Source organism: Pimephales promelas, chromosome 9 (genome assembly GCF_988280905.1).
Source record: "Pimephales promelas chromosome 9, fPimPro1.hap1.1, whole genome shotgun sequence".
Lineage (NCBI taxonomy): Eukaryota > Metazoa > Chordata > Actinopteri > Cypriniformes > Leuciscidae > Pimephales > Pimephales promelas.
The window spans coordinates 5,744,556-5,816,644 of record NC_142777.1 but is presented as its reverse complement, the minus strand read 5'-3'; the positions used below and the strand labels follow the sequence as shown (position 1 = coordinate 5,816,644).

General features: G+C 38.6%; 3 protein-coding genes across 5 annotated transcripts in view; 1 reads left to right on the top strand and 2 right to left on the bottom strand.

Moving 5' to 3' along the window:
- rps6kal (ribosomal protein S6 kinase a, like) overlaps positions 1–9,423 on the bottom strand; it is a 65,458-nt gene extending 56,035 nt beyond the window's left edge. The window contains exons 1-3 of the mRNA XM_039694151.2: positions 9,179–9,423; positions 4,236–4,292; positions 556–672 (exon numbers count right to left, since the gene is read on the bottom strand). Coding sequence (XP_039550085.2) covers positions 556–672; positions 4,236–4,292; positions 9,179–9,244 — 240 coding nt within the window. The 5' untranslated portion in view covers positions 9,245–9,423. The remainder of the gene's footprint in view (positions 1–555; positions 673–4,235; positions 4,293–9,178) is intronic.
- Positions 9,424–13,414: 3,991 nt separating this feature from the next.
- Positions 13,415–42,318, bottom strand: hdx (highly divergent homeobox). 3 transcript variants are annotated; one of them, XM_039694218.2, is made up of 11 exons: positions 42,208–42,318; positions 39,146–39,395; positions 36,104–36,250; positions 30,696–31,646; positions 27,076–27,129; positions 26,817–26,963; positions 24,669–24,855; positions 24,446–24,525; positions 24,270–24,362; positions 13,807–13,929; positions 13,415–13,725 (listed from the first exon to the last, which is right to left on the bottom strand). In XM_039694218.2, the coding sequence occupies exons 2-11, from the start codon at positions 39,179–39,181 to the stop codon at positions 13,576–13,578; spliced, it is 1,968 nt and encodes a 655-aa protein (XP_039550152.1). In that variant the 5' UTR covers positions 39,182–39,395; positions 42,208–42,318; the 3' UTR covers positions 13,415–13,575. The 3 variants fall into 3 exon arrangements, with proteins under 3 accessions (XP_039550152.1, XP_039550155.1, XP_039550154.1); XM_039694221.2 differs by having other exon boundaries at positions 24,270–24,359; XM_039694220.2 differs by lacking the exon at positions 42,208–42,318 and adding an exon at positions 41,762–41,996.
- A 7,516-nt stretch (positions 42,319–49,834) lies between these two features.
- On the top strand, positions 49,835–70,684 carry rraga (Ras-related GTP binding A). The gene is made up of 11 exons (XM_039694202.2): positions 49,835–49,939; positions 52,495–52,574; positions 56,998–57,097; positions 57,539–57,605; positions 57,699–57,921; positions 59,690–59,785; positions 62,163–62,285; positions 66,019–66,110; positions 66,185–66,300; positions 68,476–68,626; positions 70,306–70,684. The coding sequence occupies exons 2-10, from the start codon at positions 52,548–52,550 to the stop codon at positions 68,577–68,579; spliced, it is 948 nt and encodes a 315-aa protein (XP_039550136.1). The 5' UTR covers positions 49,835–49,939; positions 52,495–52,547; the 3' UTR covers positions 68,580–68,626; positions 70,306–70,684.
- The last annotated feature ends 1,405 nt before the right edge of the window (positions 70,685–72,089 follow it).

Sequence of the window (72,089 nt, the reverse complement as noted above, 5' to 3'; positions counted from 1 at the left end):
TGAGTAAATAATGACTTAATTTTCATTTTTGGGTGAACTAACCCTTTAATCACAGACACAGCAACATTCCCACGACAAAACACACCCAAAGCTGCTCTGAAAAATACCTGAGTGTTAAATTGTATGTGACAATTGATTTTTGTTTATTGAAAACAGAACATTTAAAACCTGAGATTTGATGCTGAGAAAAATATTTGAAACTTCAACAAGAACTTGTACCTTAAAATATCACTTTTATTTACTTTTTTATTCAGACAATGTGTCGCGTTCAAAAGTTTCATTCAGATGCGAGCGTTCTCAGTCATACAGGAGCCCTAATGAAACAGAAACTAGTTATTTTAGTGCTTATGTCAGATAGTTAAGTGAGAGGGGTCACATGCATAGTGAAGTCATGTGTAAATGAGCAACTTCACAATCCAGCCATTGCATTTACAAAATAAAACATTTTAATACAGATTCTTTGCTCTCATTGTTGAACCAAAGTTTTACCAAACCATGAATTAAGTATACCGCTGCAGCCCTATCATAAACACATGAAGTAAAAGAATAACAGACCTTTCCAAAGGAGCCTTGTCCCAAAACCTTGAGCAGCTCAAACTGGCTGGGCTCGGCCTTCTCACAGCCCTCCTTCACATGATGAGTGATGGGAATCTCTTTATAGGCCCCCTCATCCTGTACACACACACACACACACAGCTGTAGACATCCGGACAAGTGACAAATCAAAAGTAAACCATGCCAAACCATTCCATAATATTCTCTTCAAGTCCATAGTATTGCTGAACATGGATATTTTCAAGATCAGAAGCCTATATAATAATGTACAATACACAGATTTGATATTTTGTTAAAGACTGTAAATATATGTTATATATGATATCTCACAATTCAACGTAGCCCTCAATCGGGTCATGGGGTCTATACGACCCCAATCGACTTTTACTTAATAAAAAAAAGGTTCCCTTCATCTCAGTGGAATAAGATTTTGTGACTTTTCATACATTATCTATCTATACACACACAAAAACTAGGCTTGATTCGGTTGTTCTGAAGGTATGTAAAAAAAATTTTTTACACTTCTGGTCTTCGGGGTCAATATGACCCCACATTGAAATGAATGGGAAATGTGAAAAAAAAACTAAATACATTTTCTTCATGTGTCCAAAAAAAAAAAAAAAAAACGGACATAAATCGGAAAATTTTTACACAGAAATGAAGGCCTAGTACTAGAGCATTTAAATGCAATATATCATAAAAAAATAATATTTCATATGCAAGCTAATGGTGTAGTTGATTAATTGTGTGGTATATGGATACAAAAGTACTTTATATCTCCAAAAACACAGCATTAATGATTAGATTAGAAGTAAACAAAATTATATACAGTGCCCTCCACAATTATTGGCACCCCTGTTTAAGATGTGGTCGAGGACTTTTAAAAATTCTCCCTTTTTTTTAAACAACATAGAACCCAAATGCAAAAAAAGAGAAAAATCCAACCTTTTATTTAAGTACATTACTTTGGTGGTAAAAAAAAAAAAAAAAATTTAAAAAAATAAAAACTTCAAATCATGTGTGCCACAATTATTGGCACCCCTGATGTTAATACTTTGTACAACCCCCTTTTGCCAACAAGACAGCACTTAATCTCCTCCTATAACATTTCACAAGATTGGAGAACACAGAGAGAGGGATCTTTGACCATTCTTCTTTGAAAAATCTTTCTAGATCATCCAGTATCCTGGGCCCTCTCTTGTGCACTCTCCTCTTTAGCTCACCCCACAGGTTTTCGATTGGATTGAGGTCTGGGGACTGAGATGGCCATGGGAGGACCTTGAGTTTGTGACTGAACCATTTTTGTGTAGATTTTGCCACACGTTTTGGATCATTATCCTGCTGAAAGACCCAATGACGACCCATCTTCAGCTTTCTGGCAGAGGCCATCAGGTTTTTATTTAAAATGTCCTGGTAGTTCAAAGCGTTCATAATGCCATGCACCCTAACAAGGTTCCCAGGGCCTTTGGAAGTGAAACAGGCCCACAGCATCACAGATCTTCCACCATACTTCACGGTGGGCATGAGGTACTTTTCGGCATACTCATCTTTTGTTTTACACCAGATCCACTTAGAGTGTTTGTTGCCAAAAAGCTCAATATAGTCTCATCCGACCAAAGCACACGATCCCAGATGAAGTCCCAGTGCCGCTTGGCAAACTCCAGACGTTTACGTTTGTCAGTGTTAGTGAGAAAAGGCTTTTTCCTAGCATGCCTCCCAAACATCTTGTTGGCATGTAGAGAGCGTCTGATGGTTGTTTTGGAGATTTTGTGACCCCAAGATGCCACTATTTGATGCAATTCTGTGACAGTGAGCTTAGGACTTTTTTTTACTTTTCTTAGCATCCTCCTCACAGTGCGTTGTGGTAAGATAAACTTGGGACCTCTTTCAGCCTTGTTTGTCACTGTTCCAGTTGTTTTAAACTTCTTAATGATTCCTTTAACTTTAGATACGGGCAAGATAAGGTGAGTGGCTATTTTCTTGTAGCCATTGCCTAACTTATAAAGGTCAACACACATCTGGCTTACTTGAATGGTGTGTTCTCTTGTCTTTGCCATGTTGACAAATGGGTAAGAGAATTAGGCCTCTGTGTCATGTCATATTTATACCCCAGGGAATTAGGAAGTCATGAATTACTAATTAAAAGTTGCTAGATATCCTGACCAACATTAGCAACTACAGAAAGTATATATTTTTTTTAAATCAATTACATTTTTTAGCGGAATTGTTAGGGGTGCCAATAATTGTGGGACACATGATTTGAAGTTTTTATTTTTCTAAATTTTTACATTTTTTTTACCACCAAAGTAATGTACTTAAATAAAAGGTTGGATTTTTCTCTTTTTTTGCATTTGGGTTCTATGTTGTTTAAAAAAAAGGGAGAATTTTTAAAAGTCCTCGACCACATCTTAAACAGGGGTGCCAATAATTGTGGAGGGCACTGTATTATTTGTATGATTAAAAATGTATATTTTTTTGTACAATTACTCAATCAGTTGTTGGGGTCGTATAGACCCCGAAGCCCAGAAGTGTAAACAGGAAACAAAGACCATTTGAAGGTTAAAGATGACAAAAAACACGTGCACCATTGCTGCAATAAAAACTGAACATAATCAGTCCATAACTATTTAAATAATTTCAAATAAATCACTTTGAGAAAATAAAAAAAAAAACTTTGTAATAAATAGTTTTCCCTACCATTGTTTTGGGAGAGACAACACACAGTTTCATTTACCTCACAAACACACACACAAACTGAATGCATGAACTACATCTCCAGACTCTAGATCCGCTCTGAAAATCACTTCGTAAGCATTTACACAGAATACATGTCATGTATTTACATGTCATAAACACAGAAACTTCACGGAAACCAGTCAAAAAAAAAAAGTTCGGTTTAACTTGACAAAAATATATTACTATTGTACAGTAGAATTTAGATACGTCAAGTGTCATAATAATACTAACACTAATACAAATAAATTATCATCAAAACTTTTTTTAAGGAATAATCACAATTTCTCTTCCATGTTTTAATTCTACCAGTAAAGCTCATTGTTTGAAGTGTTTAATTTCATATGATTAAAATAAAATAACATTAATGTTTTATGTCTTCATTTGATTACCAGAAAAAACACAGAATTTGTGTGAAAAAAAAAAACATTTCATTTTGTTGTGTGACGTGTAAATAAATGGTGTTTGTACATACAATGCCAATACAAACAACCTTATCTATCACACACACACACACACACACACACACAACACCTCACTTGGTACATGAGGATGAGAACTGAATAACTGTATTGTGCATTTAAGACATTTATTCTCATAAGAAACTATAATCTGCAATTTGCTAAAACTTTCTAAAAAACAAACAATTTCCAGTCATAATGTATAGTGTAAGTGTTATATCAAAACGTGAACCTCATATCGCATATTAAACCAAAATCTGAGATAACCATATAAACTTTTGAAGCCAATCAAGCCAGTGATGATAATCGCATCCTTCTCGCTAGTCTCGGGCCATCAGGCACTCCTTATAGTCGAGCCCTGGGATGTGTTCAATTAAATAGTGCCCCTGCTCTCTCTAAGGGCGTTTCAAAATCCCACACCGGTGGAAGTGGAGCAGATCTGAGAGGGTCACAAGACAAACACACACATTTCACACAACTACTCACACAGTGTGTGTAGGACTCCTCCTCCATTGGCTCATCCATGATCTGATGCCCATTAACCTGAAATCAAAAACAGAAATATCACATGATGCTTTTCACAATACAGCGGCATGAAACTGTAATTTTTCATTCACACCAAACTAGGGCTATCTAGGACTGAAACGATTCCTCGAGTTATTCGAGTTACTCGATTACAAAAATTCCTCGAGGCAAAAAATCTGCCTCGAAGCCTCGTTAAATTCCTATGACGCGCACGCAGGGATCTGATTGTTTCACACGGACCGTTATTCAGGAAGCACACCATAGCGCATGATACATTTGACTTCATAAATAGCATAAAATGTCTAAAGTTTGGGATCATTATATGTTTATAAAGGGAGAGAACAAGATGCAATGTGTCTGCAAAGTATACCTGGCAGGGCTGCCAACTCTCACGCATTCAGTGTGAGACTCGCGCAATTCGATTTCTCACGCTGAAGTGTCAATCCCTTCGGTCAAATGCCTGAAAGATGAGTTCGTCTATAGATCTACCTGTTGAGCCACTCCTGATCGACTAGTTTTACCGCCGCATATTAATTCGCAAGTTAAAATATCCTGTAATCTAGTGCGAGCGCGCATGCGAGACGTTGAGCTCCACCGCGGCTCGCGCACGACGGCAGAGAGGTAAGCGAGCGCGTGCACCCATGTCTCTCTCACGCGCCAGTCCGACCAATTGCGGCAATTCATCATATGCTTAAACTTTTATGTAGCCACGCAACAAAAATTTCAGCATACATTCACCGGGACGTGATGGAGGAACAAATATTGTGAGACACACACACACACACTCTGATGTTTGTCTTGAGATTACAGTTGAAAAAGTCTGATTCTTATTTATAACTGTTTTATTTCCATTTATTTATTTTTTTATAATTTGTACACATTTGTGTACCTGTTTGGGTTGATATTTTATATTAATTTATTTTTGCTTACAGGTGGGTAATTTGCAGAAGGTGCAATCCTTTTTTTGTAATGTTGTATTAAGAAGACAAAACTAAGGCCAAATGGGCTTTACTATTTAAGTTTGTATTCAAAGTTTTACATGTTATGGGCTACATGTAACAGCTTTTACAGTAAATTGTTTTAACTGTTTTTTATTATATAATTGTTGGCACTGGCACTTATAAACACTAAATGGGTAAAAATTGCAATAATTAGTTGTGGAGCCAAATGTTGCAGTTGGAATAAATACCTCTATCTTTTTAAAGAAATAAAAGCCAAACACCTTATCATTTTCGTAATACATTATTTGTTTTGGTTGCTTAAAAACACACATAAACAAATTATCCGATTACTCGATTAATCGATCGATTAAGTGCTAGATTAATCGATTACAAAAAGAATCGATAGCTGCAGCCCTATCACATTTTTTTTTTGAAAACCAGCATAGACAAACACTGAAGAAGAGAAGAGAGTGGATGATGACAAAAGATTGATTCTCATGTTCTTAGTACAGAATATCATTTCTAATCATTTTCCACTAAATTATGTGATGACTGTTCCTTTTTGGTAGCTCTTTACTTGAAGGGGTGTTCATAAGACCGACATGACACCTTCATAATCATGACATGAATATGAAGGAGGTTTTATGCATGTTTATGACAACTGTCATTAAGTGTCATTCACTCAATTATGACATTTATTATGCAAATATAACATTGTTTGAGATGTCTTTGTCATGATAACTTGACATTACAGACAACACAACCAAAATTAATGATCAAACTTAAGAAAGCACAAAGCTTTATCAGGGTTAACATTACATTAAACTGTCATGGTTTTGACATTGGCTGTCATGAAGCCATTGCCGTACGTTCACACCGCCGCCGACTTGAGCTTCCAAAGCGGCCGGAAATCATTCGTTTTCAATGGAAGCTGGCTTTTCTCAGCTGCAAGGAGCGTCAAATCCATCGGCGTCGCATTTTGGGGCGTTTTGAGCGTCAATCAGAAAGTTGAAAGAAGCTCAACTTTATGGTAATGAGCTGTGACGCGGTTCAGCGGCAAAACCCCAGCAACCAATCGGGAAATAGACGTCCTTCACGCTGGCTGATTGATTTGCGGAGAAATGCACAATGTAAACTTTCGTTCCTACCAAAACATTAGTTCCGAGAAAATGGAAGAGAAGCTTATATGATGACGTTATATGATGAGCTTTTTTATGATGACGTTGTTAAATTATAGGGACCGCATGAGCGCAACTTTTATTTGAAATATTTACGAACGCTCGTTTTAAGGCGGGAATGCAATTAATTTGCTCATGGTGACACCGATTTGAACGCAAATAATAATAATAATAATAATAGCTAACTATTTTTTCCCCACCAAATGTGACCAAAACTGTTATAAAAATGCTGTCATTATAAAAGGTTTCTTCAATGTATTGCTTGCTTTTTTTTCTGTTTATTACATTTCATGTTGTGACACTTCTATTCTCCCTGCAACGTCCAAAGCGTCAACAAGGATCCCCATAGTTTTTGACAAGCGTCCTTGACATAGCGGCCAGAGCTTCTTTGACGCTCAAGTCGTGGTGGTGTGAACGTACAGTTATAACTGTGTCATGAATATTTTTCGGGACCTCAACTACAGTGGTACAAATTGAATTTGTTATCAAAATGTTATAATGGCAAACATGCATAAAACCTCATTCATATTCATGACACGTGTCATGTAATGATTATGAAGGCGTTATGTCAGTCTTATGCACACCCCTTCAAGTAAAGTGTTAAGGAGGAGATAACACTTAAGAAGGTAACTCCTGCTCCTCCCTATATACAGGTGAAACTCGAAAAATTAAAATATCGCGCAAAAGTTTATTGCAGTTCAAAATCCGCTTTGGTGTCTTTGGTCATCAATGTGTCCTTACATTTACGAGTCATTAAAGGAGCAATGTGTGACTTTTAGCGACATCTAGTGGTTCGGTTGCGAGTTTGCACCAGGTTTGCACTAAGGGCTCAGCCCACTGCTCACCCCTCCCTTTCGAAGAAGCTACGGTTGCTAAAACGGGACAAACATCTCGTCGGCTGAGACAGCAGAGAATAGCCATAGGAAGCCAAGAGTGTGTAACATTGTCACTGTTTCTGTACCACAGTCCATTATAAACCACATCATGAATACTGTCTGTTTACAAAGCCATAGTCAGGTGAGGATCAAGGGTTTTAATATATAATTTAATAAAATAATAATCAGCTGATTGTCTCACAAACGTAACCAGCAGCACATTTCTCCCCACATACTGTAGCAAACCCATAATACAGCGAGGGAGCAGCTATATATTTTTTCTAACAGGGTAGTAACATTAATAGTTTAGCTGGCTAATATGAGCTGTTACTGTGGCTGAGCTGGGACGCGTCTGCATGAGTCCAAAGGTCGGAACTGCGCGCGCTGTTACAATCATGTCATCTCCGCATCCCATAGCTACTATTTACTACACACAATAGGCTTTTTTTCTCTGATTTTTAAAATTCTTCGCGATCGACTTTAGTGATAAAAGACTTTAGTAAAAGTCTCTATCGACGGGTTAGTGATTCCTGTAACGTACTGTTATACGGTCAATGACATGAATACTAATCATCAGCTGTCTCACGAACGTAACAGCACATCTATCCCCAACATAACAAACCCATAACACAGCGAGGGAGAACTAAGTTACATGAAACAATCCCAACTACATATTTTACACCACTCACAAGGGAAAAGTCACTACTCACGGAGTGTAAGGCTAGCTTCCAGCTTTCCGCTACTTCTCTTTCAAGGTAGTGATGAAACGCGTTCTGTAGCGCTGTTTGTTCGCGTTCGGCTACGGTAGGAATATGACGTCACAACATGGCGACCTTCATAGAAGGGGATTCCCTCGGTTATGGAGCTATTAATGTCTCATTCTAAGGTAATAAAAACATTACGGCTAATTAAGTAAGTTCTTTATACACCACTGAAAACATAGTTATGGATGTCATATTGCATTTCTGTTAATAGATACTCAACTTTGTTACACATTGCACCTTTAAATCACGTTCAATTTGGACTTCTCTGTGCATGCTCTTTGAGGTGGTGACCATAGACCTCCATTATATGACTGACAGACAAGAACGGTTTGACCTAAAAATATCAAAATTTAAAATACTGCGAAAACAAAGACACCTACATTTTGGATGCCCTTGAGGTAAGCTAAAACAAATCAAAAATTCATTTCAAAGTGAACTATCCCTTTAAAACTGAAGTCCATTCCCAAGTGCACACTAATCTGCGTTTCAGAAACAGAATCTCAGTACCAAAAAAACAAAACAGAAAGCCTTTTATGAGAAATAACATTTACGTAACGTTATTGAAAATATCTTCAACAGAGAGCTGAAGAATAGGCTTATATAAAGACATAGAGAGAACGACACATATATATTTTAGTTAGTTTATTTATTAGAACGGATAACAGACAAAACAAGAGAAAGATTAATCTATAAATCGCACATCCTTTGCCTGATACGAGTACAGATTTAAGTTGACAGCTCAATCAGTGTTACTAACAGATGAAGGCAGATGAGACTGTGTGCGTGTGTGTGTGCGTGCGCGCGCTTTAGTCATGACTCATAAGGTGAATCCGATCAACAAGCGCAGGCTAATCTTCATTGTCATCATTAACTCATTAACACGCTCGTGTTTTACACACTGCAGAAACACGATGTCATTGATATGAGCGTCATTTGATTCAATATTGTGCAGGAATCACGAGTAGCATCAATATCACATGCTAACCGCTCGAGCTAACGCTGTCGTCACGCGAGTCTCCACACTGCGCGCGCGCACCCGCGCGACAGGGACACGCTCGCTCACATCATCACCAAACACACAAAACTGTCATTAAAATCGCCGATTATCAATACTGGTCAATGAACGTTGTCATATATATGACATACCTCACTGCTGACGCTCTGCACCTCCATTTTGAGCGAGGACTCCGTCGCGGGGCCGAAAGATATCATATGGTTGGACTAGAGGCTTATTCCGTGAGGCATTTCTGCGTCGTGTGTGACCATTAAATGTGCATGAAGATCAAGTGACGCGGGCGATTTGCAGGAGCACACAAACCGCGCGGGACGCTCTGCTCGCTTATTCCCGCAAATATGGCCGTCTCTGTCCGCGCGAGCTGAAGACGGCAGCGATGACGTCATTGTGACGCAACCCAGCGGAGGATTTCCCCATCAAGCAACCGAGCACAAGAAAAACGGCATACATTATTTCAAGAAATCTTATTTAGATGGTGGCCTCAATATGTTTGACTTTTGTACATTCAATAATACCCTTAAAATGAATTGGGCCAAAGGCTTTCTCCAAAATCCAACTTCTGTTAGGAACTTCATTCCACATTATATATTATTTTCTACAGAGCCCCTCTAGTCCCACTTTGGTAAAAAAATTTAATTATAACTATCTTGTGGCCTCAAGATAGTAACTCGTGGCCTCAAGATAGTAACTCGTGGCCTCAAGATAGTAACTCGTGGCCTCAAGATACTAACTCGTGGCCACAAGATAGTAACTCGTGGCCACAAGATAGTAACTCGTGGCCTCAAGATAGTAACTCGTGGCCTCAAGATAGTAACTCGTGGCCTCAAGATAGTAACTCGTGGCCACAAGATAGTAACTCGTGGCCTCAAGATACTAACTCGTGGCCTCAAGATAGAGTTAGTATCTCGTGGCCACGAGTTACTATCTTGAGGCCACGAGTTACTATCTTGAGGCCACGAGTTACTATCTTGTTGCCACGAGTTACTATCTTGTGGCCACGAGTTACTATCTTGAAGCCACGAGTTACTATCTTGTGGCCACGAGTTACTATCTTGAGGCCACGAGTTACTATCTTGTGGCCACGAGTTACTATCTTGAAGCCACGAGTTACTATCTTGTGGCCACGAGTTACTATCTTGTGGCCACGAGTTACTATCTTGAGGCCACGAGTTACTATCTTGAGGCCACGAGTTACTATCTTGAGGCCACGAGTTACTATCTTGTGGCCACGAGTTACTATCTTGAGGCCACGAGTTACTATCTTGTGGCCACGAGTTACTATCTTGAGGCCACAAGATAGTTATAATTAATTTTTTTTACCAAAGTGGGACTAGAGGGACTCCGTAATTTTCTCCAAATTTGGTGGTTTAAAATTTTTATTGTTTTGTAATTATAATGTTGAAAAAATACCAGCTAAATTTTCTAAATTTCATAAGCAGATCCTTCTTGCCTGGTCTCTGATATAGGCCTACTACAAGCACTTTTCTCCTCACAAATATATTTCATATGGAACTGTGCTATCCGTAAAAACAAATCTCTTTTCTTCCAGCTCTGGTTTGAGGTTGATATTTTCCTGGTGGTCAGTCTGTTATTTAATGCAAATGGCCATTTATTAAACTATGAAGAATTCCTTAGTCGTTTTAACATTCCCATTAGCCTTTGCTATTGTTTTTGATGCCGTATCATTTGGAGTTATTGCATCTCCTCTTTACCTCCTTTAGATCCTAGAGTTACAGTGGTGCGGAAATATTGCTTTTAATCAACTTCTCATCAATACGTCAATTATTTCTGAATGAATGTGTTACAAAGATATTGTCTGGAGAAAGTTTTGGCTGATTTCCGAATAGATATTTAATTACTAATAAGATAAGGGAACTTTCCTTTTGAATTGTCCATTGTGTATATGCAGTTAATAATTCCTTCAAAAAGATATTGAAACTGTTCTTTTTGTAAAGCACTCAGAGACTATAGTGGATTTATTTTGTTTGGAATTGTTAACGGGGGGGGGGGGGGCGGATGGGGGAGAACGATTACACAAAAACAAAATATCCCTTTAACTTCTTTTTTTGTTGTTGACAAAATTTTAAATGCATAAATGTAAATTCTCAGGGCAGAAACCAGTTTTCATCTTTTGCTTTGGGACTATTTCTGACTCTTGTACCAAGAAGGCTTTAAAAACAACTGAAATATGTAAGTCTTTTAAAACTTTCCTTTGATATGTAATATTTTCTGATTAGTTATACACCCGTCTTGTGGCCTTTTTTTCTTTCCGTTTATTTGTTCTACACTCACCTAAAGGATTATTAGGAAAACCATACTAATAATGTGTTTGACCCCCTTATGTCTTCAGAACTGCCTTAATTCTACGTGGCATTGATTCAACAAGGTGCTGAAAGCATTCTTTAAAAACGTTGGCCTATATTGATAGGATAGCATCTTGCATTTGATGGAGATTTGTGGGATGCACATCCAGGGCACGAAGCTCCCGTTCCACCACATCCCAAAGATGCTCTATTGGGTTGAGATCTGGTGACTGTGGGACTTCATCTCTCTCATAGCCTCCTTCGATCTCAAACGGCTCATCACCACAAATCAGGCAACCAACTGGACCTGGTTTACACACGCAACTGCATCACAGACAACATTTTGGTGAAACCTCTGCACATTTCCGATCATTTCTTCATTACTTTCAATCTTCAACTCACTACCCATGCACCACCAACCCCCCTACTGTTAAGTTGAGACACAATTACATAGACCTTAATAGAAAAAAAAAACATTTAAAGTCAAAAAACATAATTATTATAAGTAAACTATATATAAATATATTATGTAAAGTGCACAACCTCCCTAGTTCATTTTTTGAATGTTGAAATGCAATGTTAGTCGCTTTGGATAAAAGCATCTGCCAAATGCAAGTATCTAAACTTCTCCTCTCCAGTCATCCTACCACCTGCCCCCTCACACCTTCTACCAGCAATCTCTTCCACACTTTTACCAGCACATCATCAACTCATCCATCCATACTGTATTTTCCCTACTGTATTTCAAGCAGGCTTGGGTAACCCCACTGCTTAGAAGAAAAAAAAAAACATTTAACACCTCACTGGTAGAGAGTTACTGACGTGTCTCTCTCCTACCATTCATTGAGAAAACACTTGAACAAGTTTCTTTCAACCAAGTATCATCTTTCTTGTCTCAGAATAACCAGTTTGATGTCAACCAATCTGGCTTCAAGAAAGGGCATTCAACTGAGATGCCATTACTATTGGTCACAGAAGCCCTGCGGATCGTGAAAGCTGCTTCCAAATCATCAGTTCCCATTCTCCTGGATCTGATGCTTTCGACACTGTGAATCATCAGATCCTTCTGTCCACCCTCTCATCACTGGGCATCACAGGTACTCAACTCCTCCGGTTTGAATCCTATCTCACAGGTAGTTCCTTCAGAGTTGCATGGAGAGCATGGACTCGACTGTATTTGAATACAAACGCACTCTGTCTCAACTCGGACTCGACCCTTCAAAGACTCGGTCTCGACTTCAAAGACTCGGATGATTGTTATGATGCTTTGGTTTGTGTAATGTGTTTGCAGAGTTCACTTTGTATGTGAGTCTTTTTTAATCTTGTGTGGCCCAACCAGACATTGGTGGGCGGGGTTAGTGTAAATAGCTTTTGCCAACAAGACAGGCTATACACACTTAGTGCACACTCACACTTATTTTACAAAAGAAAAACTTTTCCGTTTTAAGCATATTGTTGTTGTGTAAACGTACCCTAAGGTATATGGCAAGTCTGCTGGTGCCGTTCACCTATTTACCCTTCATCCCCGGATTGATTTTTCTTTTAGTTATTTTTTTGCATTAATTTTAAGATTTATTTCTGATTAAATGTTTGTCTGTTAATTTGACTTCCATGTGTGGCCTCCCCTCTTTATGTGGCATCACCTAGAGCCAGGTGGTTGTAACATATAGCGACTGCATAAGACTCCGCTCGACTCACATACACATTTCCAGACTTGCTGACATGCACAGTTTTACGCAGCTGTTTTCACTGAGAATGAACCAACTTGGAAACACAAGTTACTTGCTTATAGAACAATGCTGTCATTCTGAATATCAGCACAGCTGCAATTACCTGCAAGCCATGGCCAAATCCCAGGGGAGCCAACATTCAGGCGTGCGTTTCCCAAAACCAAATCGTTAGCCAAATATGGTCTCAAGTTCTGCAACCTGCAAGAGAAAACGCATTTGGGTTTGGGAAAAGCATCCCAGAAAAGCACTCTTGCTTGTTTGAACCTGCTTAATTATAATCTCAATTAGAACATTGTATGCTTCCAGTCATCATACAAATAATAAGACACAGATCTTGAGTTGACTCAGTGGCGTTTATTTGATAGTACTGGACCTGGCCAAGGCAGTCTGATATGCTATAGAAAATGATTTGTAGGATCCAACAGTTATTGGTTCGTTTCCACAGGCACTATGTGGCACATGTGAGTAACAGAAGAGGTGGAAGCTGCCCTGCATTTATAGTCTGATTTGATCGGTGTCCCCCTCCTCCTCTGATACAGAGGACTCTTTCTGGATGGGGGGCGTCTCTATGCTGGACATGCTGTGATTTTCCAGGCCCAGGTCCCAGTCCTCGTTCACTTTCTGAGGTAGACTGGCTAACAGCTCCTGAGAACACAGACAAACACAACGATCAAGATTTGATTTCCTTCATTGCTGTCTAAAAGTTGAACCCAACTGTTTCCTTACCTGCTGTTTCTTTCTGTCTTTGTTTTTCACAGCGATCAGCAGGTTTTTGGTGAAGCTCTTCAGCTTTGAGAACTTCTGTTTCTGGTTTTGCAGCTCACTCTCAAGGAACTGCACTTCTTCATTCTGAGGGAAAAAATCACCAATATTTATTTATTACACAATATTTCACACAATCACCAAGTTGCCCATGATGAAGGACATATCAATTGTAAAATTGCACCGTGAGGAGGGGAAGATCAATGATGGAGAACGCTTACTGAGGATGCTTGAAGGAGGTTTTTGTGGAATACTTGACGTATAAATTCTCCTCCCCCTTCACATCTGTCACAAGAGTTGTAATTCATGTTTTACCAATGACATTTAAAGGGATACTTCACCTCTGGAAAGATGACTGTGTATTTAAAATGGGTCATTTATGTAGAAGACTGAGAAAAGCCAGAAAATGTATTTTTGGCTTATGTGGATGAAAGACAACAACTCCCAGAATGTGGGATAGCAGGGATCACTAAAAGTGCGATCACCCCGTCCCTGAACAAGTGGCTCCTTTATGGGGCCCGATCCGTTATGAGTCCTCTGCTTAGGCATGATGCTTTCGGATCAGGCCATGTATGCACTGATTCCTGCCGCACTGCTCAGGTGTGTAAAAATGGGCACAGGGGTTAGCTCCCCCTGTGCCGTCAAACCTCTGCTACAAATCTTGAAAGAAAGCCTCGAAACAAACGAATTACCCAATTTCGACCACTGCATGGACCACGACTACGAATTAACGAATCCGATTTGACTATCCTTGAAGTGAACATCCGAGGACTACGGTCCAATATTGGGGATCTAGCCAACTGCTGTTCAGTGAAGAAACCCTCCATAGTCATCGTTGTTGAGACCTTTCTTGACTCCACCACTCCAGGCGGGGCTGACTCCATCCAGATCCCTGGTTACTCGCTCAATTGTCGCAGAGATCGCACTTTGAAAAGCGGTGGTGGCATAGCAGTATACTGTCTAGAAGGAATATCCATCTATCACAATCCAGCTAGAGATCCTGATGACCTTGAGCTTATGTGGTTTACTGTTGCTCTGAAAACCAGGGCACTCCTGATAGGTGCTATTTACCGCCCCTCAAGTGCCTCCTGCGATATCATGGACTACCTTGACAAGAACACATTCGCAGTGATGGACGAATATAGAGCACAGTCCGTAATGCTCATAGGTGACTTTAACGTACACCACCACGAGTGGCTGGGTAGTAATAAAACTGACAGTGCTGGACGGCGAATCTTACAACTCGCCAATTGTCTGGGACTTGATCAGATGGTCATGGAACCAACTAGAGGAGAAAATATTCTAGATCTAGTTCTGTCAGACACACCAGCAACTACTACCACCTTAGCACAAATGGGATCCTCTGATCACAACCCTGTTCTAATACAGCTACAAATCCCAGTCTTCAGAGACAAGCCATACAAGAGAACAGTATGGCGATACGATAAAGCTCACTTCTGGGAAATGAGAAGTTATCTCTCTAACATCAACTGGCCTTGTATCCTCAAGAATGAAGATCCTGAAATCATCTGTACAAAATTTACCACCATACTGCGAGACGCCATGACATTATATATTCCCAACAAGATCATTACCAAAAAGCCTGGTTCAATGCAGAGTGTAGAAGATTAGCCATGGTAAAAAGAAAGCTTTATTACAACATGCGGACCTCTGATGACCCAGCTATGAAACGGATGTTCCTCAAGGCAAGAGCAGCTTTCAGTCGAGCTGAAAAGAGGGCAAAAAGGGAGTATTACACCAAATTGAGGAATGAACTTGCAGACAACTCACTAAGTTCAAAAAAATGGTGGGGCATAGTAAATTCACTTTCAGGCAGAAGTGGTTTCACAAACATCCCAGTCATTGAACACCAAGGTACCACCCACATCAGTGCCAGTTCAAAGGCTAACATTTTCTGTCAAACCTTCGCAGAGAAGTGTACTTTGCCCGATGCATCTGTGCATTCGTTGCCTCAGTGCCAGCAACCAACATCTTCTTTTGCCAATGTGCACTTCAAACCCAAAGACATTAGAAACATTCTTCGTAACCTTGATCCAGCAAAGGCAACGGGACCTGATGAAATTCCAACAAAAGTCCTTAGAGAATGTGCTGCGGAATTGGCCAGCCCCTCGTCTCTTTCAAATTCTCTTCTCACATGGCGTGTTCCCCAAACAATGGAAAAACGCCAGAGTGATTCCAATACACAAAAGAGACTCTAAATCAGATCCAACAAATTATCGTCCCATATCCCTCCTTTCAGTCCTTAGCAAAGTGATGGAATCCTCAGTTCATAAACAGCTCCAGGGCTACCTTTTCCATCATAATCTAATTTCTATTAAACAGTATGGATTTAAACCGAACCACTGCACAGCAGACCTCCTTACAGTTCTATCGCAGACGTGGAACATCATCTTAGACAAAGGAGGTGAGGTCTATATTGTCGCATTAGACATTAAAGGAGCGTTCGACCAGGTTTGGCACAACGGTCTTCTGAATAAGCTTTCTGCAAAAGGTATAACTGGGCCACTACTTTCTTGGCTACAGAATTATCTGGAAGGAAGGTCCATCCAGGTCGTGCTATCTGGTCAGTCCTCATCACCAAAACCAATCAACGCCTCGGTGCCCCAGGGATCGATTCTCGGCCCGCTATTATTCTCCATCTTCATTGACGATGTTGTAGAACAGTGCAATAACAGCATTTTTCTGTATGCGGATGATTCCACCATTTATGCCCCAGTAACAGCACTTAATGGTCCCAATGTGGCAGCATCCTTAAATGAAGATCTGGAGAATATTTGCAGGTGGGCAGATACTTGGAAGGTCACGTTCGAACCCAGCAAATGCAAGGCTATGGTTCTGTCGAGAAAGAGGCCTCCATCCCGTCCGGACCTGTTCTTTGGGACAAGCAGAATAGACCTCTTTGAGCAGTTGAATATTCTGGGACTATGTTTCGATAATAAGTTGATATGGAATAATCACCTGTCAAACATCTGTAAGCGTGCTTTACAGTGTCTTGGAGCTCTGCACAGGCTGGCCAAAAAGCTTGATGTCAAAGGTACGGCCAATGTCTACAAGGCACAAGTCAGGAGTACTCTTGCCTTGCCTGGATGAACGCATCACAGACCACCCTCAGGCAGATTGACAACACCCAGAAAAAGGCACTGAAAATCATTGGGGTGGATGAGGACACTGCCCTAAGGAAATATGCAATCAGTCAGCTCAACCATCGGAGAACTGTTGCAGCAACAACTGTGCTTTTCAAAATGCACACTGAAAACTGTCCAGAGGATCTCAAAGCTCTGCTACCCCCACCAGATCTCGTCTGCCGAACCACTCGAAGAGCACGAGCAAGTCACGCACTAAAATTACCCAAGTCTAACACAAAATGCTTGGGAAGGAGCTTTCTTCATTCAGCTGTAACAACTTGGAACTGCCTCCCCTCTACCGTAGTAGGTGAAATCATGTTTAGTGTGGCGAGCGGGACGAGTGAGGGCCGCGGGAGAACGGCGCGAGTCATGTTTACTGTGGCGAGCGGGACGAGTGAGGGCCGCGGGAGAACGGCGCGAGTCATGTTTACTGTGGCGAGCGGGACGAGTGAGGGCCGCGGGAGAACGGCGCGAGTCATGTTTACTGTGGCGAGCGGGACGAGTGAGCGCCGCGGGAGAACGGCGCGAGTCATGTTTACTGTGGCGAGCGGGACGAGTGAGGGCCGCGGGAGAACGGCACGAGTCATGTTTACTGTGGCGAGCGGTACGAGTGAGGGCCGCGGGAGAGCGTTCATGTAAACACTACATTCTATAGGTCATTCTATAGGTCATTCTACATTCTACACCAGGTTTCTATATTCCTCAGATTTATATAGCACATAATGAACACATGAAAAATGGTCCTATGTTCCCCAGTATCATGTCTACCAGCTGGAGTTCCTATGATAGCCATCAGAGGACACTCCTTCCATCTTTGATATTGGGGCTGGGGAAAATAAATCGATGCATCGTGAATGGTAATAGCATGTTGTTAGATTACAATCTGTAGAATTTCCTTTTGTTAGAAGCCGAGTTAAAAGTAACAAGCTAATATTATATTTAGATCCATCGCAGAAGCAGTTTGACTTCTCAAATAAATAAATAAATAAATAAAAAAAGAATGCAAATCTTTTTTCGTGTCATTTGGTTCATAAAAAGAACGAAATGAATGAATTGACTCGGAAAAAGATTCGTTCATTTTGATGAACGAGTTCGAACAGGAGAGTCACGAATGAGCATCACAGAACAGAGCAAGGCGAGCATTTGAGCTTATAAAACTTAAACTTTGTTATTTTTTTTTAAATGAGCGATAGTTCCACTTAGATAGGACCCTTATTCATCGTCTGTAATCGTTTAAAACCCTTTGAACAGTTTTCAGTTTGGGAAAACAAGAGGTGGTGGATTGTGTTTCTAAATGAATGAAAGTTGGTGTTTAGTAGTTTGTGGACTTCAGTTCATCCTTCAAAACTCACATCCAGGACTCTTACTATCAGCACTAGTACTCCCCGGGATTGCATTCCCTCTCCACTGCTCTTCTCCCTGTACACAAATGTCTGCAGTGCAAAAGACCTCCAAAAGCAAGAGTCAAGCTCATCTAAACGGTGACAAGTCTGTTTACAGACAGGAGGTTGAACAGCTATCTGTATGGTGCAGTCACAACAACCTTGAGCTGAAAACGTTTAAACTTTTGACTTCAAGAGTCTGTCTGTACTTTCTGTCACCAAGACAAATACCTTGGCTGCATCTGAAATCGCATACTCTCTTAAGTAGATACTTGTTTTTAATAAATATTTACTTCACCTCGCCTATAAAAGTATGTTCTATATGGTATTAATGTGTGTAGTATAAATGTAACCTGGATAGTACTGCATCCACCATGTTGTTGTCATTATCATGTGACCTATATCATGTGAATAAAACTTTATTTCAATATACTAGACATATTGTATTATATACGAGACATTCGTTATTAAATGTTATTCATTCCATATCTAACGTTAGATTATATGAAATATTATTATATTGTAAAGACAACCAACAACATACATGTGCATAAGTTCGTGTCAGGACATTTGGAGGCTGGCTGTATTTATCATCAAAACAAAAATAAATGACAGATTAGATGGATGAGGGAGAGGGTGATCCTCGCTCGCTCTGATGCGGGACAAGAGGTCATCAAACTGGCCGCATGACAGGCGGAAGTACCGCTGATAGCGGCCGTCATCCAGCGCAGCTCCTGGAGCGAGCAAATGGTGAAACTCGCCAAACAGTTCACCTCCAAAGGGTCTAGTGGACACAAATACGGCGACGATGATCCCCACGCCGCTGTTCTGCTCTCCAGAGCAAATACAGAGCGGTGACTCGCTCAATCAACAGAAAAAAGAGGGCCGCCAACGGGTTTTGATTCTGACGCGCGTAAATTTCGTTTCAAACCTTTGTTTTTACACGTGTCAATTTCGCTCTTGACGCGCGAATGGACTCAAAGTGTTCAAGCGTATAACTAGACGCAGTATGCACATCCAGCATGTCAGGCGAGTGCTGTGGCAGTTGCTGGAGAATAGGCTTTATCCACAACTTACTTACGCATTCTCTGTAAAACAGGTCGAATCGCTTCCGGTCCAGGTCTTTTGTATGTTTTTCATGAAATTTTTTGCGGTTTTAAGGCCATTGCACACTGAGTACGAAATTTTCGTATGCGTATTTTCGTGTTCGTCAGCCTAAAATTTCGTCACTCATAGAAACCTTGCACACCGAGTCCGTTGCGTATTTATTAAACCTTTGCGGGAAAAAACGCAAAAATACCAAATGGATTCGTCAAGCAGTGAGGATGATTTGCCCTCTCTCTTATTGAAAAGAGAAGAAAAAGAAAATATTACGTCCATCCAATCCTGAAATTGCGCCGAGAGGAAGGAGTTCCACCTTATTAAGGAGTTGCGAATTTATCCTGAGCGATTCAAAATTTACCTCAGAATGTCAGTGGGACAGTTTGATGCTTTGCTAGCGATTCTGGAGTCACATATTAAAAACAAGACCACCAATTTCCGAAAGTTTCGGAGGCGGTGTGCAAGCGTGACTGACATAACGTGAGGTCGAATTTTTTTTTTAACGTGCCAAAATTTCGGATGCGAATTTCGGACTCAGTGTGCAATGGCCTTTACTCAAGATAACTTAAAAGGAGCGAGCAAAGATTAGCATAAACAATATCCCTCACATGTGCAGATTAATATTTAAACGTTTTATATTTTTTATTCTTCACAGGAACGTTTAGATATTTAAATGGAATAAAACACCAAGAACAAAGTGAACTAGTTAGGTTAGCTGATTACCTTAAAAATCCATAGATATCGTAGTCAGTTCTTACGGCCGTTAACACTTTCTCTGACAAGCGGATGCGATGAGACCCGTTTTCCGGTTTGGTCACGTGACGCACGGCATAAAGCCTATTAGTTATTTGTCAAAGTGGAAAAGTGCATGTTTCATGCCCATTCAGTTTAGTTTCTGGGGTCCATCCTTTTGGTAGAGGGGATTCGCATGGACCCTGTGACAGTAAGGGCCATTTCTGAATGGCCGACGCCTGACTCTCGAAAAGACCTTCAGCAGTTCCTAAGATTCTTTAATTTTTATCTGCATTTCATTAGGAACTTTAGTCAGGTGGCAGCCCCTCTAACAGCATTAGCATCCATCAAATCTAAATTTATTTGGCCTTCAGCTGCTCAAGAGGCATTTTCTTAGCCCCAAGTCCAAATTTCATCTCTCATTCTTATTACTTTGGACCCATCACGTCAGTTTGTGGTGGAGGTGGAGGCCTCAGAGTTTGGTATCAGAGCAGTCCTATCTCAAATATCCCCTCATGATAATAAGCTTCACCCTTGTGCTTATTTTTCCTACTGTTTGTCTACAGCAGAGCAGAATTATGGCCTCAGCAAACGAGAGCCGCTGGTGGTCTGCCTGGCTTTGGGGGAGTGGTGCCACTGGCTGAAGGGAGTGGCTGTTCCATTTGGGATGTGGCCTGACCACAGGAATCTGAAATATATTTGATCTGCTAAATGCTTGAGTTTCAGTTGTTCTCCGGGGGCATTAAACTTGTGCTGTCTTACAGAACGTATTACGAATGCCTGACATATTTTCCTAGTGTTTTGGTGCCCTGGATGATGTGCCCCATCCAATTACTATTTTGCCATCGGGCCATGTGGTGGGGGCCGTCGTCTGGGGCATCAAGGATCAGAACAGGCAAGCTCTAGTCTAGTTGAGGTGTCCAGGGTGATATCCAGCGGGTCTGTTTTTCGTTCCTGAGGGTGTTCTTGCCGCCTTTCTTCAGTGGGGCCACGTACCCTTCCCATGACTGCGCCAGGTGGCGTTCCTGAGGACTCGGGTTTGATCACTCTGTCTCCTTTTTTACTTTTGTTTTCTTTCTTTCACGTGGCAACTGTGCACACCTGTTCTCAGTTTATTCTTGATTTCATTGGCATTTGTTTCTTGTCTTTTCTCAGTGTCTTGCCAGTTTGTTGGAGACACCACGTGAGCTGCTTGGTCAATTCACTCAGATTTTGTTTTTTTGTTCTCTGCCTATTTGTGGTTCCTGTTCTCCCTGTTTCTCCCAACGTTGGATTGGTCTCCCAGGTTTGGCTATCCCATTCGTTCCTGACTTTCTTGCAAGTCTGCTTCATTAATGAACAGTACATTTGAGTGTAACTACAGCACACTATTCCAACTGATTAGTAATTCCAGTTTTATTGCCTTTGCTCTTTGTCATCTTGCTCGTCATACTCTTTTTCGTTCCTGGATCTGAATAATTGATGGCTGATTAAGAGTGAGACCTGTGTGACCATCTACCTGAGTTGGTCTGGAGCCAGCTGAGTTTTTGTCCATGAGTATATTTCAGCATTTGTCAATAAAACTGTTGGGTCTTTTCTTCAGTAGATGTGACACTTTCCTGCTCCACAGATAACCACAACATAACCAACTAAGATGGCACTTTAGAATGGTGCAATAAGGCCATAATCAGGACGGGGCAAAGTCTAAGCAAGACGAGCCCAGCAACAGGGCCTACAAATTCCCCATTTTTTAAGAGACATCAACATTAGAGACACTTTAAAGGGATAGTTCACTTTGAACTTAATTTTTGATATGTTTTTAGCTTACCTCAAGGGGATCCAAGATGTAGGTGTCTTTGTTTCCACAGCATTTTCAATTTTGACATTTTTGGTCAAACCGTTGTTGTCTGTCCGTCATACACTGGAGGTGAAGGGGGTCCTCAATCGGTTCACCTCAAAAAGCACGCACAGAGAAGTCAAAATTAATGATTTAATGACTCGTACATGTAAGTACACATTCATGGCCTAAGACACGAAACGAGCGCTTTGTGTGAGAAAACGAACAGTATTTATATCGTTTTACCTCTTGTAATCATAGCCATGATTCGGTCTTCGGTCTGCGCATGCTCTGGAAGTGATCGCTTGCGCGCCTAAGTCACTCTTTGTTTATACAGAGACTTCGGAAGTTTTACCTTTCACTAAACATATTTAGATATACGGGAAACCGCAATGGAAGACGATTTCGGTATATCTAAATATGTTTAGTAAAAGGTAAAACTTCTGAAATCTCCGTGTAAATATTGAGTGACGTCACACGCAAGCGATCACTTCCGGCGTAACATTGAACTGATTCAGTTCGGTTCAGTTGGACATTGCACAACTGATTCAGATCACTTGGATTACACGAGGTAAAAACAATATAAATACTGTTCGTTTTCTCACAAAAACATCGGCCATCAATGTGAACTTACATTTACAAGTCATTAAATCATGTTTAATTTTGACTTCTCTGTGCATGCTTTTTGGTGGACCCCCTTTGCCTCCAGTGTATGACTGATAGACAACAACGGTTTGACTGAAAAATGTCAAAATTGAAAATACTGTTGAAACAAAGACACCTACATCTTGGATGCCCTTGAGGTATGCTAAAAACATATCAAAAATTAATTTCAAAGTGAACTATCCCTTTAAGGGTCAGAAATTCGACCAAAGCTGACTAGGGAGCCTGATAACCCTTCCAGGAAGGAACTCTCCCTGGACAGAAAGGCCTCAGCCTACACATAAATTGGAGACAGACGAATGTCTCCTCAATGATTCTCCATCAACAAGCACATGCTCAGCAGTAATGGCGGCCACGTATTCCCTTGAGTGTCAGTGGAGCCGCCCCAGAAATCTTGAAACGAAGGGACCAATTGTATAGTTGGCACACAGCCATCCTTAGTGGGGCAGTCTAGAGTAACAATCTCTTGAGCCCTAATAGCCTTCAAAGAGGGGATGGGTACTGCACTCCGCAAGCTGTTTTGCACAAAGTAACACCCCTTTTCCACCAACAAGAAACAGGCGCTGGTTCAGAGCTGGAGCTAGTGCTGGTTCGGAGTTGGTTCAACTGACGAGCTTTCAAAGAACCAGTTTGCCTTTCCACAGGCTAGAGAGCCAGCACACAGCCAGATCTTACGTCACTGTATACATCTCGTGTTGCCCAGCAACGCTAACGCGGCACACACAAATACACAAGGCTTGTTCGAGATGGTTCGGCACTGTGAATCTCGAACTGCGAGAGCGATTCGAAAAAAAAAAACATTCGAAAAAGATTCGATTCAAAAGCAGAAGGAGTCATAAACTCTCCAAACCGAGGCATCTCGAACAAGCCTTCCATCAACAATAGCGGTTGTTGTATTACTATTTATGCTCATGGCTTTGCAAACCTACATCAGTATCCAAACACGGCGAATCCAGCACGTTCGTGCAGCTCGCCATAACTTGCATTAACGGAGATTACAATCGAGCTGTTATTAGCATGATTAGCTGCTATTTAAAAAATGGCGGTCACAAGTTTATATTTGTCTTGTTGGTCACGGTAACCCCGCCCCCAGCCACTGACGTAAGCGGTTCTTACTTCTAGACCAGCAATGATTCAGTGCTACTTAAGAATCGGAGCTGGTGCTTTGGCGGTCGAAAAACAAAGAACCGATTTGAAACTAGGCTCTGGCTCCGAACCAGCACCAGCTCTGCCTTGGTGGGAAAAAAGCAACAGAAAAACAACCGGTGGGAACTGTGGGGATGGGTGGGAATGAAAGAATTTTCATTTTAAAGTTCCCGTCGTCGTACATGAACTCAAAAACCCCAAAGCGTTCACCCAAAATCAAAGCGTTCACCCAAAAATTAAAAAGTGTTCTGCAGAAGAAAGATATTCTTACAAGGTTTGGAACAACATTTTGGGTGAAATATCGATGAAGATGAACACAAAGCAGAGCAGAGGCCTGTCTTTCTTTACATGACAAAAATCACTTTTTTTATAGCATACGGAGCAAAATTCATTGTCCTTTTCTTTGTAGTATTCTTCATAACCTCACGGTTCTCTGCTTACCTTGAACTCTAAGAGGTTATGCATCTGTTCCATCTCTGTGGTCAACATGCCATCGTCATAATCATCATCCTCTTCTTCGATGATTTCAATCTTCTAAAAGAAAGTTTTATGTTTGAGTTACTAGCAATGGTTGGGTCAGAGATTGGGTTAACAAGTCAATGAATATGTGCCCATACCACATGTTTAGCAGGGGTGGAACTATCTGATTCATCATTCATATCATCATTTTCTTTCAGATAATAATCACTGACTCCATCTGTAAAAAGAAAAAAGGCAAATGTGCAATTACAACACATTAAAATGTCTTGAAACAACAACACAGAGTCCTGTATTTTCAATGTAATTAACAAAAGCATAAAATGTGATCTCATCTGTCAACAGCATGAAAATCTTGCCCACCGTCAGACAAACAGAGTGACATAGCGTCGTTGTGTTCGCCGGCCTCTCCCAGCTCCGGACAGTCGTCTTCAAGGATGTGAGGTGAATGAGGTGCAGTAGGATTTGGGAACATGACCGGCCCCCCTTTAGGCGGCGGGATTTCAATGCCCATCAAACGATACTTCCTTCTGCGGTTACCAATCCACGTCTGTCAAATACAGGTTGAAAAAAGGCAAAGACATGACCTAAATATATATAAAACGTTGGATTTTGATGCCACAATATATCAAATAATGGATTCCAAGAATAAAGTGAGATAAAAATGATAGGGCACCATTTTATGAGAATGAAGTCATATCACCGATAAACAAAGACGCAATGTGAGAAAAGGGATTGGATAAATGAGAATCAGGAGGGTCTGGAAGATTTGGTCAAATCGTACTTTAACAAACAGGCAAACATTTTAGTAGTACTGAAACCTTTAAACTATGTGTAACTTTGTTTATCTATAAATCCACTGGCTCATAAATTACCTTGTAATAGAGCAGTTCCTTTGGACATTATCACTAATTAACGACCTCTTGAAATCAAGTTAAAGTTTCGATGCTTTTGGTCTGTCTGTTAGCTATGCTCATCTATATTGTACCTCTAAATATTAAATCACTTTCAGAAGATTTACTGATATACTTTCACTTAGAAACCTAGGGACCTAGAAAATATGATGACTTACAAAGTACTCTTTTTGTCCAATCACATGCTTTCTAGAATGAGAACGTTCCCTCCCCCTAAATTATTAATAACACATGCAGTTTGCTACTATTACTATGGGCTCATTCTATAATTGAGAGTATATTTCACATTAAAGAACAAAAATAATATGCTTTCTCAATAAAATTCGTTATAATTTCATCATTGTACATTGTACAACACCATTTTGATATTACAAGGGAAAGGATGTCTCAAGCAATTTCAAGCAAACTGAAACAGTGTGCACAGAATATTTGTGTGCGATTATAGCAGAAGGAACACATTCAAAAACAGTAATCAGACCGTAACTTAGACAACAACACAATTTGACAGAATACCACAAAGAGATCGTCCCCCACTGCATATCACTTCTTGATGTTAAATTAACATTTAGATTATTCTCTTAAATAATGTGATATTATATAGGAAATGTGCATTGTAAAGCATATAAAATACAACTGACATGATGCACATTCAGATGAAGATACTCAGGCGCCTAGCTTAAGCTTTCTGTGATGCTGCATCTACTCGATAGAAAAACAAAACAATGACCTAAGCAACCTTTTAGCCTATTCGATTATTGAAAGAAAATGTTTAATTATTGTTCTAGAATTATGAATAATGAAATTGTTTACGAGGGAAAAATGGAAAAACAATTTTTTTTAAAACTGTATTGTGCGTCTCTGCATTAAAGGAGTAGTTTTTTTTTGTTTGTTTTTAAAGAAGTAGCACTTAAAAAAAAAAAAAACTTTTGCTGATAATTTACTCACCCCCATGTCATCCAAGATGTCCATGTCATTCTTTCTTCATTCGAAAAGAAATTAAGGTTTTTGATGAAAACATTCCAGGATTTTCTCCATATAATGGACTTCAATGGGAACCAAACGGTTCAAGGTCAAAAAGACAGTTTCAGTGCAAACTGTTGAAAGGGCTTTAAACGACACCAGACGATGAATAAGGGTCTTATCAAGCGAAACGATCACTCATTTAATAAATAAATAACAAAGTTTAAGTTTTATAAGCTCAAATGGTCGCCTTGCTCTGTTCTGTCATGACTCTCCTGAACTCTGGTTCATTCAACGAACGAAAAAAGATTTGTTCATTTTGACTTTCCGATCGTTTCGCTAGATAAGACCCTTATTCATCGTCTTGAATTGTTTAAAGCCCTTTGAACAGTTTGCACTGAAACTGCCTTTTGGACCTTGAACCGTTTGGTTCCCAATGAAGACCATTATATGGAGAAAATGCTGGAATGTTTTCATCAAAAACCTTCATTTCTTTTCGACTAAAGAAAGAAAGACACAGACATTTTGGATGACATGGGGGTGAGTAAATTATCAGCAAAAGTTTTTTAAAAAGTGAACTACTCCTTTAAGTATAAAAGAAGACAAGAAAAAGATGATTTCTGTGCAGACTCCTGACCTTGATAATTTCAGTGTCCACGCTGAGTTCATTACTTGCAGCTGAGATCTTCTCTTTGCACAGAGAGCCCAGGCTGGTCATGCCGTTATCCCAGTAGCGCTTCAGTGTGAACAAGTCTCTGTCGCTAAACTGCGTCCTGTCCTGCAGCTTAATAAACACTACACCTTTTATTAAAAGCCATCATCAAAAACTGACAGTAAAATGATCTCTGCTCAGTATATGTGTTAGAGAAGAGCATCGGCATATTTGAGAGACTCACCGTTCTTTTCCGGGAGTTACTATGAAGCCAGGGAGCTGACATGTTACTCGTTACCTGAAGAAACACAAAGGAAAACATTTTCTTGAGGCTCTTCGGGAATTAAGATAAGCCTGAGTCTGATCCTTTCAGCAATGTGCTTGTCTCAGTCATTTAGACACGCAGGTTTACGTGCAGAAATAAGAATATACTCAATGCTGTATCGAAGGGATCAATCTCCACATAAAATATTGATATCAAATGTTTTAACTTTGAGTATTTTTTCAATGGTGAAAATGAATGCACAAAATACACTTTAAATTGGAGGGAAAACAATAACGGTAACACTTTAACTTCATTAGTTAACGTTAGTGTAGTAAAGGTGCAGTGTGTAAGTTTTAGCGTTATCTAGTGGTGAGGTTGTGAATTGCAACCAACAGAAGTTACGGTGGCCAACAGGAAGTGATGTCGTCGTCTGAGACAGCAGAAATAGCCAGTTAAGCAATGAGTTTTTTTTACAAAGATAAATTACGAAATGATGTTTACTTAATTATTCAGTAAAACGATATGTTATTGCGAATATTATTGTTTTATTCGCTGACTTTAGCTAGTTTCTTTGCACGAAGAACAACATAGTGACAAAACACTCTTTGTAGTAGTTTGTCCGTTTAGGGCCACTGTAGAAACATGGCGGCGCAAAATGGCGGTGATTGCAGATAGAAATGGCTCATTTAAGGTAATAAAAACATAACGGTTTATTATGTAAGGTATTTATACACCACTGAAAACATAGTTATGTATAGATATTGCATTTCTGTCTACAGATCCTCCTAAATTTTACACAATGCACATTTAACTAACATGAACTAACCATGAGCAATCCTTATTTACGGTATTTTTCAATCTTTGTTAGTTGTTAATAAAAATCCAGTTGTTTGTTGTTTGCTCATGTTAGTTCACGGCGCATTAATTAATGTTAACACATACAATGTTAGATTTGAATAATGTATTAGTAAATGTTAAAATAATAAATGCTGTGAAGTGTTGTTCATTCGTAATTCTAAAGTAGTTAACTAATGAAACCTTATTTTAAAGTGTTACCAAAATTACTTTTTGTGCTTTCACATTAATTTGGAGATTCAGTGCAATTTATTTAGTTACTTTTTCTTGACCCATCAAAATGATATCTCGTGTGTATCAAATTAATTTGTCCCTGCCCAAATAAACAGCAATTAAAGGTACAATATGCAGGATTTTTGCAGTAAAAATATCCAAAAACCACTAGGCCAATGGTATATATTTTGTTTAGTTGATTACTTACAATATCCCAAATGTTTCCAACTATTTGTAAATCGTGAGAAAATTGCAATTTTTAACGAAGGAAACGGGGCGGGTGAGCAGGGGTGAGGAGTCGTCAGTCAATAACGTCATATCCACGTTGCCCTCGGTTTCCACCAGGTTTGACCTTGTACTGTAACAGTAACCATGGCGACAGACCAGGTTATTGCTGTTATGCTTAGCAGGACGCTCACGTTGTTGTTGTTTTGTTCAAACATTATGGACCATAGCAAGCAGACTTTGAGACAAAAAAGAGGACTAAAACAAAGATCAACATCTTTCGAGATGCCGAGAGCTCCACGTCCGCGACTAACTTCAACTTGACAGACGCAAGTGTTGCATGTAGGACTGGGTAATAAATATCGATTTCTCGATATTAATCGATTCTCATTTTTATGAACCGATATCGATTCTTAAATCTCAAGAATCGATTAGTCATCCTGTTTCATTGGAATGAATGGGTCATTGTCTCTATTGATATGAAACAAAGTCTCAATTTTCAAATTACGTCCATTTTCTTTAAAAATTCAAAAACATAAATAGCGTTGTGGCGCTGTGGCGTGAGATTGCTCTGGCACAGCTCAAGAGAAGCAGCAGCGCTGATCTCTCTTCCGGTGTTCTGTCGATTTGTCCTACCTTGTCAGATTTTCCTACCGTAGCGCAAAATTATGCAAAATCATCCTTGTCAGATTGTCCTACCAGTATGAAATAAACGAGTAGAATGATTTTACGTTAATGTTTTTATGAAAAAAATGCTAATATGAATTTGCTTTGTATGAATGTGAGAGTAAACAGTTCTCATTACTGCTATATATCTTTGTATAGTAATAATTGACAAAAATAGTGAAAAACTTACCTCAGATGAATAAGATCTCGCGCAAGTAGTAAAATATTATGGGCGTGTTGTTCAGCGTGACAAAAAATGACGTATTATTGATGTGCGCATGCGCAGTAAGCCTTGGTAGGACAATCTGACGGGTAGGATGGAATGTCAGAACACCGGCTTAATAATACCGGTCACAGCGCGAAATAAACATGAATGAGCATCTGAAAGTGTGTTAAAAGATAGAGTACAACTTATCGAAATCCGTATCATGTCACATTGATTCGCTCAATCAGCGTTTTAACCATGGAAAGACGTCAGTTAAACAGCTTGTTATCAATGTCATGTATCGTCATATTTACCTCAGAAAACCCACATAAACTCGTTAGTCAGCTAGAAAAAAATAACTCTAGAGAGGAGCATTTTGCTAAATATATACACCATATTACATATGCATTATAATCTTAATGTTCTTCAATATTGAATGCATATTTGAATGAATCTGGCAAGTTTTTATGACAGCCACCATTTAAATGTTTATATTTCATATAATCTTCTAATTATAAAAATAAATAAAAGTGTAATTTAAGTGTTTGTATAGCTACAAAACAGTTCATTACTACCTTCATATTAGGCTAATGAAGCCTAGTAGGCTACAACTAGACTGCCATATTTTACAGCATTAGTTAAGAGATTTGATTTCCTTGAGAAAATTTGCCATTTATTGTAACTGATATCCAAAATAATCAATACTGATTCGAATCGGAATCGAAATCGAATCGAATTGCAAGCTTGTGAATCGAAATCGAATCGAATTGTGAAATTTGTGTCAATACCCAGCCCTAGTTGCATGTAAGTTACTTTATTAGACAGGTGAGCAAATGTACAAAAAAAACTAATCAATGTTATTTAGTTCAACATGATAAAAAGTTAGAATATGACCTGTAAGTTATTCTCTAATGTTAATCTAGCTTAGTCTCATACAGCCAACACACAACCTAACTAACAACATTCAACACACTCAAATGCCGTTTAGTGTGATAGTGAAACTTTTAGAGCAAGTGAAGCAGCGCTGCGTTACCTCAAGTTTAATTCCTCTAATAAACTGACCTCTGTGAGTATTAATCTAGCACTTGCATGTAGTTCGGTAGAATGAAATGTCCTTATTCCTTTATATCCATGTTGCGTGTGGCGCTGCATACGTCTAGCAATCGCGCCCTGCTTCACCGCTGTCGTGTTAAAAACATCAATTCACTCATTCTTTAAAGATCCATCAGCTTGACAACAAGATCCATAATTCAGCTTAATGTGGAATATACGTCATCAATATACGCCTTTGTTATTGTAAGAGGCCAGCGACCCCTGGTGGCGAAAGATCCTGCATATTGTACCTTTAATAGCAACTTTACAACAATCATAACAGCACACGGGTTGAGGCTCGTCCAGAAAATGTGATCAAAAAATAATAATCAATGTGGCCTACCTTGAGACAGGGGATTCTGGAAGATGTCTGCAGGTTTAACGGGAAGTTGCTAGGGGAGGATGATCTGACCAATAAGGAGTTGCTAGTCTGACATCCCTTTTCCCCAAAGAGAGCAGAGTTTGAGAGGTTCAGCGCATAGCTCCTCTCTGTTAGTCCCGGACTGTCGGTCAAAGAAGACGAGCCAGCGCTGGAGCCCACGGAGGCTTTCCCACAGTGCATCTGCACGCCCATGTTTGCTAGCTCTTCTTCTCTGGAATACTCGTCGTCAGCGTCAGCCGTTTCCATCGCAATCGAGAAGATCTCGGACGCGTCGACCGGCCTGCTTTTTCTCACCGCGGTGTCTCGAGCGCTTCCCGGGAGAGCTCGCTGCGACAGCTCCTCTAATCCGGCCAGGGTGAGAACGTGCTGAGCGCTGCCGCCCACAGGACCGCAATGAGCCAGCGCCGATTTCTGAGGCCATGACGGATGCTGGGACGTCCTGCACTGCTTGGCCCAACTGGGAGCGATTCCCGCAGGGTCTCTAGAGCTTAAGGGTTTAAGTGCCGCACTAGAGCTGGGGATGACGGGGACTTTCCGCTGTAGATGCTCGCGAGCCGGCAGCTCCATTTCTGTGTGCGAGGGCAATGATTTTGTCCCTGTCCTGTTGAGAGCTGCAGCATCAAAGCAGCTGGCATAAATGCCTGTTAAAATCACATCACTGTGGCCACTGAGTGGGGAGGAAGATGAGGGAGAAGAGGAGGATGAGGAGGATGAGGCCTGTGGAGGGAGGAGGTGGGTCACAGGTCCACGCTGAACGCTCCTCATGGCTGCCATCTCAGCCGTCAACACCGATCCGGCCACGAGCGCGCCGGCAGGTCCACAGGGAACGTGCTGATGGGACAAAACTTGAGCTGATGCACCATTCTGGTCCGCTTTAGAGGCCAGCTTCCGTCGCTTGTTTCCTACCCATGTCTAAAAACAGAAAAGTAGAGACAGGCACTGCCGTCAGGTTTGAGAAAGTCTCCATTGAATTAAAGGGTAACACTTTACAATAAGGTTCATGTAACGCTTCCTTTTACAGTCCAGTTACCCATGTAAATACTATATACTATGTACTTATTTTAGTAATTACAATTACTGGGTAATAACTAGTACTAACCCTGAACCTACTTAACTTATATTAGCCAGTACTTTCTAGGTAAGTAAACTGTAAGTACACTGTAAGTACTGTACTGTAAAAGGAAGCGTTACTGGTTCATTAGTTAACATTAGTTAATGTATTAACTAACATTAGTTAATATTAGTTAATCTTTGTTAACGTTAGTTAACCCTCTACCACACGCATTATGATAGACCTATAGATACAAATATTTGACTCTTTTTCTTTTCGTAGAATGGCTTAATTACGGAAACGTATTGCATTCATGTGAAGAAAAAAAATCGAATTTTCTGAATTAACGAGTTAATTGTCTCAGAATTATGAGATATTTTTTGTGGAAACAAGTTTTTGCTCTGTTTTTCTGAATTAACAAATTAATTATCTCAGAATTACAAGATCATTTTTCTTGAAAAAAAGTTTTTGATCTGTTTTTCTTAATTAACTAGTTAATTATCTCAGAATTATGAGATCATTTTTCATGGAAAAAAGTTTTTGCTGTTTTTCTGAATTAACGAGTTAATAACCTCAGAATTATGAGATATTTTTTGTGGAAAAAAGTTTTTGCTCTGTTTTTCTGAATTAACAAGATCATTATCTCAGAATTACAAGAACATTTTTCATGGAAAAAAGTTTTTGATCTTTTTTTAATTAAACGAGTAAATTATTACGAAATAATTTTTCATGGAAAAAAGTTTTTGCTCTGTTTTTCTGAATTAGCGAGATCATTATCTCAGAATTACAAGAATGTTTTTCATGGAAAAAAGTTTTTGATCTTTTTTTTAATTAACGAGTAAATTATTACGAGATAATTTTTCATGGAAAAAAGTTTTTGCTCTGTTTTTCTGAATTAACAAATTCATTATCTCAGAATTACAAGATCATTTTTCTTGAAAAAAGTTTTTGATCTGTTTTTCTTAATTAACTAGTTAATTATCTCAGAATTATGAGATCATTTTTCATGGAAAAAAGTTTTTGCTGTTTTTCTGAATTAACGAGTTAATAACCTCAGAATTATGAGATATTTTTTGTGGAAAAAAGTTTTTGCTCTGTTTTTCTGAATTAACAAGATCATTATCTCAGAATTACAAGAACATTTTTCATGGAAAAAAGTTTTGATCTTTTTTTTAATTAACAAGTTAATTATATCAGAATTACGAGATAATTTTTCATGGAAAAAAGTTTTTGCTCTGTTTTTCTGAATTAACAAATTCATTATCTCAGAATTACAAGATCATTTTACTTGAAAAAAGTTTTTGATCTGTTTTTCTTAACTAACTAGTTAATTATCTCAGAATTACGAAATAATTTTTCATGGAAAAAAGTTTTTGCTCTATTTTTCTGAATTAACGAGTTAATTATCTCAGAATTATGAGATCATTTTTCATGGAAAAAGGTTTTTTCATGGAAAAAATATGAGTAACTCAGTAATTCATAAAAACAGAGTGAAAAAAAGTAAAATATATCATTCTGAGATAATTAACTCTGATAATTCTGAGATAATTAACTCATTAATTAAGAAAAACAGAGTAGATAGATTTTGTTTCCTCAAGTAAATGCAATGTGCTTCCGTATTTAACTTGAAGTGCTGTAAAAGAGAACATTTTAATTTATTTTTATTTAATGTACTTTATGATGTGTTGCCATATGACATTAACATACAATTACAAAGTGGGAATTTTTAGGGGGGAAAAAAGCCATTTCAACTTGATTTATTTCCATAATACAAATACATTGGCAGTATGGCACGCCATATTAAGTTTAATTCATTTCCAGGATACTAACTCTTAATATCAACAATTAAAGTTTTACTAGTTAAAATGATAGTTATTGATATCAGGAATTAGATTTTTACTATAACAATGGCAATTTTTGATATCAGAAATTACACTTCCACTAGTAACAATGCTAATTCTTGATATCCACAATTAAATCTTCACTCGTTAAAATGCTAATTCTTGATTTCAACTAGTAAAAACCTTTATTTTGAATATCAAGAATTCAATTGTCACTAGTTGAGATGTCTATTCTTGATATCAACAATTGAATTGCTTTTAATAAGTATACAGCTGTTCGTTGTTTGTACATTAGTTCACAGAACATTAACTAATGTTAACAAATACAAATTTAGATTTTAATAATGTATTAGTAAATGTTATAATTAAATAAGCTCCAAAATGGCAAATAACGAACCATGAAAGTAGAAGCCCATGTCAACGATACTTTGCATGATTGAAAAAGTTTCCCAGTATTCGAATAATAACACTAAATTTGCAACATTAGCCGTGTTGTCTTTACAGATTTGTGCAAAACTTTTGTGATATTTTCTAAATGTCAATAAAAAAACTATTGCTAAATTATGACGTTTTCATTATGTTATGCAACTGAAACATAACTTTTCCTGTCGTGATAAGTCATTCCAACAATCCTAGCAACAGATGCTGGTAGGTTTACATATATCACAGCCAATGTACTAGCCATTATTGTTAATGGAAGGAGACGTAGGCGCGTTATACAAGCTTTAATGGAGTGAAAAGCCTCTTATACTGGGGAGAGGCCACTTATGAGCTGTTTATGAGTGTTTCTCCATTGTTTCTACTTCGCTGTCTTGATTGTGGCATTTCTTAGTGGTTTAGAATCTAGTATTACCATAATTCTTTTGTCTTTTATGAGTTACAGAGATATCAGAGACAGCGGCAAACGCCAGAAGGACTAGCCGAGGAAAGGCCGATCCAGTACATGAGCGCTGAGCGCCCGGTGATCAACTGGATCTAACAAAACCAAAACATCAGATTAAATGTTCAAATACAGTGGTATGAATAAGTTTTGGCACCCATGCTAAAGTTGCCTAAAAAGAGGAATAAAAAATCATCTTTTGGATATTGATCTTAATGCCTTAATTAGAAAAATGAGGAAAAGTCCAACCTTTAAGGACACCAATTTTCTTTGTGAATGAATAATGTATCATAAATAAATAAATGTTTTTCCTTAAAATACATGGTGCATAAGTCAGGACACCCCTATGTTAAATTCCCAGAGAGTCAGGCATATTTTTATTTTTAAAAGCCAGTTATTTCATGGATCCAGGATAATATGCATCCTGATAAAGTTCCCTTGGCCTTTGGAATTAAAATATCCCCACATCATCACACACCTTCCACCACACCTAGAGATTGGCATGGGGTACTTTCCATAAGATCATCTTTCAATGCAAACCAGCTATTAGGCTAACTGAAGTAAAACCATGCCAATCTCTAGGTGTGGTGGAAGGTGTGTGATGATGTGGGGATATTTTAATTCCAAAGGCCAAAGGAACTTTATCAGGATGCATATTATCCTGGATCCATGAAATAACTGGCTTTTAAAAATAAAAATCTGCCTGACTCTATGGGAATTTAACATAGGGGTGTCCTGACTTAAGCACCCTAAAAAAACATTTTTTTATTAATGATTCATTATTCATTCACAAAGAAAATTGGTGTCCTTAAAGGTTGGAGTTTTTCTCATTTTTCTAATTAAGGCATTAAGATCAATATCCAAAAGACGATTTTTTATTCCTCTTTTTAGGCAACTTTAGCATGGGTGCCAAAACTTATTCATACCACTGTAGGTGCTATCTTTATAAATAAACCACAGATTTGAGCTTTAAGCAACTACAACCTCACCTGAAAAACTCTTAAAACTATATTTCGTGACACAATAACAGTATTTATAAATTACGTGTGTTTTCTCCTCTGCTACTGACACTTGCTGGTTGGTGCGAGATGCATTCTGGAATACCTGACTGTCTCAAATCTACACAAGTCACCTCAAAATGTGAACTTTGAATTGGAACAGTTCCAAGTCCACAAGAACACAAGTACACACACTGAGAAACGGCTTGTGACGAACGCAGGAAACAGAAGAGAATTGCAAACACTAAAAATTTAAATCTTTAAACAGAAACAGAGAGAATCCATGACATTAACAATCTTTTTTTTTTTTTACTAATTTTGATTATAAGTCATAACTCAATAAAAATGTCCCCCTCTTATATTGCTCTCAATCACTGAGGCACTTTCAATAAAGAATTTAATAGTAATGTGAATAGATATATGCATTGTTAATTCTGTTTTCACATACTTTGAGAATTTTGAGTAAATACTTCAATAAAAAATAAGTCTACACTTCCATATGAGTCGTTCAATGAACAGTCATTGAAAAATCCATGATGGTCGCTCACTAAATGGTCTGAAAGTCAATGTTCAATGAAAATTAAACAAAACATGCTTACTCTAACCACGCTGAAGTCAAGTTTGGTCTCTTGAGCACACTGTAGGATGAGCTGGAAGCAGCTCTTGCTCTGATTGGTCATGCCGTTCTCATAGTAGCGCTCCAGGATCCGCTGTTGCTCGGCAGTAAATACCGACCGCAAGTTCATCTGTAAGATTAAATTTTGTAAAACAAAACACGACTGCACAGTATGAGCAATAAGACAACAGTATCAAGAACACCCTACGCAATAAGAAAAGCCACATTTAGGGATGCAAACGATTAAGCGATTATCGATTAAGTGTCGACAAGAATTTACTCGATTAAATGAAATTAATTGTCGGCTAATTGAACATTGCGAACGAGACAGGATGTTCTAACGCGAGAGAGCCGACGCAAACTTGAGGCGGCAAAAAAGAAACCAAACATGAGGTGGTCAAAACGGAGTGGAGTGCATGGATATTGACTACCAGCTATACAGCGTGCTAATGCTAACCTCGAAAATACAGTTGTATTCTAACAATAACTTAGCTCATAACTGTCAACACTGCCGTTTTCCCTGTTTTCTCCCGTTTTTTAGCCTTATCTCCCTCCCGATTAGTTATTTTTCCCAGGAAACTAGTCTAACTGTCTGTCACACTTTCATACATGGTGTGTTCACTTCGTATAGACAGCAAAAGGGGTGTTCGAGGTGCACGGCACATACAATACAATATTAGCCTATAATAAATAAAATAGCTAACTGCTTATTTTAAAATATAACTCTAATAAATACAGGATAAATAAAAATATCTGCCGGAAGCTAGTTATTTTAGTCGATAAAGTTTCAAATATGGATATTTTTCTTACACAAACCCAAAGCCAGGTTGTTGATCCCCCCATAGCCGTGTGGAATGGACAAAATGCACTTTAATGGACAATTATTTTTTATGTATTTTAATTTTCTGTGCATAATTTATTTTGTTAAACTACATAAATGCCATTATTCTGTGACGTATCCCAACTGTTACAATAAAACATCAATTTAGCAGTATAACATACATTTTTATTCAGTATATAACAATATTTAGCTTTTTATGTTAAATTTATAAATAGGCGCTTATCAGTTAATCGTTAATCGTTAAACGATCGATAAGGTTGATTAACTAATGATTAATGAATTAATCGATAATTTGCATCCCTAGCCACATCACATATACAGTCACAAGTGTAGTGTCACAATTGATTTTATTTTATTTTAAATGAATGTTCTGGATTGAATGTAGGGAAAGCACTAAAATCACGTCGAATGTTCTGTGGTTATACTTTTGAAAGAGTGTCTGGGTTTCCATCCAACTATTTTTATGTATTTTTGAATGTTTCACCCACAGCTGTGTATGGGGAAATCATTATGTGAGCTATTTCACTCATTCTCCACAATCTCCGGGCGGTATTTCATTACACTATTTATAACTGGTTCAGTATGGCAAATAACCAAACCAAGGAGGTCATGAAACACAACTGATACATGCTTCATAACATTACTTGATGGAAACATGTGAAGTTTTGCATTCTCTTTATTTAAAATATTCATTTTAAAAATGTGAAACACAGATGAGTCAAAACTATATTCGCTGGTAACTAGGGTTGGGTATCGTTTGAATTTGAACGATTCTGATTCCAATTCCTATTCCTTGTTTCGATTCCGGTTCCAAACGATTCTCGATTCCGATTCTTTTAAGAGGCAGGGTCAAAAAAGTTTAGCTAACCTTGCTAACCAACGGTCTTTCTGAAGGAAATAATCCTTTCTGAAGGAAATACTCCTGTCACAAATACTCCTTTTGTCACAAATTTAGCATTTTGTCGAGATTTCGTTATTTTTAGAAAAGTGAAGCCACACTTTGGACCGCTGACGTAAGCTACTAATGTTCGACTCGCGCGGTTATGCCAACACTTCCGGTAGACGCTTCTTCGTTGGTGTTGTTCAGCAGTTTCTTCTTCCGCTCGGCGGACTGTGAATATCGAAACTAGGAATCGAAATTTTAACTTTTGAACGATTCCCGGGAAAAACGAAAAGTTAGTCTCGGTTCCAATCGATACTCGATTCTCGATACCCAACCCTACTGGTAACACATTAAATACCATCGATAGAGATAAATATTAGAGGTCGACCGATTCATCAGTTTTGCCGATATATTGGTACCGATAGTTGATTGGTGTAAGTATCGTTATCGGCAAAAATCCAAACCGATAGTTTTTACGGGTTGCGTCTGTTGCTGACTCTATGGATTTATATGAAATGGTAACACTTTACAATAAGATTAAATTTTTAGCATTAACTAAGGTTAAGAAGTGTTGTGGACGTATTATTCACTGTTTGTTAATTTCAACATTTAGTAATACATTTTAAATTAAGTTTTAATTTTAATTTGATCTGTTATTACCTTAGTTAATGTACTATAAACTAACATGAACGATCAAAATATATTGCTCAAATAATAATGCATGCAGTAAAACTGTATATTGAACAATGCATAGTTCATGAAAGCTGTATTACACCCTTGTTAACGAATGTGACTTACAAAGTGTTACCTGTTAAATTTACAAATGTTCCTAGGTTATAGCTAAAGAAACCTGTATGATTTTAATGTTTAAATTATTTTCTGTAGAGTTTGTTCTGTAGAAGTTCTCCTTTTTATTTATTTATTTAATTTAGCACATTTCAGTTCAGCAATGTTTTACTTGGAGCGTTATGTTTGTTTTTAATCCAGTATCCTTTTTAAAAAATATATCGGTTGAATAATCGGTTATCGGCATGCGTGGTCAAACCTAAATATCGGTATCGGTAAAATCCAATATCGGTCGACATCTACTTAATATGTTGAACCCTGAACAATATTTAAGTGTTGAGTTGTGCAACTTATGGTTAAACAGTTATGTATGTCCCTCTTTTATTATAAAATAGAAACAAATCTCTCGATATAAGAGTAATAAACCCATTGCATTGGTTAGGTCTCTTGTGTTGCACTCCCCAGCACAATGTAAGTGAATCCCTTCAGAGCACATCTCTAATGAACATACTCACAGTGTGAATGCTCCTCTTTTCCAGCCATTTTTCCATCCCTCTGATGGATGTTCAGTGAGACCCCAGGAATCAGGTTGAGCTACTATGAATCTCAACATACAACAGTCGTGTGCACATCTATTCACACCAGCATTCGGGCATCGCAACACTTCTAACTGCTCTTACGAGGTGTCTCAGCTCAGGACGCTGTGTTTGGGAGGGTGTTATAACACACACGCTCCTGCACTCTCCAGGTCTGGACCCCTCAGATCTGAAAAAGACCATATGGAAAGGTTGTTTTCTTTAAACATTTAAATTGATCAGTAGATACAATGCATATATTGCGTACATTTTACTTAGATTTAAAAAAAGGTTACACTTTATTTTAAGGTGTCGTTGTTACAGTGTAATTATATATTTAAGTAATAATATATGATATATTTGAGTAATATTATGTACTTACTATAAGATTAGGGATAGATTAGGTTTTGGTTAAGGGGTTAGTTGCATGTAATTATGCATAATTTACTGTTATTACTATGGTAAGTACATGTAACATACATGTAACAAGGACACATGTATGTAAAATAAAGTGTTACTTTGGGCCTCTTTAGGGATTTTTGAAAATGACCTTTTATGTAGTGTGTAACAGAGTGAATGAAAACATCCTGCAAAGTTTTAAATCTGAAAGTGCACCGTATCAGTTATCGTCTTTCAAAAGTAAGAGTCGACTCTGAGTCAATGAAATTAATCGTTTTTCAAACGTTGTGACGTCAGGACGAAACATTAGCATATTGCCCGTCCACGTATTACGCCTGTAGGGCCACAACATCACGTCCATTCAAAATGTTTAACAAACACTCTTCTTGTTCGGCCTTCAGTTTGGAAATGCCGGGAATATTCTCCATAACAGAGCGAATTGTATCCCGTATCTCCATTTCCGCCGTCGTGTTTGATTTCCCCAATCTTAAACTCGGCGCTTAGCGTCTACGTCACGGCTCTCAGTCTGCCCTCTGTTTGTTGATTGGCTGGCTGTTTTCAGACATGAGAGACATGCCGATGTCTCAGACTGAGTATAGAAGCGAATTGAAATAGAGTGGAAGTACTAAGTCTGACGTAGTCAGGCTGACAATTTTGATGTTTTCCCTGACGACATCTCGAAGTTATTTTACTGACGACTGCTTCTCAAATCTCGAAGTGAAATGCAGGATTAGCAAAAACCGCTTCCTCTTGAAAGATAGTGTTCAAAATACTTAGTTTTGAGATTTATATATGTAGCTGTTTCGCTATAACACTAGAAAAACAATGTATCTGGTTTGTCCAATGCTGTTGTTATGTCCATATCAAATAAATAAATATAAATAATATTGTGTAATTCACCTGTTAACTGGCTTACTCACATTATTACTGTCTTGTGAAAATTACCTAAAACTACTGTCTATTAACGCAGATTGTCTGTCGTTCTCACTACTTTGTTTTCGACGCGCACTATACACGGTAGACCAATCACAACACACTGAGCTGTCTGGCCAATCAGAGCAGAGTAGCTCGCGAAAACGAGGGATTTAGAGAGATTGAGTTATCTGATGAGTCGTTTGAGAATCATTAAAAATGTGCTTATGTGCAAATGTATATTATGAGAAAATTCATCCTTTGATGTATGTAAACCTGTTGTAGGAAACTTTAAAATAGCATAATATGGGGTACTTTAAAAAAAAAAAAAAAACTGAAGTATTAAAATACCTTAATAATAATTTCTGTAATTACATCTATTACACCGTTGACGTTCCCTTACCCCTTAACCCTAAACCTACCACCACAAACAAACCTATAACCTTACCTGTTTCCCACCTCAATCGCAGCAAGTGTTTTGCAATACAACATCAACACAATAAGTACACTGTACACCTTAATTTAGGACAAATAAAGTGGGACCTAAAATATTGTTTACAATTTCAGTCCAACCACATTACCTGAGAAATTTCGTCATCTGCTTATTTAATAAAAAAGCATAAAATCACTGATTCATGGTTATCATAATTCCTGCCAAATCATTTACTATATGTTGCGATAATAAAACTATGTTAGTCATATTGTTCAAATAAATACAATGACAGAAAGATTGCGTTGCACAGTCACATAAGGGGTCTAACAGAGTGATGTAGAATAATAAGTAATTACATGTACTTACTATATGGTTAGGATTTGATTTAGGGTTATTTTGTTGCATGTAATTACACACAATTTGTAGTTATCTACGAGTAACATATCAATGTAACAATGACAGCGTCAAATAAAGTGTTACCAAAGATTGTGTGAAAGAGGCGTGCCTTTCATCATGTAGTGAAATCTAAATTTCGTCCAAGCCAATAGCTTACCGTTCCTATAATGTTCCAATGAAACAAGTTAAAACTGCGTTAATACAAACGCTGTGTGCCTCAGCGTAATCACGTAACCATGAGAAGTGTTTGTTGTGATGAGTGGCGGTGCTGATGAGGGTTAGCTGCAGTGCTAAAGTCTCCATCCCGCGCCATTACAAACACACTCAATAACATCTAACGTGTCACTGCTGCTCGGAAAGCTCGTGGTAAACAAACAGTTGATCCGATTTATCATGTGAATATCTGGAATGCTCACCAAAATGTAGCCTATGTTAATCGCCGACGTTTCATTTGTGCGTTTTAAATAATATCGCGTAATACATTTGCGCTCGTGCATGAAATCATAATAATCTCAACGGAGCCAAAATGTTCATACGACCACCCTTATCTCGGAGATAAAACGCTGGGGGGTTGGGGTATCAAATTAAATGAAACGCGAAACTAAACTGAAGTAAAGTGGTAAAAAAAAAAGAGGGGGAGAAAAGGTAGAGACAAATTCCTGACGCGCGCTAGTGCGCGAGAGAGGCCCAGGAGGCCACGCGCGAGCCAAATCCACCACGCTAAACTTTTATTATTATTATAATAATTTTCAATTACTCGAAAAGCGATGCTGGTATAAATGTATGGCACGGGCTATTTGGAATGATTCCCGTGCTGTCACCACAACCTTACAACAATCCTTGGCGTGTTAAAAGAAGATACCTTTTGTTGAAAAATCAACGGGCCCCCTCGAATTCAGCAGATTTCCTTACGAATCCCCTGGCTAGACAATGAAATCAAAACGTCCGATCATCAATTCTAATCATGATCGTGACGTCGGAGATGACACGAGCCAATGGAGATGCAGAATCATCGTTCTGACACAAACAAACCCCGCCCACCACTGTTAGGTGAGGGTGGAGGTTTCCAAAGAAAGACCACTGATGCTACTGATGATGAATACTGGGCACAAATGCATATTATTATACCAGGCTACAGATTCTATAAGGAAGAAAATACCGTATAACATCATTTTTGATAGTTTAACATAATCGTAAATATAAGTAATGAAGCAGGCTAATAAAATAAAACAATTTTAAGAGAGAATTTATGCAAGACAAGGCAATTTTATATAGCGCATTTCATACACAATGGTAGCCTAATATAAATTGCTTTAGAAATTAATTAAAATAATCACAACGGGAGCATAATAAATTATAAATTAAATTAAAATAAAAGTAGAGACTAAAAATGTACTAAAAGTACACTTCAACTCACCAGCTTGTGTGTCTTCACCCCAAATGGAGTGTGAAAAAAAATGTAACATTTCATCTATTTCAAATGTGACAAGTCCTGATAATACATTCAAATGCTCTTTATAAGCCCTCTGGCATATCTGTTTTAATGCAAACGATCCACATTTTAATAAATAAACACTTTTAGTTGATTAGCCTACTCAGCCAAGCAAATGAAAGATATACTAATCTAAATATGGATTCATATTGTATCTCTCTGACTATTTACTCAGGTTTGCAGGGTCTTTGCATTGTTTCTTTGAGGCTTTTCAGTTCACTTTGCTTCTGATATGGTTTTCCTTGTTAGCAAGGTAACATTGATACAATGCGTTTTGATCCAAACCATCATTTTGGTCAAGTTGGACATTTCAGTGTTTAAAGAAGATTGGATCAGCATTGACATTTTGACGAAAGCCGACACATGTGTGGAGAGAGAGACATTGAACTAACAGTGATTTGTGTAACACAGAGAACTGTTCCTTCATTAATGAATAACTAGGAGCAAATGAGTAACACACTATATTAACATTCTTCAAACTGGGTGTTTTGCTCTTCTCTTTTGTTGCGTTTGGTTTGTATTGTTACTGACAGCATTCATTATAAAAAACATCCTTTTTTCTACATTCTTAAAAATGCATCTTGCTTTAGGAATGATTACTAGAAATTTCCTGATTAAAGTTCTAACAACATTTAACATGTTTGGTAACACATTTTACTTGAAGGGGTTTGAAGACTGACATAACACCTTCATAATCATGACATGACACGTTATGAATATGAAGGTTTTGTGCAACTGTCATTAAGTGTCATTCGCTCAGTTGTTAATGCAAATATGACATTATTTGAGATGTCTTTGTCATGACAACTTGACATTACTAAGACAACAGAACCTGTCATAAATGTGTCATAAACTGTCAGGTAGTTGGTTTTGACATTTGCTGTCATGAGGCCATTATAACATTTTAATGACAAATTCAATTACCACTGTAGTTGATGTTAAGAATAATATTCATGACACGGTTATAATGAGCTCATGACAGCCAATGTCAAAGCCAACCACATGACAGTTTAAATTAATGTTAACACATAAAGCTAAGTGGTTTCTTAAGTTTGATAATTAATCTGCTATGTCATGTTTATTAAATATTTATGACGACATCTGTGTTGTCTTAATTACGTCAAGTTGTCATAAAAAAGACATATTTGCATTAAAAATGTCATAACTGAGCGAATGACACTTAATGACAGTTGTTATAAACATGCACAAAACCTCCTTGTCATGTCAGGTGTCATGTCAGTCTTATGCACACCCCCTCAAGATTTATTTGAAGTGCACTTGAAGGTGAGTAAGGATATAATACTTTAAACATAGCCTGCATATTGCTACATATTGTTTTACTCAATGCTTGCAGAGCACCTGGCCTTCTTTCCTTTAGTGAAGGCAGATGGACAATTATATAAAGAGAAGCACCCTCCTGATAATGCTGACAGTGTGGTCGATAGGATCATCTCCTGACCTGGGATTTGATGCTATCCTGCTTTATCTCCTTCTCCCTGATCATCATCAGGTAATCAGTCATAGGATGATCACTATTTTATTTGAGGAATGTAACTGATCTCCATTCAGTTTAGCTTGTTCCCTCCTACTTGTTAACATCAGGTGTCTTCAACTTAAAATAAAGAGTTCTTCATTCATCTGTTATTCAGATATTTTTGTTAATTTTTGTGTGTAAATATTACTAATTTTAAATGGTTAACTTTTAAGGAATTAATTATATTCATTATTACTCAGTTCTAATTTGTTAAATTTAATTAATAATATTGCTTGTAATCTGTTGTCACAATTTTATTGATTAGATATAGCATATTCATTTTTACAGTAAACATAATTTAAGTCACCATTATGGTGATCAATGTTTGTTTTAGTTGGGATCTTGACCCTTAAGTCATCCACTTTAAGTTTTGTTTGGCTGATATACCTGAGTTATAACAGTCACATGAACAAATAGAAAAGGTTATCTGATGATGTTGGTTATATTTTAACATCATTTTTTCTCAATCATTTGACTGGTTAAATATTAAGGAATTAATTTGATTAATTATTACTCAATTCTAATTTGTTAAATTTAATTAATAATATTGCTTGTAATCTTTTGCCACAATTTTATTGCTTAGATATAGTGTATTCATTTTTTACAGTGCACACTCAAAAATGCAATTTGTTTATGTGAAAGTGACTGACAAGGCTATTTTGTGATATTTAAAGCGATTATATGGATAGTTCACCCCAAAATGTAAATTGTGTCAGTAATTACTCACCCACATGTTGTTCAACCCCAAAAGACCTTCGTTTAGCTTCAGAAAACAAATTAAGATACAGTATTTCTGATTAAATCTGAGAGCTGGATCACTCCTCTAGGCTTCTAAGGGATTGAAACTTGCCGGCCCAGAAAAGTTATTAAAGACATCGTTAAAATAGTCAGAGCGACTACAGTGGCTCAACCTTAAGTTTATCAAGCGACGATAATACTTTTTGTGCGCAAAAAAAAAAAAAAAAAATTAATAATGACTTTGTTCATTTCTATTCATTCCAACTATTCATTTCCTTCTTTGTGGGCCTCGAGATTTCACGTTGTGAAACTGCACAGCGCTTCTGGTTTGTATACTGAACTCACGGTACGATATTATTGCGATACTCCATCAAAATGGTAAATTAGGTATAACATTGGGTGTGTAAAAGAATAAGCTTGGACTAGGTGCTGGAAACCTAAATCACAGGACAATAGTGACACCAGAATAACAATATTCATGATTCTGAACCTGAAAACACAGAATTATTTTAGACGAATATGCTTGCACTCTGTCACTGACTAGATGTATTTAAAATAATGTAGGTCAGACATTTGGCATTAACAGGACCCTTCAAATGTTCCCCCATTGCATTATTATACATTATATTCAATATTATATACAGTATATAGTAGTTTAATGTAGTACTGACACTAAAACTCTGTAAACTTTATTTTTTATTACGCACCGTAATTTTCATTTTGGGTGAAATATACACAATATATATTGTCACTGTCCACAATACATAATGTTGCATTTATTTTTGTATTGCGATATATTGTGACATGATGTAACGTCACCAGCTGTAGTGCCTTTGAGAGCCACCAGAGGGCACTCCACATCAGACTATTGTCATTCCCTCACAAACTACATCTCCCATAACTCACTGCCTGGACTCCTCATCCATTATGACATTCACCTGTGTCTCATTATCTTGTTTAGCTCACCCCATATAAGCCTGGTTTTCTCATTCACTATCTGCAAAGTCTTGTGTAGTGTCACACTGCAAATAAAAATATACTATGGAAGTCAATGAGACCAGACTATTTTTTCAGACTCAACAAACAAGGTCCATAGGAACATACAAAGAAGACAGACAGACAAATGAAAACAAAGGATTACTATAATCCATATAAACAATTTCTCCAGTGCCTCCAAAACAGCGGACTGTACCTAGTACTGCTCTGGTCAGGCCATTTAAAAACAATTATAATTTCATTTTGCAAGTCCATAAGTCTCATCATAAATCTATAAACATCATTTATTATTACAGCATTTAGTGTCGTCACATCATTCTGCACACACAACTGGCTTGCACTGGTCCAGCGAGGTACTTTCAAAAGAATCCTTAGAGCATCTTTATATAAATGTAACTTGTGAAAAACAGCTTTTGTATAGCAACACCACAGGTGAGGAGTATAGAGTGGTGTGCAGTAGGCTTTAAACAATGCAATTTTTACAATTTCTGTACACATTCCAAATTTCTGTTCCAGCATATTTGCCTGTGCATACAATTTACAGTAGGCTGCCTTTGGATGTCATCATTATCAGAGAGGTCACTCAATGTGACCAAGGTACTTCATTTTTTCCACAACTGCCAGATCCCTTAAGTGGAACATAAATACAGCATTACGCTTCTCTCTAGTCCTCACAATCATCACAACAGACTTTTTCGGATTAAACTTGATGTCGTATCTGGGTTGGGTCGTATCTCTGGTCGTAAACTGTCTGGTTACTGATATTCTTCTAAATATAAAAAAAAACCCCGGCTGAATACATTCGACTCTGGGGGAGTGGTAAAATGAGCCTATTTCCAAAAAAAGTGGAGTATCCCTTTAAAAATGACGACTAATCAAGGATTTTAAAGACTCTGTTGAAAGTTCTGTGAAGTGAAGTGTATTTTAGAGAAGCTGTGGATTTTAAAATGGGTAAAATGGAGGAATCCTTTAAGGATGCCGTGGCGACATTGGAGAGAGAGGTCAGCGAGTGTTTAAAGAGGAGGGACGAGAAGTGGGAAAAACAGTTGGAACAAATAAAGGCTCCAGAAACCACCATCTCTCCTCCCACTGCGGCAACGAACAGCCCAGTGACTTCCACATCGACCCCTGGCTTTCCTCCAGTTAGCATACCCACCACCTCAAACACTTTACAAACCAACAACAGAGCCGTTGATGGAAAATTCTGTGCCCTCACTACAACGGGGCCAGAATTGGACACTATCTTTACCAGCCAACCCTTCTCCAGAGAGCAGATCACCAGTGCCCAGGTTGAAGACGACATGCTCCAGGGACTTACCAGCTCTCCCACCACTCAAGCAACCAACCGGGTCAATGTATCGGCGGAACTTCTTGATGTGACTTCTTGTTGACGTTTAAAGTATTTTCAAACAAAATGGAGGCTAGATAGACCCCCCCCCCCCCCCTCCTCCTCCTCATCTGCACTGACCAGCCAAACCCCACCCCCAGGGCCTTCTTGTCAGTTATTGGCTGGAACAGTTTGTTATGTTTCGTGGAGCGGATCGCCGCAGTTTGTTTTTGTTGCCATTTGTGGAGCCTGGGTTGTCTGCATAGACCGCATTTTTTTACAGTGTGTTTAGGCGACAGGCAGCTAGCGGATAGTGAGGAGATGTTTGCTGTATGTGACAAAAAATGTTTTGGCTATAAAGTCCCCGTGAAATCAAAATTGAACCTATTTACTTTGTTAGCGCATATTACTAGTCTTGTGGTGAACAATTAATCCGTGCAAGTGAATATATATTAAAAAAATGTTTTACCTTAGTAATCTTTAATCAAAATCTGAAAAGTTACTTCCGGTCTGGAACGGTTTCTTTTTCTGATGACGTAGGCTTCACAGTTTGGGTGGGGAAACGCTTAACCACTCCCCTCAAACCGTTAGTTTGCTATGAGCGAGAGATGGAGAGGAGGAGCGCTAGAGTAAAACCCTGCCCTCTGTTCAATATTCCGTTTCACTTGGAAATACGTCACAGCACTGGAGAAAAATCGTTTGCAACTTCCGGTTCACGGGGACTTTAAAAAACGTGTGACATCGCTTAGAGCAACTTTAACTACTATAGAGGGTATGCGCGTGATGTCACCGTCGGCCGGAGTGCCTGCAGTTACTCACAGTGAGTGGCAAAAAGACTGAGCGGCTGTATTTGTTATCAGTGTGAATGCCGCGAAAATCAAACACAACACATATAAAGTGGGAAAGAGCTTTGCGATTGACTGTATAACTAGATTTGACAAAAAAAAATCAGACGTATATTTTTACAGACTGTGATAGAAAGAGGAGCAAATGGATCACTGCAATTCACAGAAACAACTGGACTCCAGTCAGCGAAAGGTGGATTTGCGGTTATCATTTTGTGTCAATATGCTGAATTTAGCTGTAAAACCATACCCATATATTTTGTATTGTTATATATATATTAACAACTCATCAATTAAATATTTATCATTGCATATTCTGCATTATTGGATTTTTTTTTTAATAAACACAATGACCAAAAAAAAAAAAACTATAAAGTTTTAGGGTGATACAGATATTCATATGATGATATATAGGCTATATATACTGATATACGTAGACCATTTTGCAAGATGTAAACAACACTGGTCCAGAAGCACTTCCTGTTTCAGTTTTTTAACGCTACATAAAAGCTGGGATAAAATGCAACCAACAGAAAATATAAAACTGAATCGAAAAGTTAAACAAACATCTTTAAGATGTTTTCTTTACATGTGAAATAAAGAAAACAGTTACAAACTGAAACAGGAAGTGTTTCTGGACCAGTGTTGTTTACATCTTGCAAAATGGTCTATAAGTGATCACCCGGATTTAGACCTATCTATATTGTATTTATATAAAGCATTCACAGGCAATTTTGCTTTATGTTTAGGTCTATATTGCTTTTATTTCCCCGGTGTCAAAATCAGGCAAACATAAATATCAGGCAACACGATTCCTGGCTGCATGTCAATATCCATGGATCACTGGATATTTAGTAAGTTGTAAGGAACACAATATTGAGTCCAACATTTAGTTTAAATTGATAAAATTGTTCGTTTTAGTCACATTTTCGCCATTTCCCCTATTAAATCCAGTCACGCAGAAGATCTTTTGCCACTCAGTCAGGCTGTCAATGCATTCCCTTGGTGTATCCTAAACATTTTGGCCAAATTATTGAGAGAAGAATAATGACATAACAACATACCTATCAGTGTCTTGCAGAGTTTCTCGCCAGAGGAAGACATTGTTTAGTACAAGTCACCTGCTTTTTCTATGAATGCTTTGGAGATTTTTATGTTGTTTTATAACTGAGACTACAGATTTGACCAAACGTGGGAACAGACACAAAATCTTTTTTTTAACTGAAATTACAAATGATACAGAAAATAGATATTCTAGGTAATTTAAAAGAGTAAACACAAAAAGTTGAGAATTAGACTTAATTATTTCATTATAATTCAAGTTGAATGCATGAATCAGACCAGGAAAGATGTTCAATAATAGGTAGTGGGATTCATTTAGTTAATATTTTCATTAATAATGTCCCTAAATATACATAAAGTATTATTTTTTAGTAATAGTGTTAAATAATTTGTGTTATTATTCAAAACTGATAACATTTTAATGTGAAAGACATTCTCGGTGTTTACATGTGTGACTCTAGTCACGTGAATGCCACTTGTGCGCTGACGTCATCTGGGGGAGTGTGTCAAGTCATCGCGAGACAGCAGCTGTTAGTCACGTGCTCGTCGTCACCATTCGCGAACTTGCAGGAGACGAACATCGATGGGGAGTTTAATCAGGTATGTGAAGATTTGTCAACATTATCCACATTATCAGCAAGCGTCTCTTCTATTTCGACTTTTCTGTCGTTTTTAGCACAGCGCTAGTGTAGAGTTGCCGACGTCAGCTGAGGAAAATAAACAACAGTCTTCATTTCCTACTGGTATTTGAGTTCTGAGTAACGTTAACGTTAAGTCATTAGCGGGAAGTGACAAACAAATACCCGATCTTGCAAAACCACAGGCGCGTCTCTGCCCTCAGAATTCATTTGGACGTTCAAGACAAACACAAATGCACTATTATCTTTGAATTGGGCAGATGTTCAAAGAAAATAGCGTGTAGCATAAGCCATAGCATGTATTTCACAAATGAGTTTGATAAAAACACATTTAAGACAAAGTAAGACTGTCACTCAGTGGTTCTCAAACGTTACTGTCTGGAACATGTGATAACGATGATGATGAAGATGATGTAGTACTTGCCAGTCTGATTGACACCTGTATGTGAACCTATGTGAAAATGAGAGATCTTGAGTGATTTATGTACCTATTATTAATCGATAGTGGTGGTTAACCTGCAACACGGCCTTTAACGTGAAAAAGTGTGTTAACACCCAAGAAGTGTGTTAACAACACACTTCTTGTGTTATTATTGCCTCACGTTGACTTTTTTGATTTAGTCCTTAGATGTAAGTCGCTTTGGATTAAAGTCTGCTAAATGTAACGTTCCCTGATGATAGCTCACGTACGTCACAGAGACGTCTATTTGATGAGTTTACATCTGGAAGAGTATTTTTTAGTGTTTGCTCATCTGCAATACGTCTATAAGACGTTTCCTGTCAGATATCAAATAGACGTTTAGAAGATGTCTTTAAAAGTGCAGTGTGTGATTCTTAGCGACATCTAGTGGTTTGGTTGTGAGTTTGCACTAATGGCTCAGCCCAATGCTCACCCAAGGGGGTAATCCATCGACCGGAAGTTGAAGCCGGCCGGGTGCCGCCATCTTGTTGCCGAACTGCATTTCCATTGACTCCCATTCATTTTGGCATCACTTTGACAGCGAATAACTTTACATCTGAGGCGTTTGAAGACTCCATTTGTCCTTTATTTATTTCTAAAGAAACACGACAATGTATAAATAGCTCCATTACCTTGTAGCTTATGTTATGTCCCCGTAGAAGCAGTTTTAGTGAAAGTAGGCTAACGATTGCATCATACCCACGCAACTCTCTGTCGCGCAGTAGAGAGATTACCGTATGGACATGAGAAGAAGCTCGCACGCAATCGGGGAAACGTGGAGGAAAAATGACAAAATAATTAATCACAAAACCTAGCAAAATTGTCTCCTTCTCCTAGCTCATGAACAGCTCCTATTCACACTCTCCGCCTCTGCAAGTTTCGGAGGCAAATGATTCAGATTTCTCATGCCACAGCCACTAGAAGACAGACGGGTCACTCACGTCCCACTACGTAGTCAAGCTCTGCGCGTCAGGGACGGAAGTGCTAAAAAATCGCCAAAAACAGGCTTCAATCGTCTCAATGGACTTCCGATGAGATCGCTCTGTCCATTTATTTTACTGTCTATGGAAATAATAGATGATCCAGCCACGTTTAAGTTCAAAGTCTGGACAAACTTCGGCTTTTATGCCATTTGTGGGACAAACAAAATCAGCAAAGTGCATGTGATGTACAAGAACTGTACAACGCCACTACTTGCACCCTGATCTCATTGTAAATATTTAATTTACATACACTTTGTGGTGTTTTCTAACTGTTAACAGTTTGGACTTGAAGAAAGACCTGCACTTAACCTTTTCACTGGCATTTTGTTTTCATAGTTAGACAGATATCGTGCTGTATCATTACAGGATTGTATAGTAATATATTGATTATCACAGAACTGCTGTATCGTGATATTATCGGTATCGTGAGCCGTGTATCTGGTGATCTGGTGACGACACTGCAGTTTCACGACGAGCTTATGTTGATCTTTATTCTTGAACATACAGCAGTACAATAAGTATTGAATGAAAAGTGTCTCTATTGCTACATGTAAACAGACTTAATTGCTACAAGTCTTCCGCTTGCAAATGACAGATCTCACTGATCTCATACCTTATGATGTTTGTGAGGCAGAATCTATTGCCATGGCTGGCGTAAACGGGGCTTAATCTAGGCCACGTTTAAAAGGTCATGTGAACCGTCTTAACAAAAAAAAAAAACACCACCAGAATATGCAGAAAATCAGATTTCATGTGCTCTTTTGCAGATATATCGATTGAGTTAGTTTCATCAGTTATGTCAGTTATAACGTGTGTGTATAGACCATTTCACAAGATGTAAACAACACTGGTCCAGAAACACTTCCTGTTTCAGTTTTTTAACACTACATAAAAGCTGGGATAAAAAAACAACCAACAGAACATTTAAAACTGAATCAAAAAGTTAAACAAACATCTTTAAGATGTTTTCTTTACATGTGAAATAAAGAAAACAGTTACAAACTGAAACAGGAAGTGCTTCTGGACCAGTGTTGTTTACATCTTGTGAAATGGTCTATTCTGGTCTCATTGCAGGTTTTGATAATCTGCAGTTACAGTGGTTTACAGTGGTGAAGTCCAGCGGGGAAATGTCCAGCACAGCCATGAAGAAGAAGGTGAGCTTAACCACTGTTATATAACTCTGTGACTGCTGATGTGTTTCACTTCACTTTAAGATATAAAAACATTTACCACACACAAGTGGAGCGTCGTGGTTTTCACTCACTCCACCACCGCTCTATTACGAGTACAATTCATGCCAACGGCTCATTATAGGACTGAATTTTTAGTAAGGATTCACATGTTAAACACATTACGCTAGCATGATACAGAAGGATCACTCAAACCAGAAAGAAATGTGAAGGTTATGATGACGCCGATGGACATGAGTGGATGCGGGAGGTTATAGTTATCAAGCCTACTGAATATGATCAGGCAACACGATCTCATGAAAGTACGTATCTATAGCGCAAATTTTATTTCTCATGTTATTTAATAGGGCTGGGTATTGAGACAAATTTCACAATTCGATTCGATTTCGATTCACAAGCTTGCAATTCGATTCGATTACGATTCGATTCAATATCGATTATTTTGGATATCAGTTACAATAAATGGCAATTTTTCTCAAGGGAATCAAATCTCTTAAATGCTGTAAATGGTCTATACATATAGTCTAGTTGTAGTCTATTAGGCTTCATTAGCCTAATATGAAGGTAATAATGAACTGTTTTGTAGCTATACAAACACTTAAATTACACTTTTATTTATTTTTATAATAAGAAGATTATATGAAATATAAACATTTAAATGGTGGCTGTCATAAAAACTTGCCAGATTTATTCAAATATGCATTAAATATTGAAGAACACTAACGAGTGTGGACTAACGAGTTTATGTACGTTTTCTGAGGTAAATATGATGATGCATGACATTGATTACACGCTGTTTAATTGACGTCTTTCCACGGTTGAAACGCAGATTGAGCGAATCAATGTGACATGATAGGGATTTAGATAAGTTGTACTCTATCTTTTAACATACTTTCAGATGCTCATTCATGTTTATTACTCGCTGTAGCTGGTATTATTAACCCGGAAGAGAGATCAGCGCTGCTGCTTCTCTAGAGCGATCTCACGCCACAGCGCCAAAACGGCAAAACGCTATTTATGTTTTTGAATTTCTAAAGAAAATGGACGTAATTTGAAAATTGAGACTTTGTTTCATATCAATAGTAACAAAGGACAAAGATTATTGCGATTTGTTGGATGCGCGCAGCTGCGATACAATGTCTCATTCATTCAAATGAAACAACAGGATGACTAATCGATTCTTGAGATTTAAGAATCGATATCGGTTTGTAAAAATGAGAATCGATTAATATCGAGAAATCGATATTTATTACCCAGCCCTATTATTTAATATGCCCAAAAATAGTTTTTGCGTGCAAATTAAGCACACTAAACCCCCTGGTTAGGATAATGGGTGAAGTGCATTCTTGCCATAAATTGGGTATTGTATGTACGCGAAAACTGCTTATCATAGGCTATGCAAGCAAAAACTATTTTTTGCGTATAAATGGTACGAGAAATAAAATTTGTGCTATAGATACGCACTTTCATGAGATCGGGCAGGATCGGTTGAATGCACATTTTAAACAGGTAACTCTTATTCACCAACGCAATCGCCTTCTCACTAATGCATAGCATTCAAACAAATGTAATCTTACAGGAACTTCGGTATTTGATTTCGAATGAGGAGAAATCTGTTTGAAATGTAGCGACCCATAGATAAATAATGGATGAAAATGATTTTCTTCTTTACAAACAAAATGTGCTCTGCAAAAAGCAGCAATGATATTGTAACTTATAATGCTGATAACCTGTAATAAGCATACCATGTCATAGGAAAAGCTTGCACACTATCCAATAAACCACATTGCAGCTATTCTCCTAATGTTGCTTTTTATTTATTTTTTTATTTAAAATGCCTATATATTAGCCTGGATGCCAGTCCAAACTCCGCCCACAGCATTTTTTTGGTTGGGAAGTTCGGTCTGGACACGATCCATTGAGGAGTAATTATGATCAGTCAAAAAATGATCAGGCCAATCAAATTGGCGGGCTTTATACGATGATGGACAGATGATCTGCAGTTACGTAATCATCACGTTATCAAAGAGCGCTTGGCTTAAACTGGTTTCCCTCAAAGATGACTGCAGCTAGATGGTGCGTTCATGTGCTATGGTAAATACCAAAAGCCGACGTGAAAAATGCACATGAACACCCCCTCATGTGGTATTTTCCACTGGGCAACTCGTAGAATATTTTGATGGACGAGTTGCCGAGATGAGATAAACTTTGACCTTTTCAAAATGGCAGAGAGCACCGCGAGAGTCGTGAATGGTAAAAATATATACTATACATGATCTAGAAAATATACAGCATATTATTTACCTTTTGAGTTTTGATATATCATTTTCTTGCTGTTGCAGATGACTTAAGCAATCTAAAATAGTTTTAGCTAAATAACAGGTCTGGATCTCCATCTTTTTACCACATTACGACAACAAAAGCACTTGAACGCAACACACTGGTAAATACCAGTTCACAAGTCGAAAATATCCTATTTTCCGTAGCACGTAAACGCAGCATGAGAATTGAGATGTATAGATTCCGCTGTCGCGTCTGTTGTAAAATAAATCGACAGCGCATTAATTTTAATAGACAAACAGAGAACTGCAATCAAGGCATTTGTCGATCGGAAAGATATTTTTGCCGTCCTTTCAACATGATTCGGACAAAAGTGTAGCTTATCAGCTGGCTCTGACGGTCGTTAAGAAGATGGGACGTAATGAAAAGCCTGTGGTCGTTGTGGTTTCTCCTTTGGTGGCACTCATGGAGAATGAATTAAAAGAAGCAACACTCGTTATTTTATTTCTAAAATAAGTAAAGTTAGGCTACGTTCTGTAGTTGACAACTGTATGCAAAGTTGTTGACTTACTGTGTTGCTCTGATTGGTTGTTGGTCTACCGATTAACCAATTGAGTGCAGAGGGTTTTTTTTCCCTGGTTTGGTTAAAGGATTAGTTCACTTTTGAAAAAACTTTTGCTGATAATTTACTCCCCCCCCCCCCCTGGTCATCCAAGATGTCCATGTCATTCTTTCCTCAGTCGAAAAGAAATTAAGGTTTTTGATGAAAACATTCCAGGATTTTTCTCCTTATAATGGACTTCCATGGGAACCAGGTCCAACCGAGGTCCAAACGACAGTTATAACAGTTTCAGATGCAGCTTCAAATGTTTTTAAACGACACCAGACGATGAATAAAGGTCTTATCATGCGAAACGATCGGTTATTTCAAAACTTATTCCAAAAATGTAACTTTTCTAAAGGACAAATGCTAGCCTTGCTCTATTCTGTGAGACGCGTTTGTAACGTCACGTAATACGTAATTACGTTCAAAAGGTCACGGGCGACGTAGCCGGAAGTACAGAATCAAAATCGTCCGACATCGCTGTTTTACCTTTTAATTCCTTTTTTGTGAACGGCGTTTGAGTTAGTTTGCACGTTCAACCTATGCGTTCAACCTGTAAACACTGACTCTGTACTTTCGGCTACGTCGCCCGTGACCTTTTGAACGTAATTACGTATTACGTGACGTTACAACCGCGCCTCACAGAATGGCATTTGTCTTTAGAAAAGTTACATTTTTGGAATAACTTTTGAAATAACCGATCGTTTCGCATGATAAGACCCTTATTCATCGTCTGGTGTCGTTTAAAGACATTTGAAGCTGCATCTGAAACAGTTATTAACTGTCGTTTGGACCTTGGACCGTCTGGTTCCCATGTAAGTCCATTATATGGAGAAAAATCCTGGAATGTTTTCATCAAAAACCTTAATTTCTTTTCGACTGAGGAAAGAAAGACATGGACATCTTGGATGACATGGGGGTGAGTAAATTATCAGCAAAAGTTTTTTCAAAAGTGAACTAATCCTTTAAGACACGCCTCATAATCAAAGCCCAATGGAGCAGCTTCAGACTCACATTCTGACCAGAAAATGAGTATGATGAAGTCAGGCTACCTATGTATTATGATGAAGAGAAGTTTTGTGAGATTTTAAAGCATGCTTAAATATTTTATTCGCAATTTCCTTGGGGAACGAAGACGGCGCGGTGTTTCTGATATCAGTGAGCGAGGAGTGGAGCACGGAGCGGTAAATGGTGAACCCAACCCAATGTTACTAGTTATGACATTTTCCGGTGAAAATTATAATGCTGGTCATACTTGCAAAAGGTAGAAGCTGTGATTGTGAATGCCAGTATCCACACCGGTGGTGATTGAGGAGAGTCACACACTCTCCTCAAACACGTAAAGTTGATAATTCTGCGAATAACTGCAATTGCAGATTTCAAACAGAGATGGCGACAAAGAGCTTTAATGTAAAAAGAACCACATGTTTGAGAAGCACTGCCCTAATTTATAGATTCCAGCTCTCCCCTCATGAAATGACCTTCTCTCTTTTTTGTGTGCAGGTGCTGTTGATGGGTAAAAGTGGATCAGGAAAGACCAGTATGAGGTCAATTATATTTGCAAATTACATCGCCAGAGACACTCGCCGCCTTGGAGCCACAAGTATGACATTTACCAGATACAGTTCCCTAGAAAATGGAAATCCTGTCATTTTTGTTCCAAACCTGCATGACACCTTGAGACGCATCAGGTTTTACTCCAGTGACACCAGACAGGTTTGAAAATGCAAAAGTGGAAATGAGATTTCGGGGCTGCAGAGGTGGAGAAATTTCTCAAAACACATTAAAACATTTACTGGTCCTTTGCTGATTATTTTGCTTCAAACAATTCCTATTTTTAGGGCACATTTCTACAGTGGTTATTATTCTCAGTGGCGTAAAAAATCATTTGTGGTACTTCTTTTAATTTGTACTGTAGAGTTGCATAAAATATTAAATAATTTCCCCTGTTTTACATTAATAAAACGGGATTTGTTAATGTCAACATATATTATGACATGTATGAACTACGATCCACCATTCATGTGTATTTTTCTCATTTCAGTTGATGTGGAGCACTCTCATGTGCGGTTTCTGGGCAATCTGGTGCTGAACCTGTGGGACTGCGGCGGGTAAGTGTCACGAGCACCCCTGTACGAAAGAGTTGGATGGCTTTTGTGAAGACGATTAAATTTTCGCTTCATCTTTACATGTGAATTGCACAGGCAGGACACTTTCATGGAAAACTACTTTACGAGTCAAAGAGACAACATCTTTCGCAATGTAGAGGTGTTGATCTATGTGTTTGATGTGGAGAGCCGAGAGCTGGAGAAAGATATGCATTACTACCAGTCGTGTCTGGAAGCCATCCTGCAGAACTCGCCTGACGCAAAGGTCTTCTGCCTGGTACACAAGATGGACCTGGTCCAGGAGGACCAGAGGGACCTGGTACGACATGAGCGGAAACTTCCTCTTTTGAGGACTTTCTTGTAATCCCTTGACTGTTAATCTCAAGAAACCTGCTTGCAAGAACATATTTAATCCCAAAAATGGCCCCATTGTATTAACCTGGCTAACACCAGACCATGTATCATTGAGAATGAAACGAGGTCTGAAAACCACATGTTCATTTTCTCGTAATTGAGGCGTGGTTTACGAATGCCCGGAGCCGTATTATTGGGTGCTATGTATGTCTATCAAATGCGCCTGTACGTAGCTCATAGCCAATCGGGTCAATGATACCAGATGACGTACGTAGAGCGAAATTAGACGAGGAAGAAGACGATTTAGCGTAAAACTACAAATAATAGCCCAGTCCCAAACAGTCTCTTTTACACGCCTGGTGTGGCTGCAGGTTTGGGTAAATAAAAGGCGGTCTCAAATAGAGGCCGGGTCTGTTTTTTAGTTTCGGGTTGTTAAGGCCATTGCACACTGAAATTCGCACGTTAAAAAAAAAAAATCGACCTCACGTTATGTCAATCACGCTTGCACACTGCCCCCAAAACTTTCGTCCGTCATAAAAATATTCAGATCGGGTTCGATTTTTCTGTGTTTTTCTCATCCACAGCCAGCATTTTGAGAGGTTTTTTTGACAATTCAGGGCCGGGGGGAGCTCGTTCCGCACATCTTTGCACATATGTGCAGTCCTTTCAGTTTCGCTTTTCAATTCGATCAAAGGAATAAACCTCCCCTTTCAATCAGATCGAAATTTTGGATCAATTAAGGTGTGATTGAGCAGCCAATTCGATAACTAATGTATTATTTGGGTACAATATATAACCTGTAGCCTATACAGCTGTTCTGTCTGCCCAGCGCTCCCGCCGGGCCGTGCATGTGTGTCCATACCTGAGACATACTGCCAGTCTCTGTTCAGGATCGATCGGGTCACGGAAATTGGTGGTCTTCTTTTTAATATGTGGCTCCAGAATGGCTAGCAAAGCATCAAACTGAGACATTCTGAAGTAAATTATGAATCGCTTGGGATAAATTCGCAACTCCTTGATAAGGAGGTGCTTCCTCTCGGCACAATTTCAGAATTGGATGGACCCAATATTGGCAAATCCATTTAGTATTTTTGCGTTTTTTTTTTTTCTGCAAAGGTTTAATAATTGACACGATAGTAAAAGGTTGGAAGACGGCAGATTCACGTGGAGCATTTTAGAGATTAGAGACTCAATGAACAACATCTCAATATTAAACTATAAAGGCCGGTTTCATATAGACGCCTGTCTCAAGCTGGTGCAGTTCGATGATTTGGGAAAATTAAAGCCCGGGCTATTATTTGAAGTTTTACGGTATGTATGTATACACAAAGGCTGTATCAAAAGGTAACTTCCTGTCCGCTGCCAAGATGGATCCATAGATATAAAGAAACTGCTTCGGTGTCGCATAAACGCCGTCATCGTCTTGCTGCTCCCTCCCCGTTCTGTGATTGGTTCCCTATCTCAGGGGAAAATATGGTTCATGGTGTCCAGGCTGCCTAGCTGCTTGAATAAAATCACTCTGCAGCAAGGCAGTATGGGGAAATCTTATGTACTAAGATTTTCTAATGTACAAAAGCATGTTCCCTCCCCTCAAATTCTCATCACTGAAATGCACTGAAAGGCAATCTCATTCTCATTACTGTAAGGATTCTTGAGGCAGTCCATGTAGACTGTCTTTAGACTGGTAAAATATAATGAAATTAATATCTGTACATTTCTTTGTGGTTATTTAGATATTTAAAGAGCGTGAGGAGGACCTGAAAAGACTGTCTCGCCCACTGGCCTGCACCTGCTTCAGAACGTCCATTTGGGACGAGACGCTGTATAAAGTAAGAACATTTGAATAAGGAATAACAAATTGTGTGTGTGTGTGTGTGTGTGTGTGTGTGTATATATATATATATATATATATATCCAAAGTAAGTAATATCCAAAGTAGAGGTTGACTGATTTGAGTGGATTTTACCGATACCAATATTTAGGTTTGACCACGCATGCCGATAACCGATTATTCAATCGATATATTTTTTGAAATGGATACTGGTTTAAAAACAAACATAACACTCCAAGTAAAACAGTGCTGAACTGAAATGTGCTAAATTAAATAAATATATAAATATCTTTTTTTCTGTCTTTTTATAGTCTTCTGAAACGACACATTTTATATGTTGTGCTCATGTAACAGGAAGGGACTAGGGAAAGTACCTAGTGTTATTTGTACCCAATCAGGGGCCTCATTTATAAACGTTGCGTACGCACAAAAGAAGGCGTACGCCGCTCTCTACGCAATAGTTGGTATTTATAAAAAGCAAACTTGACGGTAAAATGTGCGGTCCTTCACGCAAGCTCTGACCCAGGCGTACGCACATAAACGGGTGAAGTGGCGACACCGTCGGCAGATGGAAAAAACATGTGAAAGTGTGTGAAACTGTAGACGGTTGTGTAAAATAAATGGCAATACTCTCATAAATAACACGAAGACTTCACAAAGCAAGTCTTACAATTAACAGCCTACACAAACACCCGTTTGATCGATCTGTAACAGAAATGCAAATTAACACATATTTCCAAAAAGAAAGAAATATGTTCTTCAATAATATTGGCATATATACAATTCATCCTCATAAATGGTAAACAGAACGAAATAATAAATGTACAAAACTGATCGCCAATATGTCCATCTAACGGAGCAGATATAGCAATTAGATATTCAGATAGATAATTAGGAGATAGATAGATCGATAAATAGATAGATGTATTATTTGTCCACTGGGGAAAGTTGTTTTCATTGTAAAAATATCTTCATCAGCTACGGAATCATGGTATTCGTGCATATGCCTTTAGTTTGTTTTATTTTTGATACAATAACGTATGACGTATGTCTCAACCATTCCGAAAGCTGCAAGAAATTACATTTGCGCTGAACTATTTAACCGACATCCGTAGCTTGTCAGATGCAGAATTAAAAGGATGTAAATAAAATGCAACATCATAATGCCTAATGACGCACAATGATCTTGCGCTCTTAGAAGATGTGGCGATTAAATGGAAGGATTCGGAGCATCATCTTCACAACAAAAGGTGTGGAAAAATATATATTATTTATTCAAGAATTCCCTCATTGTGCAGTTTATTTCAGTTAGGACAGTTAATTTTGCCCAACTCCTTGGCCACCTCTCTAATTGAATTAATGACTAGACGCTTTTTTGCCTCGACTTTGATATCCGACCATTTCTTGTTTATTTCGGCCACAGTCCGAGGTGAGGCTACAGCATTTACGGCGTCTGCAACCTTTTGCCACTCAAGTGGCTTTTTGGCATTAGTAATGCACACTGTGCCCTGCTGCAAACAACATTTTTCTCCTCTTTTCCACCTCGCCAACGATAACTTTTACTTCACATTGAGTGAAGTTACGTTTTTTTAATTCCTCTCTGTGTTTAACATGATTTCGCAATTGATGAATATTAACTTATGGGCGTTTCATGGACCATTTATGGGCAACTATGGGCGTGACATGAAGCCGCAAAAGCTGCGCTACATTTAGAATTGAATGTGATTTATGAAGGGAAAAATGCGTAGGATGTGCTTGCGCACGGTTTTACAAATCCGAATATTTCTGTGCGTACGCACGTCCTATGTTTTATCCGTACGCCACTTCTGATGCAAATCCTACGCAAAGTTTTATAAATGAGGCCCCAGGACTTATTAGGTCACCATGGTCCTTGTAGGGCACACAGAATAAGCCATTGTGGTTTTAACACCTTAAAGGGGATAGTTAACCCATAAAATGTAATTGTCATCCTTTACTCACCCTCAAGTTTTTAAAAACCTGTAAGATATTTTGAAGAATATGGGTAACCAAACAATTGATGGCTACTTTTAACTGTCTGGTTATTGACATTCTTTAAAATCTCTTCTTTTGTGTTTAACAGAAGAAATAAACTCGTATGATTTGGTACATCAAGTAATTAATTCCAATGGAAGACACACAAGATCTTACATTTCAAAATAATCAAACATATCAGAGTATATAGTATAAATGAATAACATTAAATGGGACTGGTTATCAATGTATGGAATTCATAAAGAAAAGATTAGTAAGATTCATAATAAGGAAAAATGGATAAAAGGCATTAAAATATTACAGTTGAATACACCAATCCGAGTAAGAAAGTTGAATATGTTGTCATGTGTGTTTGTCTGCAGGCATGGTCCAGTATCGTGTATCAGCTCATTCCTAATGTACAGCAGCTTGAGTGTAACCTGCGCAACTTCGCTCAGATCATTGAGGCGGATGAAGTCTTACTTTTTGAAAGAGCTACTTTCCTGGTTTGTACCAAATTGAAACACAGTTATGCTACAAAATGTCGGCATGACCTCATGTTATGCTTTTATTGCCATTTTATGTTTGCAGTTTTACATGGTCAAATATGACTAAACTAAAAATGTACTTTTAAATGTATTCGTCAGCTCTGTAGAACTAAATTGTAGGTCTGCAAAAACTAATTCATAACGAAAACAATCAACAGTGAGTTGAATTATTATTGCATGGTCATGCCTTTGCACCAAGCACACAACTCATTGTGGTGTGGGGATTTTGACTAGATTTTGACTACTCATCAAAACGATTCATCGCTCAGTTCTCTGGCTATACAGAGGTTGTTTTAATAAGTGTATCTAAAATGAATGACCAGGTCTGGCACCACCCACACTGAGTGCACGTAAGGTGAACACTGAAAAACTGGACATAACAGCTTCAAAATAGTTACGCTGTTGCCAGATCCCTGCGTGAAGGGTCCATTCAAGTTCCCCTGAAATTTGAATGGACAATAGGGCCCTGTGGGCCATTGGTATCCAGAGTCGTGCCTTGTTCCACCTTTCCCCATGTTGCCAATGAGGGCTTGTTGCCTGCCAACAAAAGGATGGTTTGAGGATAGATTTTCAATGAATTGCTATAAGTGAAACACAAAACCTTCTCTGTCAAACACTAACTTTTGTTCCAGAGTAGTTCACTTCAGAATTAAAATTTCCTGATATCTTACTCACCCCCACAAGATCCAAGACCAAGATGCCCATCCATGTATTCCTTTCCTCAGTCGAAAAGACCTGAAGGTTTTTGAGAAAAACATTCCAGGATGTTTCTCTATATAATGACTTCAATGGAAATCAACAGTTTAAAGGTATAAATTGCAGTTTCAGTGCAGCTTCAAAGTCTCGACACGATCCCAGCCGAGGAATAAGAGTCTTCTCTAGACAAACCATCACTCATTTTCCAAAATAAAATAAACATTTATATACTTTTCAACCACAAAAGCTTGTCTTGCACTAGCTGTGATGCGCCACATAATCACGTTGATAGGTCAGAAGTGTGCAAAGACTTAGGCCCCATTTACACTGCATGGTTCAAGTACGGAAGCCCTGAACCGCAACCTAAAAAAAAAAAAAATCTGTAAAAAAAAAAAAAAATCTGTAAAAAAAAAAAAATCTAGCATTTCGAGATTAAAGTCAAAATGTTTCGAGATTAAAGTGCACCTAAAATGTATCCAGAGCGTATTTACGTTGAAGAGGGAGACCGAACAGTTACTGTTGTGTTCTCGACCCAGATAGTGTTGACTAGACGAGCACGAAAACACCTCAGAAACACTGCCACTAGCACGTGTGACGTGTGTAGAAAAAAGTAAAAAGCTACCATTTTGGGTTTATCCATGGCAGTTCGACTTCACACACACACGCGCGCGCTCTGAGCCAGTGGACGCGCACTGTTATGAATGCACAATGTTTCGACTTTAATCTCGAAACATTTCGACTTTAATCTCGAAACATTTCGACTTTAATCTCGAAACATTCCGACTTTAATCTCGAAACATTCCGACTTTAATCTCGAAACATTCCGACTTTAATCTCGAAACATTCCGACTTTAATCTCGAAACATTCCGACTTTAATCTCGAAACATTCCGACTTTAATCTCGAAACATTCCGACTTTAATCTCGAAACATTCCGACTTTAATCTCGAAATGCTAGATTTTTTTTTTTTTTACAGATTTTTTTTTTTTTACTGATTTTTTTTTTTAAGGTTGCGGTTCAAGGCTTCCGTATTCAAGTGACCCAAATACGATTTTTTTTTTTCCTCATGTGGCACATATCGGATATGACCGGTGAACGTGTAAGCAGGAAAAAAACACATGGATTCTGATTTTCTCAGATCGGATTCAGGCCAGATAAATTGGACATGAATCGGATACGTGTATTTGCTTGTGTCATGTAAGCAGACAAATCGGATATAAGATCACATGACTTATTATAGGCGCGATGGAAGACAAAGGATACACACAGCGAAGGTTTCATGTCTTTTGAGTGTTTGGGCCGAAGAGTGCCGCCAAAAATGCAGGGTTGTTACGGAAACAAATCCGTGTTTGATTTATTTCAGGCCCGGATTACAGCGCTCATAGCTACGGTGCTGACAAGGGCTCTCCTCTATCTCTCCGCCGTACGAGACCTACTGTATGTTTTACTGACTTTTTGGATGACTTTTTAAAATATTGTGGAGAGCAAAACACCGCATAATTTTATTTGCATCTGCATCCATTGCATTTCGTGCCGTTTTACTCCCTTTTCCGGGTCAGAATGTCTACATTTGATAGTTTCCGCAGTGTATAGTGTAAATGCAAAAAAAAAAAGGATACAGGTCACTTTTAAAAGATGATGTAAGCGGGTCGTCAAAAAAAATCAGATATAGTCAGAAAATCGGATTTGGGCATCAAGACCTGCCGTGTAAATGCAGCCTTAGTCAAATCTACAAAATTAAATAAAAATAAAAGGTAAAATAAAACAACGATGTCTGACGATTTTGAAGTTTGAAGGTCACACCGAACCACGTGTGACCTTTCAACGTGATTATGTAATGTGTGGCACATCACAGCTAGAGCAAGACGAGCATTGGTGGTTAAAAAGCATACAAGTGTTGATTTTATTTTAGAAAATGAGCGTTGGTTTGGCTAGATAAGACCCTTATTCCTCGGCTGGGATCGCGTCGAGGCACTGAAGGACCTTCAAACCGTTGAACCCCATTGAAGTCGGAGAAAAATCCTGGCCGAAGAAAGAAATACATGGACATCTTGGATGATGTAGGGGTCGAAAAATATCAGGAAATATTAAAGGAGCTATATGCAAGAAATTTATTGCAATTAGTCATACATTTTCCCTGATATGTCACTAGACATTAAGAAATCATGTTCCTTTTTAAATACTTATATCACTGACAACAGTAATCCGGCCAGGATATTGTCATTTTAAAAAGTGAAGTCGCAGCACTCGACTGATGTTGATGTTGTCATGTTGTGTTTTGTTTTGATGCGTCACCCTCCACCGATCTACCAATCACGGGCTCTGTAGTGTTGCGGCATTTGGGATGCCAGATCTTCTCCAGTTAACACAGCTGCAGATAAAAATGTATTGGATAAAAAAATTCGAATGTTGCGAAACCCCCCAAAACTCGCTAGAATCCGAAACACTTTGTTACAAAGTCCGAAATAAATAATTAACAGAGAAAAACTCGCTGTGTAGGAGTCGTCACTTGCCATTGGAAGCTTCTTGTAGCTGCCTACATTCCTGCTGGAACCTGCAGCATATCTGGCAACCTCGAGTCATGGGGGAAGGGGGGATACACCCTAATTTGAAAGTAATTGCCGTACCAGTTTTGGCCATAATCTTGCACAATCTACAGCTCCTTTAATTCTGAACTGAACTAATGCTTTAACAACAGATTATCTGAAAATATGCAATGCAAAAATTGAGAGAGACAGCGTTCTTCCGCCATCATGGTAAACTGGTGCCAGACATCCTAAACATTTGGCGTTGCCTGTAGTTCTTTGGATACTGAGCAGGTTTAATAGGCAGGAGCAGATTTTTCAGACACTTCTAGCTTCAATAACAATTGCTGTTTGACATGTACACAGATTCAGTCGAACTCTGCAAACAAAACACACAAAAAAGGGAAAACTGCAGTGAACATGAACAGAAGTTAACAAATGATTTGACATGTATACTTGTGTCTTGTCAGGTGATCTCACATTATCAGTGCAAGGAACAGCGTGATGCTCACCGCTTTGAGAAGATCAGTAACATCATCAAGCAGTTCAAGCTGAGCTGCAGGTCAGTCCGACTCTCTTCGTGTAGTTGTAAGTGCTGAACACGGCGTCCTGTTGACATTTCTCTCTGTCCCACAGCAAGCTGGCGGCCTCTTTCCAAAGCATGGAAGTGCGAAACTCTAACTTTGCTGCCTTTATCGACGTGTTCACGTCCAACACCTACGTCATGGTGATCATGTCAGACCCGTCTATACGTAAGCATCAGCATGCTGGTTTTGCCACCTGATAATCTCACATTACAAGTCAAGTCACTTTTTTTAAAGTAACAGAGATTTTTTGGCTTTACAGCAGCTCTAGAATGAAGTTTTATTGTTTTGATTGATTCACTTCCGTTGCAAAGATCATTAGTTATTAACTTCGGTTAATAGGTCAGTTATTACACTCAACTGTGGTCTAACATGTTGGGGAAAGAAATCTTTCCTTTCTTTGATTTTTAGACTGAAGCAGTGCTTATTAGGGGATATCATGACCACTAATGACCAGCTCTTATAATATTTTCTAAATTACTCAGAGTGGGTAATAGTCACGTGTTCATTAAATAAACGTAATTGATTTAGTATGTTTTGGTTGTAACTGGGCATCCATCAGCAAGATTTCTGGATCTGCCTAGTTTCTACATTTTGAAGAAACTTGAAGCTTGATCATGGTGACACAAACATTTATACTAGATTATTATAATTCTCTAAGGGTTTAAAGTAGGGCTGTCCGTTTAATGCGTTATTAACGGCGTTAACGCAAACCCATTTTAACGGCATTAATTTTTTTATCGCGCGATTAACGGTCTTTTTGTCCTAGCAAACTTTGTAGTTTTTTCACATGCTTTTGCAACAGGACGGCATGCGTCCTGATCCATTTCGGCGTCTCGCGCTCGTCATCCACTCAAAGCCGGCTCGCAAGCCGAAACGTGTGTTTGCGGCGTGTCTGTTGTTTTGTTTACGGTCTAGCTAGATCCGCTTGCTCTTTGGTCAAAGAAGCGACAAAACGTCCTCGCGCATGAATAGGTTTCAGAGCGCAGCGTGAGGACGTTTTGTTCTGCACACACTCGTTTCGGCTTGCGAGGTAATGTTTTGAGTGGATGACGAGTGCGAGACGCCGAAATGGATGCCCTAAGATACTGAATGGAAAGTTTACTTTTAAAAAGTTGCCAAATTGTCCCATTAACAAGACCAAGTGATCTGTGTGTTTTGTCGTTGTGAACTGAGCTATCATCATTGCAGCACGTCCAGTCTGAAACACCACTTGATGATGGCCAAGCAAACACACACACACACACACACAGATGATGCGAATTCTCCACCCCCTCGCCAATATCAGGACCTCGTCAGTATTTCTTTCACCCTTTTATTGATAGACAGTGTTACATGGTGTAAGAGATTATTTTTGTATATGTTAGTGTGAAATTTAACACTATTCCAATGTTATTTTCAATAATAATAAAAAAACATTTGCACTAAACAAGCCAATCCACTTTCCCATGTTGATAAGAGCATTAAAATGAGAAAAAATAATGTAACAAAAAGAAATCAAAAGACATTTAGAATAGATAAAAATGTGCGATTAATCGCGAGTTAACTATAACATTAATGCGATTAATCGCAATTAAATATTTTAATCGTTTGACAGCACTAGTTTAAAGTCATGAATCTATGAACTAACTTCTGCATCAGGAAAAGACAGCAAGTAGGTATTATAATAGGTAGTGAATAGGTAGTATGTGTTTATCACTGAAAATTGTGCTGTATTACACTATTATGAATATGAAGGGTTAATTGGTTAATTGTCGTTTTTTTCTATTTAAAAGTTGAAGCCATGCCACAGAATGTGCATTATATTCTTAACATCTTAACCTTACTCATGCCAGGGTTCAATTGATTTTCATTCCATCTCATCACTGCCATGCTTGTTGAAACATTTGCATATTCCATTGTATCTTCAGCAATTTTATTTACTTTTATTCAAATAATGGCATTGATAGAGTGGTTTGTCTGATCATTGACAACGGTGTTTTATCTAAATAAACAGAAGACATGAAAGTGGAGAAAGAATTGAGTGAAAAGTAGAGTAAGCCTTTATTCTCCTGCTTCAAGTTTAAAAAAGAATCACTTGACAAGTGGCTGACGATAATGAAAAATTCAGAACAATAGGGGACATAAGATAGAACCCTGTGGCACTCCATACTTAACTTGTGTTGGATTTGATAGTTCCTCATTTACACAGGTTAAGCAGCTTTCAGAACCTGCATGCAGTTAGCAACTGTCTTTCCTTGCATTTCAAAACAACTACAAATTGTTCTTTCACCATCTGCACTCCAAATGAGGCTCGAGAAAAAGCACATTGTGACCTCTCTCTCTCTCTCTCTCTCTTTCCAGCTTCTGCTGCTACCCTCATCAACATCCGGAACGCCAGGAGACACTTTGAGAAGCTTGAGCGTGTGGACGGGCCCAAACACAGTCTGCACATGCGCATGCGCTAGACTGCCAGCATAGAGACTTTGAGTGTCTGAACTTTTTTCTCACAATTGTAAGTTTATATCTCCCAATTCTGACTTCATATCTCCCAATTCTGACTTCATATGACCAAATTCACCCAGTTCTTACTTCATATCTCCCAATTCTGACTTCATATCTCCCAATTCTGACTTCATATGACCAAATTCACCCAGTTCTTACTTCATATCACCCAATTCTGACTTCATATCACTCAATTCTGACTTCATATCACCCAATTCTGACTTCATATCACCCATTTCTGACTTCATATGACCCAATTCTGACTTCATATGACCCAATTCTGACTTCATATCACCCAATTCTGACTTCATATCACCCAATTCACCCAATTCTGACTTCATATCACCCAATTCACCCATTTCTGACTTCATATGACCCTATTCTGACTTCATATCACCCAATTCTGACTTCATATGACCCAATTCACCCAATTCTGACTTCATATGACCCAATTCTGACTTCATTTCACCCAATTCACCCAATTCTGACCTCATATCACCCAATTCTGACTTCATATCACCCAATTCTGACTTCATATGACCCAATTCTGACTTCATATGACCCAATTCTGACTTAATATCACCCAATTCACCCAATTCTGACTTCATATCACCCAATTCACCCAGTTCTGACTTCATATGACCCAATTCTGACTTCATATCACCCAATTCTGACTTCATATCACCCAATTAACCCATTTCTGACTTCATATGACCCAATTCTGACTTCATATCACCCAATTCTGACTTCATATCACCCAATTCTGACTTCATATCACCCAATTCACCCAATTCTGACTTCATATCACCCAATTCTGACTTCATATCACCCAATTCACCCAATTCTGACTTCATATGACCCAATTCTGACTTCATATCACCCAATTCACCCAATTCTGACTTCATATCACCCAATTCTGACTTCATATCACCCAATTCACCCAATTCTGACTTCATATGACCCAATTCTGACTTCATATCACCCAATTCTGACTTCATATCACCCAATTCTGACTTCATAGTACTCAATTCTGACTTCTTTCAATTCTTCTGACTTTTCCTCAGAATTGCAAGTTATATCTCACACTCACAATTCTGACTTTATTACACAATTGCGACTTTACATCATGCAATTGTGAGATGTAAGCTCACAATTGTGAGAAAAAAGTCAGAATTGTGCGATAAAGTCGCAAATACCATTTTTAATTTTATTTCTGTGGTGGAAATTTTAATTCTGTGCTTTTAAACTGTTTTGGAAACGTGTCTCTAGATTAACAGACAGGGTTAAAGATGGTCTACCATGGTCTGGGTGAAGAATACTCGATTCTGATTGGCTGCAGTGTGTCCATCAAAAAGTGATAGAGGACACTATAGTACACATAGTAAGGGAGTTCTGGCGTAACCAGGGAAACCTGGTTATTGTTTGTAAAAACTTTAGATTTCGATTGTAAAACTAATTAAAATATAAACTAATGTTTTAAAAATGTGTTATTTGGCAAGTGACCATGGTTTAAGCGGGTTAATGCCCAACGAGGTGTCCATTGTCTAGGTATTAATGGGTGGCCACTGCATGTCGGACGGTTTACGCCTCCCCGTCGTCCATTAATGCCTGACAATGGGGCATAAACCCTTAAATATTATTTTGGTGGCTGCTGTTTTACGGACATGTTTGTGTTTTTTTATGCACAAGGTGGTGGTGGACTGCTGGGAATCATCCAGAAGAAGTCCTCCTGTTTTGCTGATTTCACATGCATCTAGTGTTTCTGCCAAGAAACTATTTCTCCTGATATTAAAAGGCAATAACATGCTTGTTTCCTCACTAATGTTGCAAAGGAACTTTAGTTCTTAGTGAATGTTGTAACGCTCCCTTAATATATGATTTGTGCCATAAGGTGGCTGGCGAGTTACAGATAGCCTGTGTCTTTTATATATCGTCCTATATTAAGCATTATTGGCTTGCTGTGCTGTTCCTAAAGGTCGAGCAGAAATCTGTGAGACAAAAAAAAAACTACTTGATCTACAAAATCATCTATTATAAGTATTCTCAATAAATACAGAGGGTTATGTAATGAATGGCTTTTTCTGTACAACAAAACCATAGTTGAGTAATACATTTAAATGAATCTGTGTTTTGAGGTACCCATTAGGGGTGTAACATTTTACAGTGGGGCCAAAAAGTATTTAGTCAGCCACTGATTGTGCAAGTTCTCCTACTTGGAATAATGAGAGAGGTCTGTAATTTTCATCATAGGTACACTTCAACTATGAGAGAAAAAATGAGAGAAAAAAAAATCCAGGAAATCACATTGTAGGATTTTTAAAGAATTTATTTGTAAATTATGGTGGAAAATAAGTATTTGGTCACCCACAAACCAGCAAGATTTCTGGCTCTCACAGACCTGTAACTTCTTTATTAAGAAGCTCTTCTGTCCTCCACTCGTTTCCTGTATTATTGGCACCTGTTTGAACCTGTTATCTGTATAAAAGTCCACAGCCTCAGTCACACTCCAAACTCAACCATGGCCAAGACCAAAGAACTGTCGAAGGACACCAGGAAGAAAATTGTAGACCTGCACCAGGCTGGGAAGAGTGAATCTACAATAGGCAAGCAGCTTGGTGTGAAAAAATCAATTGTGGGAGCAATTGTAAGAAAATGGAAAACATACAAGACCACTGATAATCCACCTCGATCTGGGGCTCCACGCAAGATCTCATCCCGTGGAGTCAAAATGATCATGAGAACGGTGAGCAAAAATCCCAGAACTACATGGAGGGACCTGATGAATGACCTGCAGAGAGCTGGGACCAAAGTAACAAAGGTAACACACTACACCGAGAGGGACTCTAATCCTGCAGTGCCAGGCGTGTCCCCCTGCTTAAGCCAGTACATGTCCAGGCCCATCTGAAGTTTGCCAGAGAGCATAAGGATGATCCAGAAGAGGATATCATGTGGTCAAATGAAACCAAAATAGAACTTTTTGGTAAAAACTCAACTCGTCGTGTTTGCTGGAAGAAGAATGCAGAGTTGCATCCCAAGAACACCATACCTGCTGTAAAGCATGGGGGAGGAAACATCATGCTTTGGGGCTGTTTTTCTGCAAAGGGGACAGGAAAACTGATCCGTGTTGAGGGAAGAATGAACGGGGCCATGTGCCGTGAGATTTTAAGCCAAAACCTCCTTCCATCAGTGAGAGCCTTGAAGATGAAACGTGGCTGGATCTTCTTTAAGCATGCCAATGATCCCAAACACACCGTCCGGGCAACGAAGGAGTGGCTCCGTAAAAAGCATTTCAAGGTCCTGGAGTGGCCTAGCCAGACTCCAGAACTCAACCCCATAGAGAATTTGTGGAGGGAGTTGAAAGTCTGTGTTGCCCCGAACCATAACTGCTTTAGAGGAGATCTGCATGGAGGAATGGCCCAAAAATACCAGCTACAGTGTGTGCAGACTTGCAGGAAACATTTGACCTCGGTCAT

Coding starts and splice junctions, on each gene's coding strand:
- hdx (XM_039694218.2), bottom strand. CDS start 39,181: ATGGAAAAATGGCTGGAAAAGAGGAGCATTCACACT. Junction 36,251..39,145: donor AAAAGAGGAGCATTCACACT/GTGAGTATGTTC, acceptor TTAATCTTACAG/ATGAACTTGCGGTCGGTATT. Junction 27,130..30,695: donor CCAGAATCCCCTGTCTCAAG/GTAGGCCACATT, acceptor GTGTTTCTTCAG/GTAACGAGTAACATGTCAGC.
- rraga (XM_039694202.2), top strand. CDS start 52,548: ATGTCCAGCACAGCCATGAAGAAGAAG. Junction 57,098..57,538: donor TCGCCGCCTTGGAGCCACAA/GTATGACATTTA, acceptor TTCTCATTTCAG/TTGATGTGGAGCACTCTCAT. Junction 66,111..66,184: donor CAGTTCAAGCTGAGCTGCAG/GTCAGTCCGACT, acceptor TCTGTCCCACAG/CAAGCTGGCGGCCTCTTTCC.